Source organism: Carassius carassius, chromosome 49 (genome assembly GCF_963082965.1).
Source record: "Carassius carassius chromosome 49, fCarCar2.1, whole genome shotgun sequence".
In the NCBI taxonomy this organism is placed as follows: Eukaryota; Metazoa; Chordata; class Actinopteri; order Cypriniformes; family Cyprinidae; genus Carassius; species Carassius carassius.
This window is the reverse complement of record NC_081803.1, coordinates 17,901,847-17,973,935: the sequence shown is the minus strand read 5'-3', so window position 1 is coordinate 17,973,935 and position 72,089 is coordinate 17,901,847. Positions and strand designations below refer to the sequence as shown.

The window sequence follows — 72,089 nt, the reverse complement described above, 5'->3', positions numbered from 1 at the left end:
AGGACCACTCAAATGCAATTTTGGGGTTTTTGACTAGCCAATGTGTGCAAGCGGATCCAACAAGATTTTAGTCACAAGCTCTATTTAATGCTTCATTAGTTAAATATTTGTAAAACAGACAGACGTAAAGGGTGATAATAGCATTGATTTATTGAGAAAAAAAAACACCACAAAAAAGGGCACTTGGAGTGTAAGGGGGAAAAGGGCATGTGCTCTGCACAGGTTGAACCCTACCTGTGCACGTGCCTGTTAGCCAGCACTTTTAAATTTGCCAAGATGTCAGGCGCTCAGGTTTCTCAGTGGGTGCATCACTGAGTGGGGAGAACCTGTTTAATGTTTTGATCGGAACAGAAGAGCGGTGTTTTGACCCACGACTATGCTGCCTCACTGTCACCCAGTTGCCCTGCAGCAGGGGCTCTGTTGCCGGAACCGAACAATGTACAGGAATCCCTGAGCTAGACGCATCCAAAGCCATATCTAGAGCCCTAACATTCTTACTGTCCTCAATTAAAGTTTTGCTGCGTGTCTCTAATTCTGAAATCTTCTCTGTCGGCCTAACTATTTCCCTGCATTTATCAAATGTGAATCCCTCATTTGCGACAGAGATAGATAAACTGTACATGTGACAAGAGGTGCAAATAACAATAGTAGGAGAAGCCATTACTCACCGTGCTTGATGAAATATTCTTACAACAGTTGTTTGATGAACTTGTGAAAAACTGGAGCGAGAGAGAGGAGAGGAGAAAAAAAACAGCGATAGGTTTGAATGAAAGCGCTAATGACAAGCTAACGAGTGCTAACGCTTTGCAGGTGCACTGCACTCACGGATATAAAATAAAAATGAATGATCAAAATTAATCTGATAAGATTGATCGATAATATCAGAAATATGGTGTGAATTAAGTTATATTTTATCACTTTATAAAAACAGAGAGTGATAGTAAGATAAAGATTCTAGAGAAAAAAAAAACAGCTACACAGAGCTACGATTAGCTACAGAAGGCCAACAGGAAGTAGAGAAAACACTGTCCAACAGCGACACCCGCAGTCAGAGCATATATTAGAGCTTGCATGAGATGACAAGTGCCATAAATCAATCTGACTAGCCTTCTCTAAAAACACACATGACACATGTTTTACAGATTATATTATGGAATGTCAAATTAAGCATTGGTAGATTTGTGGCTTTAGTTACATTGTGTTTTTCTAAACTCATATCCTATATTAACAAATTTTTAAATACATTTAAAAAATATGTAGCTACATTGTGTTTCTAAACTCATATCCTACATCAACAATTTTTAAATACATTTAAAAATTGTTTTTAATATTTTTTTGTTTGTTTGTTTTATGTTTGAGTTTATATATTGTAACGATTTCGCACACTCTTTGGTTTGGGGGGTTTTATGCTGGGGTGCCAGACAGGTTTACTGTCATTAATTTAGTTCAGTACAGAAACTTACAAAGGTCTTGTGCAGTCTGTTTGTCTTTCACAAAACCCCTCACTTATTTGAGAAAAGAATTGCAATGCAAAAATACCCCAAAAAACACTCTTAAATAGACCACTACTGCATTCAATATGACAAACAAATAGAATTCATTCAACTATGTATTTTATTAAGTGTCCACACAGTTTTAAGTGACTCAAAAATTACCTTGAGTTGAATAGGAAAAAGAAAAACAAAAATTAATTCACAAATTGTTCCCCACAAAGGCCACAAAAAAAACAAATAATATAAGCTCAAGTCACCAGATCAGCATTAGTTCCAACAGTTTAGTTCATGTAGTTCAATAGTTCACATAGTCATATAAATACATTTCCACGATCAAAGAAAACAGTCAAAAAAAAAATCAAAAGTCAAGTCACTTGAAAACAGTCATCCAGAACTGGCCTAGTAGTGTACTCACGACTCCGTTTTCCTTTAACAGTCTGGTCCACGTTTTTCTGAAACTACCCAAACAGTGAGTATACAGGCTGAAGGCTCCCAATCCACCAATTCCGCCCGGGTTTTAGAACTGCTCACTCGTCTCGTACTGTTAGCCCTGCAGCGTCTCAACGACCATCCGCTAGTCACACCATAACGAGGATACAATCCTTTCCTTTTAATGACCCAGCGCGCGGTTGATTAGAACGCAGACGAAACACTTTAGCCACGGATAAAACAATGAATCGCGGGAGTCTTCGAGCGGAGCTCCGCGAGTGAACTCAATGCATTGCTTCCGGCAGCCACCTTAACTTCCTTGAGCAGTGCACGTCATCCAAATAAAGGTAACTGGCCTGTCCCCAAAACGTCCCCGTCTTCGTCGCTGTCTTATGACGACCACACATTCATTTACTATACACATTGTTTTGATTTTTATGGATAATGAACTCGGATATTTTTTTATAAATGAAAGATGACTGATAATCTGGGATGAATGAACATTTAATTGCTTATTATATGACTACATCGTCACACTCCCCCCTCTTTAAGAAAAGCCGGCCATTAGGGTAAGGCGTCAAATTATATGTCTTCAATATTTTTCTCAGTAAATCCAAGAAACTCCTCCTCAACACTGTCCTCCTTAAAGATTTCTAGTAATAGATGTTGTTGTTGCGTTTCAAGTTCTCGTGCAGAGGGGAAGCAAGGTTTGAGCCTAGAGACATGTACCACTCTTAAGTCTTCTCCAGTGTCCTCCAGGACGATTTCATAGTTCAGAGGTCCTAATTTCTGGACTATCCTGTAGGGGCCTTGCCATTTTTGTCATAGTTACGTTTTTGATGTTGACGTGCTGAATGAAGTTTCTTCTCAACATACTCCTTCATTTGATTAAATTCTGCCAATTTGTCATAGCAAGAATCATCAGGAGACACATCTCGTGGTTGCAATAGCACATCCATGGGGCCTCTGAGCGAGCGATTGAGGTTCAACTCTGCTGGTGTAACTCCTGTGGACTCATGGACGGCAGAATTAAGAGCAAATCTGAACTCTGGTAGGAGCTTGTCCCAATGTTTATGATTGTCACTGACAAACGAGGCCACCATCGTTTTGAGTGTACGGTTCACTCTTTCAGTGAGATTTGTCTGTGGATGGTAGGCAGTTGTCATTTTGCGTCCGATGTTCCATTTTTCACAGAGCTCCTGGAACACGGAGGAGACAAACTGTGATCCTTGATCAGACAAGATGTAATCTGGGTATTTCTCTGATGAGTATCTTTGAGACAGTTTCAGCTGTGGCCTTGCGTAGACTAAAAAGCTCAATCCAACGAGAATAGTAGTCCACAAAAACTATCAGGAAAACATTCCCAGAGGAGCTCCTGGGGAATGGCCCCATCAAATCCACTACCAGCATTTCCCATGGACGTTGTACAATGGTTTGTTGCAAGAGGCCGGTAATTCGACGACATTCAGGCTTGTAACGTTGACAAATGGGACAGTTTTGTACAAACTCTTTGACATCTTGGTTCAAGTTAGGCCAGTACACCAAAGCTTGCAACCTTTTGAATGTTTTGAATCTGCCAAGATGACCAGCAAGAGGGTCTTCATGAAGAACCTGGAGTAACTGAGATCGGAGAGGTTTTGGTATGTAAACTTGGTACACAATTTTGTGTGGAAACTGGACAACTCTGTAGACTTTATCCTCTAATATGGAAAATTTGGTAGTGGAATTGACAGTGATTTCTCCTGATTCCACTATTTGTTCGTACAGATGGTGAATGTCTGGATCCGTCTGCTGTGCTTTCCAGATGTTGTGATCGGTGATTGGCAGATCCTCTGTTTTCTCGGGTTTCCCCTTCGACTTCAGAGATAAAGCAGTGGAACAAGTTAGAAGGCCCGGTTCATTAATGTCAACAGGAGCTCGAGACAATGCATCAGGAACCGTATTATACTTCCCCTTCCTATACTCCACTGTGAAGTTGAATTCCTGGAGTCGAAGAGCCCACCGAATTAGACGAGTGTTAGGTTTCTGTGTTTTGAAGACCCACATCAAGGAAGAGTGATCAGTAATGACTGTGAAGAATTTTCCTTCCAAGTAGTACCTTCATTTTTCGAGGGCCCACACGACTGCCAAACATTCTTGCTCGGTGGTCGTGTAATTTCTTTCTGCCGTATTTAATGTACGACTGGCAAATGCCAGGACTTCCTCAGTGCCCAGTCCTGTTTGCTGCACGAGAACAGCTCCTAAGCCGACCTCACTGGCATCAGTGTAGATGACAAATGGTAGATTCAGATTAGGATGTCCCAACACAGGTGGAGACACAAGGAGCTGTTTCAGAGCTTGGAAGGAAGTTTGACATTGCGAAGTCCAAAAGAATTTGACACCTTTCCTTTTTAAGGCATACAGGGGTTCAGCCACTTGCGAGAGGTGTGGTACAAACCTATGATACCAACCAGCCATGCCTAGAAATCTCTGGACTTCCTTTATGTTCTTTGGCACAGGAAAATCTTGGACTGCTCTGGTTTTCTCTGGATCTGCCTTGATACCTGTATTAGACACAATATGGCCAAGAAACTTCAGAGAAGTACGGAAGAAATGTGTTTTCTTCATATTAACAGTCAGGTTTGCCTCTTTCAATTTATCCAAAACAGCCTGAATGTCCTGGAAGTGCTGTTCCATTGATGAAGAGTATATAATTATATCGTCTAAGTACACGAAACAGTTCTTTCGCTGTAGCTCTCCCAGGACTCTCTCCATCAACCGCTGGAAGGTCGCTGGTGCATTTTTGAGACCAAAAGCCATGACCTTGAAATTAAATAACCCCTGATTGCAAATGAAGGCAGTTTTATCTCGACTTTCCTCTTCCATTTGAACCTGCCAATATCCACTGTTGAGATCCAGGGTGGAAAAAACAACAGAACCACTCAAGGACTCCAGAATTTCCTGAATTGTAGGAAGTGGATAGGCATCTGATTGAGAGACTGAATTTACCTTTCGGTAGTCCACGCAGAAACGGTAACCACCCGTTTTTTTGGGAATCAATACCACTGGAGAAGACCATGCGGAGGAGGAAGGCTCGATGACATCAGCAGCTAACATCTCATCAATCAGTTGTTTGATTACCTTCTGTTTCGTAGGAGAAACACGATAAGGCTTTTGTCTTATAGGAACATCTTGGGTAACATAAACTTTGTGTGTCAAAACACTTGTTTTACCCAAAACCTCTGTGCAGACATCAGAATTCTGTTTGAGTTGGATCAGAAAACGCTCCTTTCCTCTCTCATCTAGGCAGGTGTTTTGGCACGCTACATTCAGAGGGTTTGGTTCTTCCTTTGTGGTACCAGGGGGAAGCGCAGAAAAAAGAGCAAGAGGGGAAGAATTATGCCATTCATGGAAGTGAGCTTCATTTTTCAGAAAAGAATATTTTTGATCAGGATGAAACCAATAGACATTGTTCCGAATGTCCATTTGCAGCCCACTGAAGAAAAGATAGTCTAAACCCAACACAACAGGAAAGGCAAGCATTTGTGGGGCTAGGACAACCACTGGTAAGGGAACAGTTAATGTTTGTACTGCAATTTGTATTTCACCCCATTCTAATGGTTGCCAAACTCCTCCATCAGCCAGATAAATGGGACCCTCAGTCCAGGGTCTGAGCTGTTGAGTGTGATAACCCATGGTGGCCCACAATTTCTCATTTAACAGTGTATATGACGATCCTGTGTCAACCAAAGCTTGGCCTTTCCAAGAGTCAATATTTACAGGAACAATCAACTGCTGAGGTAGAGAGGTGGAGAAAGGATGAGCAGGTGAGTATACAGACTCCATATGAGTGACAGTGCTAACAGTTGGATGATTATCATGGTTACCTTTAACAGGATTTGGACCTTGCTGACCTTTATAGTTTTTATTCTTAACAGGCCCACTCTGAGGACAAGAATTCGGAGCGTGAGGTCCTTTACACCGCCAACAGAAGGGAGATTTAGTGGAGTCCTGTGATACTGAAGCCGGTACAGGGTTTGCCAACTGACTTGGAGCAGGATTACTTATTTTAAGTTTCCAAGGTTTTTTTCCGTTGTTCATACTGCAATTGGTTTTCCTTGTCTTTTTCCAACTGTTGCCCAAGACGGACTAGACCATCAACAGAAGTAACTCCATTACTTCGAAGCTGACTTGCCATCTGAGGATTGATGTTCTTCAAGATCAACTTAATAACTTCATCCTTTTCAATTTGTGGCTTCCATCGTTTGCACAGCGCTCAATACATGTAAGCAAAATCTCTTTTGCTCTCACCTTCCTGCTGTACATGTGTTCTTACTCTCTCCGCTAACTCATCCTCGTAATCTTCTGACAAGAAGGCAGCAAGAAACTTTGCTTCAAACTCCTGCCAAGTGTTTGTCTCAAGTCGAGCAACATCCCACCAGTCTCTAGCTGTACCATGGAGCACATTCCTGAGGGTTGCTATTATTTCTTTACCAGAAAGAGGGTGGAGAGCCATGAAATCATAACATTTCTCCAGAAAGATCAAAGGATCATCACAGTCTTCTAGTCGGCCAAAGCATGGGAACTGGATTTTCACAGGCTGTTTACCCAAAAAAAAAAACCTATACCTTCAACAGTGGTAACCATTTCACTTGTGGAATTAGGCTCAGAGTCACCCAGACCACTTTGAAATGTTGAATGGAGTCGCTGTAATCTAGTACTCACCACCGGCATTTCCACAACAGTAGAAGCAGATGTAGACGTAATTGTTGGTACAGAAACATTGGCTTTTACTGAACTCTGCTGTGATGACTTGAGAGCTTCAATGTCTTTAGCTAATTGACGAAAATGTTGTGTGCACTGGCGGAGTTCATTCTGTAAATTACTATTTGAACCTGTCTGAGCAAGAAAGGTATTCATTTGTTGAGTATATTGATCAGTAGTCTTTTGAATGAGATCCAGAGTATTAGCCATTGGTTCCATGACTGTATTGAAATCCTTCAATACCTCTGCATGATGATTCTTTAGTTGCCAATGCAGCATGTTATTAACCTCTTTCCTGAAATACTCAAACTGATTACTCATAAGCTGTTTTATTTCGGTTGTTTGTTTCACAGATGCAGTATCCATAATGTTTTTCAGCACTCCAACTTCAGTAAACAAGGTGTCTTTTAGACTCTGGTATTGTGTTCTGGTCATTTCACTCAATTGCTGAAGAGTCAGAGTGTCCATGAATCCAGTTAATCCTAAGGAGGGCTGAGATGAAGGTGATATTGGGGGTCTGAGATCAAAACTTCCTGTTAAGTCCATATCTAGCAGAGTGTATTGAGATGAAATGGCCTGAAAACCTTCCAATGTGCTGCTAGGGAGGGTGCTTAGAGGAAAGGATTGAGTTCCATCTTGACCTAAAGCCATAACATCCATAAGATCCTCTTTAAAAATCTTGGTTGGGGTTTGGTTTCGAGCTCCCTCCATTTCATGGCAAGACCTGCTTGGAGATGCAGCCATTTTGCTTGAAGAATTGGGTGTTGTTTTTAGTCATTTGAAATAAAGAAGGTCTGATTTGAGTGCATTTTTCTTCTCACAAGTGTTTAATATTTGGGTCCCATCTGGGGTGCCATTTTATGTAACGATTTCGCACACTCTTTGGTTTGGGGTTTTTTATGCTGGGGTGCCAGACAGGTTTACTGTCATTAATTTAGTTCAGTACAAAAACGTACAAAGGTCTTGTGCAGTCTGTTTGTCTTTCACAAAACCCCTCACTTATTTGAGAAAATAATTGCAATGCAATAATACCCCCAAAAAAACACTCTTAAATAGACCACTACTGCATTCAATGTGACAAACAACTAGAATACATTCAAATATGTATATTATTAAGTGTCCACACAGTTTTAAGTAAATCAAAAATGACCTTGAGTTGAATAGGAAAAAGAAAAACAAAAATTAATTAACAAATTGTTCCCCACAAAGGCCACAAAAACAAACAATATAAGCTCAAGTCACCAGATCAGCATTAATTCCAACAGTTTAGTTCATGTAGTTCAATAGTTCACATAGTCATATAAATACATTTCCACGATCAAAGAAAACAGTCAAAAAAAAAATCAAGTCAAGTCACTTGAAAACAGTCATCCAAAACTGGCCTAGTAGTGTACTCACGACTCCGTTTTCCTTTAACAGTCTGGTCCACGTTTTTCTGAAACTACCCAAACAGTGAGTATACAGGCTGAAGGCTCCCAATCCGCCAATTCCGCCCGGGTTTTAGAACTGCTCACTCGTCTCGTACTGTTAGCCCTGCAGCGTCTCAACGACCATCCGCTAGTCACACCATAACGAGGATACAATCCTTTCCTTTTAATGATCCAGCGCGCGGTTGATTAGAATGCAGACGAAACACTTTAGCCACGGATAAAACAATGAATCGCGGGAGTCTTCGAGCGGAGCTCCGCGAGTGAACTCAATGCATTGCTTCCGGCAGCCACCTTAACTTCCTTGAACAGCGCACGTCATCCAAATAAAGGTAACTGGCCTGTCCCCAAAACGTCACCGTCTTCGTCGCTGTCTTATGACGACCACACATTCATATACTATACACATTGTTTTGATTTTTATGGATAATGAACTCGGATATTTTTTTATAAATGAAAGATGACTGATAATCTGGGATAAATGAACATTTAATTGCTTATTATATGACTACATCGTCACAATATATCTTTATTAACATAACAGTCTGAGTAATTCTGATTCCTGAACAGTAAACTTTGAAACTTTGTGAACATACGTTGCATCTAATCAGAAAGAATCATGAGCAGAAACATTTTTATTTTCGGTATGTCATTTCTGTCTCCATGCCGAAAATGGAGGGTGACTGGTAAGGGGTTAATGATGTAAGTGCATTGTGAAAATTGTGTGATAAGTGATAATCCTCTGTGCTTCCACATCACTTCTCGCACGAGTTTCTGAACATCAAGCTTCACAACATACTGATTATTGCAAAGAACAGGTGGTTAATTTGCATCCCTGGCCTCAGACAGTAAAATGCTATTAATTTTTTTCCTTTTTTTTTTTAAACACAGGTAATATCAATTAGACTATAATATATATATATATATATAAATACATATATATATATATATATATATATATATATATATATATATATATATATGTATTTATTTATTTATTTATTTATTTATTTATTTATTTTTATATTTATTTATTTATTAGGGCTGGATAAGTTAATGCAGTATTATTGCTTTAACTTATTAATTAATTAAAACCGTTTTTATTATTATTATTATTATTATTACTACTTTGAAAGTCAGTTGCTCACAGGCTGTGAATACACATGCAGACAAACCTGTATATAAATATAAACATAAACTTAATTCCCACCATATATCCGGTATTATTTATTAAACTATTCCGACTGTTCGCTTTAAATTTAAAATCATGAGTGCAGCGCCTGTACAGCTCATTAGCATTCGTTAGCCAGTTAGCTTGATTTTTCACATTTCCAATTGAGTTTCTATACATGTCTTTTACCATTTTCTTTCTTTTTTTTATCTTGCCCTGTTTATTTTCTCTCTAGCACCGTTTTTCATGAGTTCATCACAGTGGTTAGTCAGAATTGTTCTTTAAACACGGTGAGTAATGGCTTCTTCTCCTGCTATTGTGTTTTGCACCGATCGCCACATGTATAGTTTAGCTCTGTCTGTCGGTAACGAGCAACTCACATGTGATAAATGCAGGGAAATAGTTAGGCTGACTGAGAATGTTTTGGATAGGCTTTGGATGGAACTAGCTCAGGGAGTCCTGTACATTGTTCGATTACGGTTACAGAGCCTCTGAAGCAGGGCGGTTGGTTGACTGTGACGCGGCATAGTTGTGGGTCAAAACATTATTCTTAAATGTGCTGGCTAATGCTAAGCACAAATTCATTAAGATTGTTATTCATGCCGGCGCTAATAATGTTTGACTTCACCAGTCGGAGATCACTAAAAATAAACATTAACCTGTTAGCCAGCACAAAGATGCCCTCGTCCTGAACGCCTTTCAACTTGCACGTGTTTATGAATAGATTAATTGAAACGGGACAAATTTAATCTTGACAATCTATGTATCATTATAAAGATCTAAGCATCGACGACAGATCACTATTTTCAATGGAAAGCTTATAAAGACTGTATTTGCTACATTTGTGTAAAGCAGTACACATACAAACATGAACAATGGAAACGCTGTACATACCAGATCCGTTGTAATAACGAGTCATAAACACATCCATAGCTGTAAATCCCGGTTTAGTTAGAAAGGTTATAGTCCACTGAACGACATCTCATGGAGCACGTTTAGTCCAATGAAGCAATAACGTTGTAATATGGATCATAATTCCTTTGTTTACGTTTCAGTTCTTCAGCGACAGAACTGTTTGTGTCCGTTATGGAATAACCCACGGTCTGAAACTGCGTCTTGGTAGTAAAAAAATGGCATGGTTTTGCAGCGTACAGTGTCACAAACAGAATGAGACGGTCCACCGGAAAAAAAGAATGAATGAAAGATAGGCGAAAGATAATATATTTGAATTTTGGCGCTCCTTCCTGACGCGCTCTGACGCAACTGTCAGCTGATGGAGGCGGAACTTATAGCGATCGCCTTTTTCTTTGTTTGTTTTATTTTTCAACAGTTTTTATACATGTGAGAGTGTGTTTTATGTTGAATGTGAATGTATCTGCATGATTATCATCTGTTTGAGTGCAAATCAGCCCAAATCAGCCTGCTATTACTGTATGATCACGGCTATCAAAGTGAACGCGTCTATGTGAATAGAGAGAGTGGCTTATTTACTTTGGCACATTTGTGGTATTACCATCTTTATAAGGGGCCATCAGCACTTATTTGCATCGTAATTCATAGTAAATGCTGCATTTCTAGCAATCTCAGGATTTTCTGTAACTGGCAAACAAAGGTTTTTTTTTGTTTTTTTGATATTCTTATTTTTCTTACTCAAATATTCTTATTGTATTTTTCTAGTGCTCAAATAAATCACTTATATGATGTCTAAGTTTCTGTCTAGTGTTTTATAATGGGAAAAAAATGCAGTGGTATGTTTACTGACTAAATAGCTTGTAGAAGCCTTCAATACTATTAGGAAATATATTTTCTTATATTTGGGGGGTGGGGGTGTAGACATAGTCTCATAAAAATATTTGCAGGAGTCTCATTTTTCATGATATCTTATTCAGATTTGAAATAGAAACTCATGAGACATGTGACTTTCAACCCATTACTTTTTTCTAGATTGCTCCAGGTATCATTTCATGTATTTTCATATCAAATAAAAAAATATTTAAGTGTGGTAAAAAAAAATTCAAGGCACTTCAGTGTCTATAACTTTTGATATTTTTGAGCATTATCAAATCTAGTTGATAAAAAGTAAAGCCCAAAGGGTCTTCTTTCCAAAGACACCAAAATTATGTTTGTAACACACTGAAGTAGGACACTGTTACAATTATAAGTTTGATAGAGCACTTTCAGCTGTGAGTCCCATGATGGGGGGTGCTGGCTAACAGGTTAAAGAGGTGTTTTAACTTGCAAGTACCATGTCAGACAAGGTAATATGCTCTGGTCACCTCCCCACTTAACGTGGTGACAAGATACACATCAGACTGTTGTCAAACAATGGCTGGATGTCTAAGTGGTGCCCGCAGAATAACATAGGTTTTATAGACAATTGGACAAGTTTTTGGGGCAGACCTGACCTGTTGAAAAGGGATGGTCTTCATCCCTCCAGGGGTGGTGCTGCTCATCTCTGTAGAAATAAGGAACATAGTCTTAAAATTTGATCTTGACTTAGGTCAGGGTTCCAGGTCAGGAAGCAGACAAACTGGCTAAAGTGACAGTCTGCTAGCTGTCAAATGCCACAGAAATCTGTTAATTCTCTTTCACCTAGATCTCACACTACAGAGACTGTGTCTGTTCCCTAAACTAGAAAAAAAAATCCAAACAAATTTAAGAGTAACAATTTAATTGATGTTTAACAAAAAAAAAAAATAGCTGTAATATGGATGAACAAATCATAAAGCTTGGCTTATTGAATATCAGGTCCCTTTCTACGAAAGCACTTTTTGTAAATTATGTGATCACTGATCATAACCTAGATGTGCTCTGTTTGACAGAAACATGACTAAAACATGATGATTACATTATTTCACATTTTTTTAGAGCACCATACAGAATTAATTATAGAATTTGCTGATTTCCTCTCTGAGTTAGTGCTGGCTGCAGATACAGTTTTAATCGTTGGTGAGTTTAATATCCATGTTGATAATGAAAAAGATGCATTGGGATCAGCATTCAAAGACATTTTGAATGCTATTGGGGTAAGACAACATGAGTTAGGACCTACTCAATGTCTAAATCATGCTGTAGATTTTATACTGTTACATTGAATTGATGTTGATGGTGTTGAAATTATGCAGCCAAACGATGGTATCTAAGATCATTAACTAGGAAGACTTGCCTTCTTTGACTCTCTTGACTGACGTGAGGATCGACTCAATACGAGAAGGAGACAGATATGCCTGCATTATGGTGAAATCCCACACTACGCCTAGATAGGTGGTTCTTTGAAATGGAGAAAGTACACTCTTCTTGGCATTCAGTCCCAAACCCTGCTCCCCCATGTGAGCAAGGACGACATCTCAATGTCAACCCACCATCTGCACTGATTGAGCTAAAATCAACCAGTCATCAATATAATTGAGAATGGGGATGCCCTGCATATGCAAAGAAACCAGAGCCTAGCTGCATCTACACATTTCGTAAACTTGCGGGATGAGAGTGCAAGGCTGAAGGGAAGTACTCGATATTGATAAGCGTCGCCCTAGAAAGCAAATCTCAAACAATTCCTGTGTTGTGGAAGGATGGAGACATGAAAGTATGCATCTTTGAGATCTATTGTGACAAACCAGTCCTCTAATCTTATTTAAGCTAAAACATGCATGATGGTGAGAATTCTGAACTTCAGTGACATAACTGAGTGGTTCAGCAGACATAGATCTAAGATAGGACGCAACACCCCTTCTTTCTTTGGAACTATGAAAAAACTGGCTGTAAAACCCGGATTCCCTGTCTTGAGGAGGGACCACCTCTATGGCCTCCTTCCTTAATAGGGTATTCACTTCTTGTTCCATAACCAGAGCCTGCTGGGGGCTGATTAGTTTCGGGATAACCCCATTGAATCTATGCGGTAGAGAGTTTCTACCGTGCACAGGACTCATTGAGATACATTTGGCAGTAGTTTCCACACTAAATAAATCTACTAAGGGATCAGTCCCTCGAGACTGACCTCTGGTGTAAGAGGCCCCCGAAGGGGTTGCAAGTCTCTCAGCTCCGCTACGCTCACGGGCAGAAATAACTGAGAGCATCACTCGCTGGAAGGTGCTGCGCCTTGAAACTCTGGCAGGGTTGGCAGACCGACCTCTCGAGGGCACTGAGGTGAGATGGGTACCATACAATGAGGTGGACCCTGCTTTACCCCAGTCTTCAGTCATGACAGACATGCGTCAAGAATTCTTGGGCGAGGACTTCCCCGCCTAAAGTACACCCCCAGAGCCGGCTTAGGCTGGGAAGTCCCTCGCTGAGAGCATTGCTTCAGCCCCCAGTCTCTAAACGGGGAATGCGGGCGGTAATGCTCTGTTTGTACATGGAAGGAATGGCTTACGCCCAGCAGCTCCTCCAATACATCTAACTTTTCAAAGTTAGATACATGTCATTATATTCCTCAGAATTTAATGCAGTCAAACAATCAGACAAGTAAACACGGTCTGGCATGTGATACAATACACATCAAAGTGATATATCTAACTCCTCACAGTCAGATAAATACTGAATTTAATTCCTCAGAATTAAATGCAGCTAAACAACCAGGCAAGTATACACGGTCTGGCATGGAAAGATTAATAAAAAATGATAAATAATTTTTATGGCAAAATTATATATCTAACTTCTCATAGTCATATGAATGCCTCATGTTAATCCTCATTATTAAATGGAGCTTAAACAATCAGACAAAAAAAAGGATTTACATCAAAACTGAAAATTATGTAATACACGTGTTTCCTCGGCAGCACGCGAGCCACTTATTCACACAAACAATATTAATCTCGACAGAGATTAAATAGCTGCCGCAGTAGGTTCACAGTACGAGGAGGAAGGACCGCAGCGCAGGCTTCCGAGTCTCAAGAGCGAGCTCTAGATCTGGGAAACACTGGTGGAGATAAGAAGAATCGTCTCCAACCCGTTCGCCACAAATGCAGAGAAGCACAATCAGCCCCCTTATTTTCTCGAGAGCCAACTAAATGCTGCCCGTATAATATTTAGGCATAATATGTTTGTTGTATACTGGTGCTTATGCAACTTTATGTTTGTGCAACTGCAACGTATATATATATATATATATATATATATATATATATAGTGATTTTTGTCAGTAACGATAATTTTTCTGAGTGTGGAGGGCATGTTGATCCAGGCTACAGATTAAGTGAATTTTGTGCTTTAGCTTAGTCGTTAAAACTTATCCTGAATTAAACTTCTTAGAAGCCATTGTTAAAGATTGAAACATTTGGGGATCATATTTAGTGAGAATACGAGCAAAAATCATAAATAAATAAACAACAACAACGAGAAAAAAAGGGGAGACTAAATCCTACTGGGTACAGATTTGTCGGAGGCAGTCTTATATTTAATACAGGATTTCACATATCTTTTTGCAAAGCCTTGGCAGGTTTATATAATATATTAATATTTATACATAATATGAATTATATTTGATTTGTAAAATATATACATTTATGTTTGTGTATTATTCAACAGTTTCATTTCCATTCGAAGTAGTGTCTGTAAACAGGGTGATGTAAATGAGAAATGTGTGCTCTCATCGAGTGGTTTAGGATACATTTTTCAGCCATTAATAACTTCATTTCTGCTTTGTACCTCACACAAAACTATTGTGTTCTGCCAGAGAAAACTGTCACTGCAACACATCATCATTTGGACTACTTTTGGCACTGTTTCTGACAAATTTGTGATTACACTTCTCTGTTATGTTTTTCTATATAACTCTGCATATTTTTAAGAAATTGTGATAGTTAAGTTAAGAGGTAGGAGTGGGATTAGCAGCTCAACATATTTTAATGCAATATTGTTTTATTAAAATATAAATGTTATATAAAATGTAAATGACTATACACTTTAATAAAAACAATTATACCCAGATTTAACTTTATACGGATAACCAAAACTAAATTAATCACCACACTGACCTTTAAATTAACTAATTTAACTTACAAAGCACATATAATGCAGCAGTTTCAAAAACCTACTTCAATAAAACTGAACTTCATAAACATAATTAAACATATATATTCAAAACCACACACTTTGCAAAGCATTTATAATGAACCTTGATGACTCTGTTCTGTACGCACAGTAAAAGATAATATGTGGTCACATGGTTGAATACAGTCTGTCTGTCTTGACCAATATATGATACATATTTACAGCCCACACAGTGAATGAAAATTATACACATAAACAAAACTATCAACATATTAACAGGTTTCAATGTAAAAATAATTTTAACCAAATAAAAATAAGGCCATAACAAGAACATAGAATGAAACACAAGGGTATCATACTTGTTTATTTCTTCTGTAAATGAATGTCTCCACTTTAAATTTAAAACTCAAACTAAGAATTTAGAACTGTATGTTAGCATTAGAAATTGTGCTTTATCCTCCACAAAAATAATTAATAATCTTTAAAAATTTCCACAAGAGAGGATGCTGGCTCTAATATTTTAAATGTTAAGATGTGTTTAACGGATATTTTAAACCAGCGGTAGAATAAAGCATAAATAAGAGGATTCAGACCGGAGTTAACATACAAAGTCCATAACAGAAATGTCACTGTGGCAGGAGATATAACTGTAGTACCTGTTGCAGACAATATATAGGGAATATAGCAAAGCAGATAAACTGTCACAATGATTCCTAATGTCAGTGCAGCTTTGCTCTCAGATTTCCTCCTCACTGATCCTTCTGTTACACATTTACCACTCTTCATCAGGGAGTTTATAACTATACAAATATAAAGTTATAATCATGGTACAAGGTAACAAGAAGGAAAAAAAAGGTCAGTTGATGTCCAAGAAAAACTTATTACTAAATAGCATTTTCCATAGCACACATCTGATTTTTGGGAAGCTGCAAAATATCTGCCACTAACTAAATAGCCAATATTGTACGTTGAAGAGAAAAACCAGCAGAGACAGATGCTTAAGTTTTAGTCATTGTTATTTTCTGTGGGTACAATAAAGGGTGACACACAGCCACATAACGATCGACAGCAATTAAAACTAAATTACAAATAGATGTTGAGATGAGCAGTCCCATGATTATCATAAACACGTCACAGGAAGTGTCTCCAAAGTACCAACATGTCTCAATTAGCTTGATGGCATCCACAGGCATGACAATAAGCCCTACAATCATATCGGCCGCAGCCAGAGAGAGAATGATCAAGTTGGTTGGAGTGTGAAGCTTCTTGAAATGAGAGATGGAGATGATCACCAGCAGGTTCAGAAAAACACAGTCCATGCTGACAGCAATGAAAAAAATACATACATGATATTGTATTCATAACTGGACCGCTTTCCCTTGATACATGATGAGTTGATGGCAGGAAAGCAGTATTGAGTTTCCTGATCCTCTGTCTCATAGACCATGATTAAATCTCCTCCTGTTAGGAGTTTGTTCTGCTCTTCTTACTGTCCTTTCATTTATACAGTATCTAGGTCAGATTGACCAACCCATCCACCACCCACACTGATGCTGTATAATGATGTAACTTCTTTGTTTTAATAATTCAAACTTGGTTGTCAAATTGCTGGACACAAGAGCCAAAAATCAAGGTATGGATCTAAATATTTTGCTTTTACATGATGCTAAGTCCACTGTAAAGTCCTAGAAAATTGACCAGTAAAATTAAACTCTGTCACGGTTCATGAATGCCCTGTCTTTCGTCTGTTGTTTGTCAGATTGTTGTTTGAGATCCTCCGTGGTTCATGTCTGTTCGTCCTCCAGCTCTACTGCTTCGTGCCTTGTTTCTTGTTCGGTCTACCTTGGATTACTGCCATCACCTTGGATCTATCATCACCTCCACCAGCGCACTCAAAACACCAACTCACCTGTCTGTGCTGCTGTCGAGGTCCCTGCGTCACCCTCCTCATCAATTACTTTCCATCAATAAACCTCAAGCACCATCGGAAGCCCCCTCCCAGCCGGAACCACGTCTCCCCATTCCGGAGTCCTGCTCGGGTGAGCCCAACTTTTGTAGAGCTTTCTTAACCCGATGCGATATGCATTTTTCTCTCCAACCCAGAACCTTCGCCAACGAACGAGCCAAAGTGGCCTTCGTATTAACCCTGCTCACTGGGAGGGCGGCATTATGGGGAACAGCGGTGTGGGAGAACCAGGCTCCATGCTGCACCTCGTTCCAGACACTCTCCGCCGAGATGAGACGGGTCTTTGATCGGGCCGTTGCCGGGAGGGAGGCGGCCAGGAGGCTCGCTGAGCTACGTCAGCATGAGAGATCCACCTCGGATTATTCCATCGAGTTCCGAACCCTGGCGGTGGAGTGTCATTGGAACGAGGAGGCGCAGTGGGACATGGTCATGCATGGGCTGGCTGACCGCGTCCAGAAGGAGATCTACACCCTGGATCTTCCGATGTCACTCAATGGGCTGATCGAACTGGCTTTGCGGGTCGACGCACGTGTGACTCGAGTAGAGAGGTGGAACTTTCCCAGCTCCACATCCAGGACCCAGACTGATGTGCGGTCCAGCGGCGGGGATGGGGCCAGCCCCTCTTACGATCACGAGCCCATGCAGGTAGGGCGAGCTCGGCTTTCCCGGGAGGAGAAGGAGAGGCAGGCAACCACTCTGAAACTATTTCCTTCCACATCCTTGACTCTCCCCTGGCACACATAGTCCTCGGTCACCCCTGGCTCCTCCTTCACAACCCCAAAATAGACTGGTCATCCAACTCCATTCTGACTTGGTGTAATAGATGTCATGAGTCTTGTCTAGTGTCTGCCTGTCCATCTGTTTCTATGTCTGTGTTTCAGGAGGAGGCAGTGGATTTGTCTAATGTGCCCGCCGAGTACCACCACCTGAAGGAAGTGTTCAGTAAGTCTTGTGCTGCTTCTCTTCCTCCGCATCGTCCCTATGACTGTGCCATAGAATTACTGTCAGGTAAGTATCCGCCTAAAGGCAAATTATATTCACTTTCTGTTCCGGAATGGGAGGCTATGGAGAAATATATTTCTGATTCTCTAGCTTCGAAGTTCATCCACCCTTCCTCTTCTCCAGCGGGGGTGGGGTTCTTTTTTTTGGGGAAGAAAGACGGATCGCTGCGACCTTGCATTGATTACCGTGGACTGAACAACATCACGGTAAAGAATACTTATCCTTTGCCGTGGATATCTTCAGCCTTCAAGAGGTTGTAGGGAGCATCGATTTTCACGAAATTGGACTTACGTAATGCTTATCATTTGGTCCGTATCAGGGAGGGGGATGAATGGAAGACCGCTTTTAACACCCCCAGAGGGCAATTTGAATATTTGGTCATGCCCTTCAGGCTTTCCAACTCCCCAGCGGTTTTCCAGGCACTCGTCAATGACGTGCTGCGAGATATGATTGATCAATTCATATATGTCTACCTGGACGACATATTGATTTTTTCCTCTTCTCTCCAGGAACATGTGCAGCACGTTCGACGAGTGCTTCAGAGATTGCTAGAGAATGGGCTTTTTGTCAAGGCGGAGAAATGCGAGTTTCATGCACAGTCGGTTCCGTTTCTGGGGTATATTGTGTCGACTGAGGGAATACGCATGGATCCCGAGAAAGTTAAGGCTGTGGTAGAGTGGCCAAGTCCAGATTCCCGTAAGGCCCTACAGCAGTTTCTGGGGTTCGCCAACTATTTTTCCGGCGTTTTATTCGCAACTTCAGCCAACTAGCCGCACCTATGACCGCCTTGACCTCCTCCAAAACTACGTTCAGGTGGTCAGACACAGCCGAGGCTGTGTTTGCCAAACTGAAGAGCTGCTTTGTTTCAGCCCCTATTTTGATCACCCCTGACCCATCACGTCAGTTTGTGATGGAGGTCGATGCATCGTAGATGGGGGTAGGGGCAGTGTTATCTCAACGTTCTCCCTCAGAGGACAAGGTCCACCCATGCGCGTTTTTCTCTTATCGTTTATCCCCTGCCGAACGAAATTATGATATTGGTAACCGAGAATTGTTGGCAGTCAAGATGGCATTGGAAGAATGGCGCCACTGGTTAGAAGGATCGGGGGTTCCTTTTATTGTATGGACAGACCACAAGAATTTAGAATATATTAGCACTGCCAAAAGGTTGAACTCCAGGCAGGCTCGGTGGGCACTTTTTTTTCGGTGGTTTTGACTTCACTCTCTCGTATCGCCAGGGTTCCAAAAATATTAAACCCGATTCCTTGTCACGTATTTTTGACCGTTGCGAACGCCCATCCACTCCCGAGTGTATTTTTCCTGAGACATTAGTGGTCTCCACACACACATGGGAGATTGAATCGAAGGTCAAGACAGCCTTAGAAGGGGTAACGCCTCCGCCCGGGTGCCCACCGAATCGCTTATTTGTGCCGGAGGGATTAAGGTCCAACGTTATCCAGTGGGGGCATTGTTCTAATGTGGCTTGTCATCCAGGAGTTAACCGTACTAAATTTTTAGTCGAGCAACAGTTCTGGTGGCCACTTTTTGGCAAATTTTGGTGAGAATTCTGTAGATTACTGGGAGCGACTGTAAGTCTGTCCTCAGGGTTTCATCCCCAGAGCAATGGTCAAACCGAGAGAGCAAACCAAGATTTGGAAAGGGTGTTGCGATGTTTGGTTTCCAAGAATCCTTCCTCCTGGAGCCAACAATTGTCTATGGTGGAGTACGCCTACAATAACTTACCAATATCAGCTACGGGCCTATCTCCATTTGAGTGTAGTGTAGGTTACCAGCCACCTATTTTTCCCGCACTTGGACTACAGCCCGCGAGACTCTACTCCAAGTGGGGGCACACACCAAGGCTAAAGCCAATTGCCACCGGTCTAGGCCTCCCGTATACATCATGGGTCAAAAAGTGTGGCTTTCTACTAAGAACATTCCTCTCCCTTCCGTCTCTAATAAATTGGCTCTCAAATTTATTGGCCCGTTCACTGTCACCAAGATCATTAGCCCTCAAACTTCCTCCTGCGTACAGGAGAATTCATCCCGCCTTTCATGTGTCTAAAATAAAGCTCGTATTTCATTCTCCTATTAATCCGCCTACCCCAGTCCCCCCCCCCCCCCCCCCTCATAGTTCGGGAGACCACTTATTCGGTCAATCGTATTCTGGACTCTAGACGGAGGGGATGCGGATTTCAGCACTTGATGGACTGGGAGGGTTACGGTCCAGAGGAGAGAAGTTGGGTGTCTGCTAGAGACATCCTGGATCACTCTCTTATCGATGATTGCAATCGACAGGTAAGGGATTCTGGGGACGCCAGGAGGCGTCCTTAGGAGGAGGGGTACTGTCACGGTTCATGAATGCCCTGTCTTTCATCTATTGTTTGTCAGATCGTTGTTTGAGGTCCTCCGTGGTTCATGTCTGTTCGTCCTCCAGCTCTACTGCTTCGTGCCTTGTTTCTTGTTCGGTCTACCTTGGATTACTGCCATCACCTTGGATCTATCATCACCATCACCTCCACCAGCGCACTCAAACCACCAACTCACCTGTCTGTGCTGCCGTCGAGGTCCCTGCGTCACCCACCAACATCTCCTCATCAATTACTTTCCATCAATAAACATTCTTACTTGCATTTGCCTCCTGTCCTCCATTGTATCGTGATAAACTTAAAAAGTAGCACAGATACAGTGATAGTTCACCCAGAATCATACTTTTATACATAGATCAACTATTTTCTAAATATCTTCTATTGTACTGCACCAAAAAAAAGAAGCAACATGGAACAACATAAAAGTGAGTAAATGATGACAATGTTCTTTATTGGATGAACTGTTCTTTTAAGGCTCACTGTAAAAAAACAAAAAAAGTCTCACAAGAGAAGTCTGTACTAATAAAATCTCTAAGGTTTGTTTTTTAATGATGTGATGCAATTGCATTGTGAAAATTGTGTGATAAGGGATGATCCTTTGTGCTTCCACATCACTTCTCGCATGAGTTTCTGAACATCAAGATTCACAACATACTGATTACTATGTCAAGTGTGAGCTCATGAATCTTCTTTTGACAGTTGTAAAGAAGATTAACAGATTGTTAATTTGTATCCCCGGCCTCAGACAGTAAAATGCAATTTCATTTTTTTTTCTTTTTTTTTTTACACAGATTTTAACATCACTTCCGACAGTTCGCTTTAAATTTTAGATCACGAGTGCAGCACCCGTGTAGCACCCATACAGCTCGTTAGCATTTGTTAGCCAGTTAGCTTGTCATTCTCATTTCCATTTGAGTTTCTATTCATGTCTATAACCATTGTCTTTTTTTATTTTGCCCTGTTTCTTTTCTCTCTCGCACCGTTTTTCATGATTTCATCACAGTGGTAAGTCAGTATTGTCTTCAATCATGGTGAGTAGTGGCTTCTTCTCCTGCTATTGTTGTTTGCACCGCTTGGCACATGTATAGTTTAGCTCTCTCTGTTGGCGACGAGCAACTCACATGTGATAAATGCAGGGAAATTGTTAGGCTGACAGAGAAGGTTTCGGTATTAGAGACGTGCATCCAAACTTTCAGGACAGTAAGAATTTGAGGGCTGGAGATATGGCTTTGGATGTGACTAGCTCAGCTTGATTACGGTTACAGAGCCTCTGAAGCCAGGGTGATTGGTTGACTGTGAGGCGGCATATTTGTGGGTCAAACATCACTCTTAAATGTGGTGGCTAAATTCATTAAGACTGTTTGACTTCACCAGTTGGAGATCACTAAAAATAAACATTAAAGAGGTGTTTTCACATGCAAGTACAATGTCAGGATGTCAGACACAGTAATATTGTCACCTCCCTGCTTACCATGGTAACAAGATACATAGCAGACTTTCGTAAAACAATGGCTGGATGTGGAAGTGCTGACCGCAGAATAACAGGTTTTATAGACAATTGGATGAGTTTTTGGGGCAGACCTGACCTGTTGAAAAGAGATGGTCTTCATCCCTCCTGGGGTGGTGCCGCTCATCTCTGTAAAAATATGGAACATAGTCTTAAAATTTTAACTTGACTAACTGAGGCCCAGGTCAAGAAGCAGACAGACTGGCTAAACTGACCGTCTGCTAGCTGCCTCATGCCACAGAAATCAGTTAATTCTCTTTCACCTAGATCTCACACTATACTGTAGAAACTGTGTCTGTTCCCTGAACTAGAAAAAAAAATTAAGAGTAACAATTTAATTGATTTTCAACAAAAATAAAAAAATATATAGCTGTAATATGGATAAACAAATCATAAAGCTTGGCTTATTGAATAGCCTTTCCACAAAATAACTTTTTGTAAATTATATGATCACTGATCATAAACTAGATGTGCTCTGTTTGACAGAAACGTGGCTAAAACATGATGAGTACATTATTTTAAATGAGTCTACCCCCTAAGATTACTTTTATAAACACGTGCCACATCCAAAAGGTAAAGGGGGAGGTGTTGCTAAAATATATAACAATATTTTAAGGTATATCTCACAGGGTGAGCTTCGAGTTTAACTCGTTTGATATAATTGGGCTTCATATAACATTATCCAGTGTTAATAATAAATCTCCTGTGATGTTTGTACTGGCTACTGTATACAGGCCACAAGAGCATTCTACAGAATTTATTAAAGAATTTGTTGATTTTCTCTCTGTGTTAGTGCTGGCTGCAGATACAGTTTTAATCGTTGGTGATTTCAATATCCATGTTGATAATGAAAAAGATGCATTGGAATCAGCATTCATAGACATTTTGAACGCTGTTTGGGTAAGACAACATGAGCTACTCATTGTCTAAATACTGCTCTAGATTTAATACCGTCACATTGAATTGATGTTGATGGTGTTGAAATTATGCAGCCAAGCGATGATATCTGAGATCATTAACTAGCCTTGTGCAAAGTTCATATAGATAAAATTTTAAATTCTAAAATTTTAAAAAACCACAAAAGACTGTCCTGATTTATCTAAATTCCTCAACATATCTAAATCCTCAGATGATGCAACAAACTTGATGATGTAACAGAAACTACGGACTCTCTCTTTTCCAGCATTTTAGATACGGTTGCTTTTTTACATTTACATTTAATCATTTAGCAGACGCTTTTATCCAAAGCGACTTACAAATGAGAACAATAGAAGCAGTCAGGTCAACAAGAGAACAACAACAGTATACAAGTGCCATGACAAGTCTCAGTCAGTCTAGTATAGAACGCATAGGTAGTTTTTTTTTTTTTATAAATTAAAAAGACAAGAAAAGGAAAAGTGCTAGTGTTAGTTGGTTAAGTGCAGGCGAAAAAGATGAGTCTTTAGCTGTTTCTTGAAAATTAGTAAAGACTCAGCTGTACGAATTGAGATTGGGAGGTCATTCCACCAGCTGGGCACAGTCCAGGAAAAGGTCCGTGAGAGTGATTTTGAACTTCTTTGGGATGGTACCACAAGGCGTCGATCACTTGCAGAGTGCAAACTTCTGGAGGGCACATAAGATTTAACCAATGAGTTTGGGTAAGTTGGTGCCTTGCCAGTGGTCGTCTTGTAGGCTAGCATCAGTACCTTGAATTTGATGCGAGCAACTACTGGTAGCCAGTGTAACCTGATGAGGAGAGGAGTAACGTGAGCTTTTTTTTGGCTCATTGAAGACAACCCTCGCTGCTGCATTCTGGATCAATTGCAGAGGCTTGACAGTACATGCAGGAAGGCCCGCCAGGAGAGCATTACAGTAGTCCAGTCTGGAGAGAACAAGAGCTTGGACAAGAAGTTGGGTTGCTTGCTCTGACAGGAAGGGTCTAATCTTCCTAATGTTGTATAAGGCAAACCTGCAGGACCGGGTAGTTGTAGCAATGTGGTCTGTGAAGCTTAACTGATGATCCATCACAACTCCTAGGTTTCTAACTGTCCTCGAAGGAGTAATGGTTTATGAGCCCAGCTGTATAGAGAAGTTGTGATGAAGCAATGGGTTAGCTGGAATCACCAGGAGTTCTGTCTTCGTAAGGTTAAGCTGAAGGTGATGGTCATTCATCCAGCTAGAGATGTCACTCAGACAGGCTGAAATGCGAGCAGCTACCGTCAGGTCATCTGGTTGGAATGAGAGGTAGAGTTGGGTGTCATCAGCGTAGCAGTGATAAGAAAAGCCATGCTTCTGAATGACAGATCCTAATTTTTATGATTAAAGTCTGACACCGTTGTATAATGAGCACACTCACACCCTAAAGAGAGCAGCTGATGGAACGTATTCCAAAGTTACGAATGTAACCCTTGTTCCTTGAAGAAACGAGACGCTGCAGTGAATGCTTTGGGGAATGCCTTTGGACAAATGCAACTGTGCACATTCTGACTTGAGTTAACTCGCATAATAATTGTTTGCCCTTTTGAACTATAATAACAATTGATATCGACAGATATCGGCCACTGTTTTGACAGTATGTCTGCTCCCACACTCAATCTCGAAGGCATCACCGTGCAACCTTGATTGTTCGAAGTGCATTACCCCTCTGGGAAAATCCATTGGTCTTGAGCCACCACTGTAGGGGTCACATGTACAGCAAGCCAAAAGGTATCATATTGGACGCAGCTGCAATCTGACCTAACAATCTCTGAAACTATTTGACAGTGAGTGACTGGTCTTCTTTGACTCTCTTGATTGATGTGAGGATCGACTCAATAAGAGGAGAAGACAGACATACCTGCATCGTGGGTGATCCCACACTATGCCTAGATCGGTGGTTCTCTGAACTGGAGAAAGTACACTCTTCCTGGCGTTCAGTCCCAAACACCCATCTGAGCGAGAATGACATCTCGATGTTGAACTGCCATTTGCTCTGAATGATCTAAAATCAACCATCTATATATATTCATCTATATATAAACCCGATTCCAAAAAAGTTGGGACACTGTACAAATTGTGAGCAAAAAAGGAATGGAATAATTTACAAATCTTATAAACTTATTTTATTCACAGTAGAATATAGATAACTTATCAAATGTTGAAAGTGAGAGTTCCTGATTTTGAAATGTCATGCCAAATATTGGCTCATTTTGGATTTCATGAGAGCTACACATTCCAAAAAAGTTGGGACAGGTAACAATAAGAGGCCAGAAAATTTCAATGTACATATAAGGAACAGCTGGAGGAACAATTTGCAACTTATTAGGTCAATTGGCAACATGATTGGGTATAAAAAGAGCCTCTCAGTGAGGCAGTGTCTGTCAGAAGTCAAGATGGGCAGAGAATCACCAATTCCCCCAAAGCTGCGGCGAAAAATAGTGGAGCAATATCAGAAAGGAGTTTCTCAAAGCAAAATTTAAGTGTTTGAAGTTATCATCATCTACAGTACATAATATCATACAAAGATTCAGAGAATCTGGAACAATCTCTGTGTGTAAGTGTCAAGGCCGGAATACCATACTGGATGCCCGTGATCTTCGGGCCCTTAGACGGCACTGCATCACATAGAGGAATGCTACTGTAATGGAAATCACAACATGGGCTCAGGAATACTTAGAGAAAACATGGTGGTGAACACAATTCACTGTGCCATTCTATGGAATGATATTGCGGACATTATTCAAAAGGCATTGCAAATTGTATTTGCAATTGCGTTTTCAATTTGTGGACGCATAAAATGTGACATAATCCAAACGCAAATGCAAATCGCGCATTACTGTTTTCATTTTCGATTAAGTGAACGCACAGTGTCTGCCAAATTTAAAATGGAAATGCAAAGTCTGTTTGCAATTGTGTTTTCCATATCTTACGAGCTATGAGCCTGTCATATTTAAATAGCAATATTAATTACCACATTTGCCTTTTCGCTCTCTCTGCACTGTGCATGTAAACTGCCAAAACTCAAATGGAATCGCAATACCTTTTGCATTTGAATTCCCAACGTCTACACGAAACCTGTCAATCAAGTGACAGGGGTGGGGCCATTTCATTGGGCGTTTTTGCATTGGGAAGTGAAGATCGTATTAAAATGTACCATGTTTTTACTAGGGTAAATATAAGTTAACGATAGTGCTTATAATTAAGCCACAGTAGCCACAAATGTACAGTTGTCTGAGACGTTATGAAATGTTCTTTAATATCATGAACCATAAAATGTAGTCGGCGTTCTGCTATTATTTTCATAATAGGTAAACACAGGCCACACGTTAAGATGGTCACAGATCTGGTGCTGATTCAGTGTAGCTTGGTAGCTGAGTGGTTAGTGACTGTCATTGCTTATGGCATACTGTCTTTTGGCGCGTGTTCGAAACCCGGGCCAACACAGACGTTCTTTATTTTTTTGTTTATCCTACTAACTTCAGCCGCCAAAACTGGCGATCATACAGTGAGGAAAATTGCAGTAGTCAAGGGGAGCTGACATGTTATCAAGTACGCTGCTGTTTGCAGAATTACCGGACCTGCGTTTCCATGTAGACGTTGGAAATTCAAATGCAAAAGGTATTGCGATTCCATTTGAGTTTTGGCAGTTTACATGCACAGTGCAGAGAGAGTGAAAAGGCAAATGTGGTAATTAATATTGCTATTTAAATATGACAGGCTCATAGCTCGTAAGATATGGAAAACACAATTGCAAACAGACTTTGCATTTCCATTTTAAATTTGGCAGACACTGTGCGTTCACTTAATCGAAAATGAAAACGGTAGTGCGCGATTTGCATTTGCGTTTGGATTATGTCACATTTTATGCGTCCACAAATTGAAAACGCAATTGCAAATACAATTTGCAATGCCTTTTGAATAATGTCCGCAATATCATTCCATATTTTTATTCACAAGTTACACTTACATATATTTAGCTGAAGTATGATAACGCATATTTGGCGTGGCCCAATTTTGGCAAATCTGAGCAGTACACAGGCGACATTATTTTTGTTTTCTCTGTGTACAAAAAAGTATTTTTGTCGATTCATAACATTACGGTTGAATCACTGACAGCAGATGGACTATTCTGACGATGCTTTCCTGGACCAGTGCCAGTGTTACTTACAACCCGAATTCCGGAAAAGTTCGGACGTTTTTTAAATTTTAATGAAATGAAAACTAAAGGAATTTCAAATCACATGAGCCACTATTTTATTCACAATAGAACATAGATAACGTAGCAAATGTTTAAACTGAGAAATTTTACACTTTTATCCACTTAATTAGCTCATTTAAAATTTAATGCCTGCTACAGGTCTCAAAAAAGTTGGCACGGGGGCAACAAATGGCTAAAAAAGCAAGCAGTTTTGAAAAGATTCAGCTGGGAGAACATCTAGTGATTAATTAAGTTAATTGATATCAGGTCTGTAACATGATTAGCTATAAAAGCTTTGTCTTAGAGAAGCAGAGTCTCTCAGAAGTAAAGATGGGCAGAGGCTCTCCAATTTGTGAAAGACTGCGTAAAAAAATTGTGGAAAACTTTAAAAACAATGTTCCTCAACGTCAAATTGCAAAGGCTTTGCAAATCTCATCATCTACAGTGCATAACATCATCAAAAGATTCAGAGAAACTGGAGAAATCTCTGTGCGTAAGGGACAAGGCCGGAGACCTTTATTGGATGCCCGTGGTCTTCGGGCTCTCAGACGACACTGCATCACTCATCGGCATGATTGTGTCAATGACATTACTAAATGGGCCCAGGAATACTTTCAGAAACCACTGTCGGTAAACACAATCCGCCGTGCCATCAGCAGATGCCAAATAAAGCTCTATCATGCAAAAAGGAAGCCATATGTGAACATGGTCCAGAAGCGCCGTCGTGTCCTGTGGGCCAAGGCTCATTTAAAATGGACTATTTCAAAGTGGAATAGTGTTTTATGGTCAGACGAGTCCAAATTTGACATTCTTGTTGGAAATCACGGACGCCGTGTCCTCCGGGCTAAAGAGGAGGGAGACCTTCCAGCATGTTATCAGCGTTCAGTTCAAAAGCCAGCATCTCTGATGGTATGGGGATGCATAAGTGCATACGGTATGGGCAGCTTGCATGTTTTGGAAGGCTCTGTGAATGCTGAAAGGTATATAAAAGTTTTAGAGCAACATATGCTTCCCTCCAAACAACGTCTATTTCAGGGAAGGCCTTGTTTATTTCAGCAGGACAATGCAAAACCACATACTGCAGCTATAACAACAGCATGGCTTCGTCGTAGAAGAGTCCGGGTGCTAACCTGGCCTGCCTGCAGTCCAGATCTCTCACCTATAGAGAACATTTGGCACATCATTAAACGAAAAATACGTCAAAGACGACCACGAACTCTTCAGCAGCTGGAAATCTATATAAGGCAAGAATGGGACCAAATTCCAACAACAAAACTCCAGCAACTCATAGCCTCAATGCCCAGACGTCTTCAAACTGTTTTGAAAAGAAAAGGAGATGCTACACCATGGTAAACATGCCCCGTCCCAACTATTTTGAGACCTGTAGCAGAAATCAAAATTGAAATGAGCTCATTTTGTGCAAAAAAACTTTCTCAGTTTAAATATTTGCTATGTTATCTATGTTCTATTGTGAATAAAATATTGGCTCATGTGATTTGAAAGTCTTTTAGTTTTCATTTTATTAAAATTTAAAAAACGTCCCAACTTTTCCGGAATTCGGGTTGTACTTGGCAGTCTATGGGACAGCCTCAAGCCTACCAGTTTTCATCCAAAATATCTTAAATTGTGTTCTGAAGATGAACTAAGCTTTTATGTGTTTGGAACGACATGGGGGTTTAATAAATTCAATGCACACAGGCTGAAGTAGTTTATGCCTTTGGTTCTTTTAATTGTGACAATTTTGGCGTACTTTTAACAAAAACCCACCAATTCACTATCTCAACAAATTTGAATACTTACTAAGAACAAAAAAAAATAAATAAATTTAGTGAATCGTTGGCCTACTGGAAAGTTTGTTCATTTACTGTACATGAATTTAATACTTTTCTTTAATTACTGCCTCACCTCAGCATGGCATGGAGGTGATCCAACAAGTCCTCCAACTCATATGACCGTATAGGTCATTTGTCACTATCCTCAAATACGAACCATACGAGCGTTCTCTAAATTAGCGCCCCTAATATTGGCTATGATACATAAACTTTCGCCTACATGCATTGTGGGTTTATTTTAATATGTTTGCTATTTGCGTTTTGAATTGTTTGTGTTTTAAACTCTTCCAGATGTTTTGCTAAAAACATATGGGTTTTAGATGACTTCGAGACATGTAAAGGGTAAGGTTTTCTCCTCTCATAAAGTAGTGGATCGTTTATGAATAATATGAGTTTTTTTTTTTCAAATTTTTTAAAGATTTATTTTCAAATCGATACTGGATGCTGTTTGTCCTATTCAACCAGCTTGACGTTTAAATCATTCAATCGAACTCTGGAGTTTTACTTGTGTATTTGTAGTACAGTATAAACACATCACCATGCTTTTTACCACAGTAACTGTGTTTATTGTGTACTCTTTAGTTAAGTAACACAGTAAACACATAATTTGCTATGCCTTTAATACCTTTTTGTAATATAATTATAATTCAGTGTTTTTTTTTTCTTTTCAGTTTTGCAGTTTTTTCATATCACATACATCTCCAGCTCCAACAAAAACATTCAGTGTCCAACAGCTCTTTATGAATCTCTCTCTCTCTCTCTCTCTCTCTCTCTCTCTGATTTTCCTTTCCTATTTTTCTGATCTGTAATTCATAATTCAGACACCTATTTTTCTTTCTTCCTTTCTCTTTTTCATCATGGCATATTGTCAAAGCTCAGAATAAGATTTGGATCAGTTCTTGTATTAAAAGGGAACTTGAACTCGAAGCTCAATGCTGAACTTGAAGTTGTCAGGGAAGCTGAAGTCCTTCACAGGTTCAACACTTCACAGGTAATGTTGAAGACATTTAGTTATAACTGATTTACTTTAATTAATGTATCCTCACTTTATGTTAATAGCCTTCCTTATAGTCCTTCCATTCAAATATTTTGTTCACAGATCATTTCTAAAACATGGTCTCAACATGTATGTATAAAAACAACAACAACTTTTTACTTTTTCTTTATTTCAGCTGAAAAGGAAGACCATGAGCCTGTCAAACTCTTGTCAAACCTGTCTTGTTTGTGGAGAGGGATGAATTTGACCAACTTGTGTGTTTAAGGACAAGACCAAAAGCTGCAAATGCAAACATTTCCAGAGGTACGTCTGTGTCGGTCTGAACCTTGACAGAACTTTACTGCAGTTACATTTTGCACCGAATTTGATGTTTTTTTTTTACATACCCCACGAACTCATCAGTACAAGCCCTGTGCTACGTCAAAGTATAGATAATTCAAACAATTTCAGAAAAATTGATATGATGTTGTACAAGCGTACTCTCCAGCTTTTCCTCCTGCTGTCATTGACCATCGCCTCAGCTCTCATGCAGACTCTGCCCATTGTAAGGGGGCAGAGCGTTTATATCCTAAAGTTTACATTGAGTCCACTGTTTTCTTTATTAGCGCCGGCTAAACCCATTCTAACAGTACATGATATCTGTCCACACCTCACAGTCTGCCTTTATTTCCATTTTGATTTTAATTGAACACATCTGTCTAAAAGCAGTCTGGAAATGCTAGTTTAACTTTTCATGTGACACATCAGATCTTCAGTTAATTTGACCAAATTAGATAATTTAAGGCTGTTCACACCAAGAATAGTAACTACAATAACTATTTTAGCATCCACACCAACATAGTTTTGGTATGTACTCATCCTTGGTATGAAGAGGTCTTTAAACTGCTTGGAAAAATCCTGCTAGCATGTTATCATGTAGAAAATAATTGAGAATGATATCGCTTGAAGATAAAGCTTTCTTCCCTCTCATTTTTTTAAATTTAAACACAAGATTCTGCCTTTCTCAGCCTGTTTCTCTTCATCTTAGTCCTTTAATTCCTTCAATCACTCACTCACATATTCTCTTTTGCTCTGTTGTAAGGTAGAAACAGAGTGGATGGTTGTATGATGGCCTCTTTCAGTTTTGTCAACTGAATGTCTACTAGTGAGGCTCAGCAAGTTCTAGTCATGATCAGCCCTCTCCAAGAAAGGTTTGTAGAAAATTGTAACCAATATTCATTTAATCCTCTAACGTGAATCTTTTGGTGAATTAACTTAATCATATCTTTTAATATCATATCATATCTCATGTCTTAATAATATGTTTAACCAGCAATAGTATTTAAACATGGGGTTAATAGACATATTTTTGTTTTACAGCTGAAGAGAAAAAACACAAAGAACATCAGTCCTGTTGGAGATGAGGAATGAACATGGCTCTATTGTCCCCAAACAGAAAAGACTGAAAAGGTGCTCATTCCCATTGGTATGTCTGTATTCAAGCAATGCATTAGTGCAGCATTTGATGTTGATCTCTATTCAAGTCAGCAATTATCATTTTTCACATATACATCTTTTTATATAAGTCCTAGAATGAACAAATCATCAGGTCATCATTTCTGGAATTTGGGCAGAAAATTACTGAATATGGTGAGTACTGACACCTGCACCTGTATTCACCAAAACTATTTTTCTTATGGACTTATTGTTTTAGATTTTTTTGAAGGAGGATGAAGTCAGTTGATGTGGAAATGAAGAACAAGCTATGTTGTATATGAAGACTTCAGATGCAAAAGCCTTTAAGTTCTGTCTGAAATGTTCTTCTAAGAAGAATTTTAAAAGAAAATTTCAGGTGGAACTTAGAGGCTATTGCATTCAATTAAAGTTTATTTGTATAGCGCTTTTTACAATACAAATTGTTACAAAGCAACTTTACAGAAAATTAAGTTTCTACAATATTTAGTAGTAGCTTATAAGTTGTGACTGTCAGTTTGTGCACGTATGACATAATTTTTCAGAAAAAATTATACAAGACGTAGTCAGCCAGACTATGAACATTATTAACAGCAATTATTATATGATGCAGTCACACTTGTAGCAATATTTGTTAGTTCTGTTTGTTGATTCAGGGTTAGCATCATCTGGGGTCCTCTGAGGGGGGTGATCATCTCTTCTCAGGTGTTCTGGATCCAGGCTGGAGCTTGTGTAAATCCTAGTTACCACGGGATGTAACATATTACAATAGTCCAGTCTAGAGGTCATGAATGCATGAACTAGCTTTTCTGCATCAGAATCAGATAACATGTTTCTTAGCTTGGCTATGTTTCTAAGATGGAAGAATGCAGTTTTTGTAACATGGGAACTATGATTTTCAAAGGAAAATTGCTGTCCAATATAACACCCACATTTTTGACTGTAGAGGAAGTAACAGAACATCCTTCTAGTTGCAAATTGTAATCTACATGATTCTGTGTACTGTTTTTTGGTCCAATAATTAATATCTCTGTCTTATACGAATTTAATAGGATAAAATTATTGGACATCCAATCTTTTACATTATTAACACACTCTGTTAGTTTAGATAATTTAGAAGTTGAATCTGGTCTCTTTGAGATACTGTATATAGCTGAGTATCATCAGCATAACAGTGGAAGCTAATTCCGTATTTTCTAATAATATTACCAAGGGGCAACATGTATATTGAAAATAGAAGAGGACCTAGGACGGCTTGTGGCACTCCATATTTTGCTGGTGATAAATGAGATGACTCCCCATTTAAATAAACAAAATTGTAGCGATCGGACAGGTAGGATCTAAACAATCTTAGAGCCTACCCTTGTGTGATGGCCGAGGACGGGGCCACACCAAAGGGGCAGTAACTGAGAACCCATGCACACATGCATCCCTCTTTCTGGGTTGTTTACACAATTATTTTAGATTATGTTTAGTATTTCATGACACATTTGTTACAGATACCTTGGTTACAGATCACGCTATTCGCATATTTCATAATAATGACAGACACAGATTTAGTTTACGTTCATTGTTTTATTTTCAAATTTGTTTTCTGCCATAAATTTCTAGTTTGGGTGCACACTTTCTAGTTGTTACTGGCATGTTAACATTTATTTCTTTTGAGTTTAAGTTCTTACGTGGAAAGAGTGGAGGGTTGGTGCTGTCTGGGACGTAGCGCTTTGGTGGAGGTCCGTTCCGATAAAGGACCGGCTGGCGTCAGTGGCTGCCATTTTGTTCTGTTGGATTAAACCATGTTGCTAATTAGCTGGGGGTGCCAGATTAATTATATCTGTTTATTTGGTTATTATAATTCTATGTATATTTTGTTGAGTATGATTCTTTGGTTATATTACTTTGTGGATGACCCATTTATTCATGTTTCTGAATTTATTACTTTATTTATTTGAATTGTGTTAAGTAATGTTGGTGTTATTCCCTGTGTATGTGTAATGGACTAGTCCTTTGTGTATATAAGTTCCCCATGTGTGTCATTTGAGAGGTCATGTTTCTTTTTGTTTAGTTTGGTTTTGATTACTGTTAAGTTTGGTTCTGTTCAGTTGACCCTGTTTTTGGGCCTAGACCTGACTTTATTTTGTTCAGTTTTCAAGTAATTTAATTTGTAATTTTGTTTGGCATTTAATAAATCATTTTCTTGTTTTTGGAAATCCTGCATTCTTTGCCCTTGACTGCTTGGTCCCTCACACCTTGAATACCTGTATAGTTTTGTAATCGATCTATGAGTATGTCATGATCTATGGTGTCAAACGCAGCACTAAGATCAAGTAAAACTAGCAATGAGATGCAGCCTTGATCTGACGCAAGAAGCAGGTCATTTGTAATTTTAACAAGTGCAGTTTTTGTGCTATGGTGGGGCCTGAAACCTGACTGAAATTCTTCAGACAGATCATCTGAATCTGAATTCACACTTTGCATCTGAAGTCTTCATATGTACTATGAGTTTTCAATACATTACTGATTTGTTATGACTGCTTGTATTATTTTCTACTTGTACAGAAAGACTGCATCAAGAGGTACAGCAGAAGGAAAGCTGGAACTGAAAACATTTGTCTTCACTGACATGGTCCAGACTAAAGAGAAGCGGGTCTGGATGCCAGAGATGAAGAAGTCAATGGTCACCAAGTGCAGCACTGCAGCCTTAAACTGTGAAGACTGCATTCCCAAACAGCTCTGTGGCAGCACAGATGTTATGGCCACAAGTCTCCTTGTTTAGTGTGACAGATGAACAGATCTACGTATACAGTTTAATGTGTGTTTCCACTGTTCATGGGTACTGGAAAGCCTCACCAACTACACAAACAACATCGTGTACAGAGCGCCGTTGTCTAAGGATGGTCCCAGAGCAAATTTCGCCACCTTTGTGGATTGGACACTGGTAATAAATGGATCCCCATTTCAGAATCAGATTCAGAATGAGCTTTATTGCCAGGTATGTTCACACATATGAGGAATTTGTTTTCGTGACAGAGCTCCGCAGTGCAACATAACAGCGACAGAACAAAAAACACAATAAGGAATAAAAAATACAAAAAAATACAAATAGGTGGGTAAGGATTGACAATATACAAATTGACAATGTATGGCAGGTATATTAAAATTAGCATTTATGTATGTACATGTATATTATGTGGAAAAGTTTTAACTGTACGCTAAGTATGTGTGTTGGATAAATAAGTGTATGTGTATATAAATATAAATATAAGTAGTGTATTGTGTTCCATGTATGTACATGTATATTATGTGCAAAAGATTTAAGTGTACGCTAAGTATGTGTGTTGGATAAAAAGTGTAGTGTATATAAATATAAATAGTGTAGTGTGTCCCACAGTTATTATCAGCTGTTCATAAGATGGATTGCCTGAGGGAAGAAACTGTTCCTGTGTCTGGTCGTTCTGGTGCTCAGTGCTCTGTAGCGTCGACCAGATGGCAACAGTTCAAAGAGGGAGTGTGCTGGATGTGAGGGGTCCAGAGTGATTTTAACAGCCCTTTTGCTCACTCTGGATAAGTACAGTTCTTGAATAGATGGGAGGGTTGTACCGATAATTCGCTCAGCAGTCCGGACTACCCTCTGTAGTCTTCTGAGGTCAGATTTAGAAGCTGAGCTGAACCAGACAGTTACTGAAGTGCAGAGGATGGATTCGATGATGGTGGAGTAGAACTGTTTCAGCAGATCCTGTGGCAGGATAAACTTCCTCAGCTGGCGAAGGAAGTACAACCTCTGCTGAGCCTTTTTCACAATGGAGTCAATGTGAACTTCTCACCTGTTCCCAGAATTTAATCGCCAGTGCAACTCCTAACACAAAGCCCAGCCCACCATCTTCCTACTGTGTGGAGCTTAAGCCCGAGCCAATTGATGACAGAGAGACAACTCCCATCACGATCTGCGAGCCAGCACAATACCGATACCCAATAGAGTGCTAAAGCCATCAGACCAGGTGCAAGAGCGGGCTACAGAGCCTCCTTCCTCCCACCTGCTCCACCTTGGTCCTCTGTCACTCCGGCTCCACTGCGGATCTCCTGATTGCCGACCTCTTCCTTCGGTCGCCAGAGCCCTCTGCTCCACCCTGGACCTTCGGATCATCAGCGACCCCCTGGCTCATTGGCTCTCTGCCTCGGCTCCTCCTCCACCTGCTCCGCCGCCATTGGTTGGCATGCTGGACCATGACTCTTCCCTCCGTCAACTCCACCATGGGTTGACATCATGGCTGTGGCCTGGGTCCAACTGGACTCCTAAATTACATGTAATTTATAACATTGTAAGTCATAACATTGGCGATCTCACCAAAATATAACTTGCAAATGAATATTTTTGTTCGCAAATGCAACCTTTTGACAGTCTGGTATAGCGATGCCCATGGTTGGAACAGATTAGACTTCTGAGGGCCACCATAGACTAGATAATTGCTGGGAAAAAAATTAAATAAAAATATAGCATAAGTATTGTATAGGTCCTAAATAGTCACATCAAGGTTAAAAGTTTTGGTGGAAAAAAATAAATGTCATTATGCAGGATCAGAGTGGGCGGTAGATGGGTTGGTCAGTTTGATCCAGACACTGTATAAAAGAAAGGACAGTAAGGAGAGCAGAACAAACTCCTAACAGGAGGAGACTCACTCATGGCCTATGAGACAGAGGATCATGAGATTCAATACTGCTTTCCTGCCATCAACTCATCCTATATCAAGGGAAAACGCTCCAGTCATGAATACAATATCATTTATGTGTTTATATCAGTGCTGTCAGCATGGAGGTTGTTTCTGAACCTGCTGGTGATCATCTCCATCTCTCATTTCAAGAATCTTCACACTCCAACCAACCTGATCATTCTCTCTCTAGCTGTGGCCGACCTGCTTATTGGACTTGTGATGCCCATAGAGGCCATAAAGCTGATTGAGATGTGTTGGTACTTTGGAGACACTTTCTGTGGACTCTATTCAATATTTATTGCGATGCTTCTCTCAGCATCTCTTAGTGATTTAGTTTTAATTGCTGTTGATCGTTATGTGGCTGTTTGTCACCCTTTACAGTACCCACAAAAAATAACCATGACTAAAACATTAATAAGCATCTGTTTGAGCTGGGTTTTCTCCTCAACTTATAGTGCTGCCTTCGTGATTAATAACGGTTATTTTGACATTTCACGCAGAACAAACATTTGTTATGGAGAGTGTTCTGTTATGATGGGTTTTGCTTGGAGAGTCTCTGATCTGTCCGTGTCTTTTATTTTTCCTTGTATCCTGACCATATCTTTATATTTGAGGATTTTCTGTGTTGTACATCAGCAAGTGAAAGTTATGAACACCCTGATGAAGGGTGGCAAATGCATAAATGAAGGTTCAGTGAGAAGGAAATCAGAGAGCAAAGCTCAGCCAGCATCCTCTCTGGTCAATATTTTTACAGAACATCAATTGTAATTAAACTGACAAAGCCATCATTCTTAGAACAATTTCACAAAAACTGCAATTGTTATAAAGTCATATAGGTAAATAATCATAATAGTTTTAATTTAGACAACATATATTTTAATATCATGTTGTTTGTTTCATTCAGAAACATTCCTTTATTATTATACTCTGTATAATTGGTTAATCATAAAGTGAATTTTTGTAAAGCGCATTTGCAGCAGCACACAGCCATAGGCGAGACGGCTCGCTCGCTCATTGGCTGCTCTGCGGCAACGGCAAAGCCTATCGAGCACAGGCTGATGCAACAGCTACGCGCCCTTCATGCCACTTCCCGCCGAAACGGGTGTGGCCCAACTCTATAAAAGGAGCTCGAAAAGGCTGACTCACCTGATTTTTCATCTCTTCAGCGAAGCTCACACATCGCTGGATCATGAAGGAAGCAAGCGCCGGCATCTCAGCGGGACGAGCTATTCCTGAGGCCGTTGCCCAGCCAACAGAGCGCGCTTCGCATCCAACCCCTAGCCATTCATGCAGACGCATGGTCAGCGCTTCCAGGGGTTTCGGATTGGGTGCTAGACATTATAAATGGAGGCTACTCGCTACAGTTTTTTCGACGCCCTCCGCGCTTTTTAGCGCGCGTCGAAACTATGGTCAAAACAGAAGTAGCACACCTACTTCGATCCGAAATATCAAAACTGTTGAGAAGAGGGGCTGTGGAGCCTGTTTCTCAAGCTCAAAGCGAGGGGGGGCTGTACAGCAGATACTTTCTAGTGCCCAAGAAAGACAGGGGTCTCAGACCCATACTGGATCTAGGACAGCTGAGCAAAGCATTGGCGAAACGCAGTTTCAAAATGCTTACAACCAGGAAACTCCTCGCGCCTATTCGCAGAGGAGACTGGTTCATGTCAATAGATCTGAAGGACGCGTATTTTCAAATACAGATAGCGTCACGTCACAGGCGATACTTGAGATTCGCCTTCGAGGGCCAGGCATACCAGTTTACAGTCCTGCCGTTCGGCTCGTCCGTGGCTCCTCGTACGTTTACGAGGTGCGTGGACGCAGCGCTCGCTCCTCTCAGACTCAGAGGCATGCAAGTGCTGAACTATTTGGACGACTGGCTGATTCTGGCTCAATCACGAGCGGAGCTCGTGGAACACGGGGCCATTTTACTCGATGGCTGAGAGCGCGGGTACCGCGCGGAGCGTGGGTATCTGGTCGGCTGCGTCTCAGGGTCAATCAGAGCTGCGTTACAGCCCTGAAGCCCTGGACAGCGAATGACTGGTACCAATCAGGTGTAAGCCTGGGGACTTCCTCGAAAGTGAAGATGGTGTCGACACTCCGCAAGGGGCGTCGCCTCGTCATGGGCGTGGTCTACGGGGATCTCCTTGCAGGATATATGTATGGCGGCAGGTTGGGCCTCGCCGTCTACATTTATCAGGTTCTATAGCCTGGAGGTTCCCGCCTTGCAAGCAAGGCTGCTGTCAGTATAGTCGAATCAGGGCCCTGATGGGAACTCTGAGTTTGTGAGCGTTATGCGCTGCCGACTGTTATATGGGCAGTATTGCGTAAGAGCCGCAGTGCCACATTAGTCAGGCTTTGCCTCGACTGTGTGATGTCATATTGCCGCATCTACGGGTGCTGCTAGATATGGGACGGAGGGCTCCCCCCCCCTGTCCTGGACTCTCTGTGAGTCCCTCGGGTGACTGTGCACGGTAAATCCTGGGCATTGCTTTCAGGTTTATTGGTGTGTGTGATCCCTGCGCACGGCGCTTTACATGGGGTTCCCGTAGCGTCTTAGCTAAGACGCAGTACGAGAGAACTCTCGTAAGAGAACGTACTCGGTTACTAACGTAACCTCGGTTCTCTCTAGAAGAGGGAACGAGTACTGCGTTCTCTGCCGTGCGTACGATTCACTCTGGTTCGCTTCGGCGATGAAATAAATCAGGTGAGTCAGCCTTTTCGAGCTCCTTTTATAGGGTTGGGCCACACCCGTTTCGGCAGGAAGTGGCATGAAGGGCGCGAAGCTGCGCTCGATAGGCTGTGCAGTTGCCGCAGAGCAGCCAATGAGCGAGCGAGCCGTCTCGCCTATGGCTGTGTGCTGCTGCAAATGTGCTTTACAAAAATTCTAAATTAAGGATAATTTTTTGCTTCAGTATTTCTTGAAAAGAGACTTTTCCCGTAGCGTCTCAGCTAAGACGCAGTACTCGTTCCCTCTTCTAGAGAGAACCAAGGTTACGTTAGTAACCGAGTACGTTTCATTCTCAGCGAAGTGATTTTGATGTTTAGTTACTTATTATTATTTTACAAGAACGATGTGATGTGAGAACATGCAGATATGTTGTTAATATTGCTGTGTGTTGTCTGTAGTGTAGAGTAACGTTAGCGTGCTGTTTGAGGGAGAAAAGTTTCACAGGCATCCAGGGGTATGGTCTTTTTTATGTTATTTGACTAAACTAGTATTATGTTACAGTATTTATTCATTTTTTAAAACATAGAGTGCCTTAAAAATAATTATCACAACAGTGGTAAGGCTTATTCAGATTTTCTCATTCTCTGAATTATCATTCTAAAAATAAAAACAATTAAGAAATGAATTAAAATATAATTATATTTAAATGTGACACAAATATATATATATATATATATATATATATATATATATATATATATATATATATATATATATATATATATATATATTGACATCTGACACCTGACATCAAAGTGCAGTGTGAAGGAGATGGATGAATAACACTTGTAGCCTGTCATTTGTTTACATTGCAAAGGTGTTCAATTTTAGACAACAACAACTGCAACAGTAATAATAATATTAATCACTATATCAGTTGTTTAATGTTTTGTATGAATATTTAAGGTGGACTTATTGATTAGGTGCAAGAGTAGACAGCAGTGATGGTTAAAATAATAGATTAATGCTGAAATAGTAAATGATGCATTGTTTCTAAATGGACAGAGAGTTGAAAGTAATAGAGCTGGGGCCCGTTTCACTAAGGAGGTTCAACCAACTCTGAGTTTAAACTTGAACTCTGAGTTGACTTACCCTGAGATGGGAAACTGAAATGAGTTGGTTTAATCAAATCTAAATTGACTGACTCTGAGTTACGCTCGTGCACCACTAGAATAATTATATTAGAAAATCAATCTTTATTTTATAATTTTTTTTTTTATCTTTGTACTTGGGCAAAAAAAGAAGAAGAAAAAACACTTAGTAAGAAGAGCATTTTTCCAGCATGCATTAATGAAGTGTTTAAAAAGGGGGTGGAGACCGAAATAAACTCTGGGTTTATCGAAGAAAACCTGCTCCCAACCAGGTTAGGTTCATAGTGTAAGTTACCATGGTAACTGACTCTGAGTGTAAGTTACCTCTCTTTTAGAAACGGGCTTGACTTACCCTGCTTTCTCAGGTTTGACAAACCTCCCATTCTGAAACAGAAAACCTAGAGTTTCCCTCATTTCAGGGTAAACATACTTAGAGTTTTCACTTAACCTCCTTTGTGAAACGGGTCCCAGATGATGAGATGGAGACAGAGGAAGAAAAAGAGGGAAATGTAGAGGCACAAGTGACAGAAAGGGAGCAGGGAACAGCAAGCCAGGAGACAGAGGCTGGTGAGAAAGAGGAAAATGTAGAGGCACAAGCGTTTTCTATAGTTTTTACTATAACAGCTGTTCTTAATTATTCTGTAGAAACAGAGAAGTATCAGGTTGGGACAACTTAAGACATTTCAGTTTTTGATCCCTATTATTAGGAGCTATTATTAGGTGGAAAGAATTTTTTTTTTTTTACTTTTAAACTTAAAATTGTCTTTTCTGTTTTTTCTTTTTCAAAACTGCATCAGAGTATTTGCTGCCGTATCAATACATAATCATCCATATCGATACGCGAATCTACAAGGAATGCATCACAATATATTGCTGTATTGATATTTTGAACAGTGCCATTTAAAGCCTTGTTCCATGTGCCCCTTTTATACTTTGAGCACCTGCCCCTCCAAAGGTCTCTGCACGACCCTGTGACAATCCCTCTGAGTTCAAACAAACCAATATCCCGGAGTAATTCATTTACTCAAACAGTACACTGACTGAACTGATGTGAAGAGAGAACTGAAGATGAACACCGAGCCGAGCCAGATAATGAACGAAATATTCACTCTTTCACGAGTCAAGAACCGGTTGCATCAGTTTTCGGATCACCAGTAGTTCTTTAGGACAGTTCGATTCAATAAACTTGTTGAAAAAAACGGTTCACCGGTTCTTTTGCGCTTGACGTAATGGCATCATTGGCGATGATTGCCCTTCATTCAAGCCTTCGGTTTACCCGTGCTCATAACATTAGCACAGAATCAGTTCAGAATCAATCACCAAAAGAACCAGTTCGGTTCAGACGCTCTGTGTGTCAGCCTGCTTCACGCTGAATCACACATACGCAGTATCATCAGCTCCTCGGTTCTCGAATTGGACACATCCGACAGAAACGGTTCTTGACTCGAGAAGGAGTCAGTCTTTTGTTCATTATCTGGCTCGGCTCTGTGTTCATCTTCAGTTCTCTCTTCACAGCAGTTCAGTCAGTGTACTGTTTGAGCAAATGAATTACTCCGGGATATTGGTTTGTTTGAACTCAGAGGGAGTGTCAGCCACATTAAAAAAGTTAACAGCTTAAGTCATTTGTGGATTAATGCGTATTGGAGACGGGAACCGTTTAAAACGATTCAGTTCGATTTGGTGAACTGGTTCAAAAATATATGGATATCACAAACTGCTTTGTTTCGAACTCTCTCACAACAGACCCGGAAGAGAAGACAATGATGAATAAAGTCGTAGTTTTTGCTATTTTTGGACCAAAATGTATTTTCGATGCTTCAAAAAATTCTAACTGACCCTCTGATGTCACATGGACTACTTTGATGATCTTTTTCTTACCTTTCTGGACGTGGACAGTATACCATACACACAGTTTCAATAGAGGGACTGAGAGCTCTCGGACTAAATCTAAAATATCTTAAACTGTTTTCCGAAGATAAACGGAGGTCTCACGGGTTTGGAACGACATGAGGGTGAGTTATTAATAACATAATTTAGATTTTTGGGTGAACTATCCCTTTAATGAAGGCCTGTTACATTATTCTGATTATCAGGCCAATTCATATTATTAAGTTACAATTGCCCGACAATAATTTCATAGTGCATCACTGCAAAACTGACGCTGTGAGGTAGAGATTAGGTTAGTTTACACCTTATTGAAAAATCTTCAAAACAATGTTTATTAATTAATTTAAATTATTAACAGTACAATCATCACCAAAAAAATAAATAAAAAAGCTTTATTTCAAATCTTAAGTGGGATCTCACTTGTCAAAAGGATTCTACTTTTAAGGGTCACAACAGATAAAGTATTATTTTTTTTATTATTATTATTATAAACTGGCTATGTTCCAGCATATATTCTGTCATTATTTTATACAATTCTACTGTATTACCTTTATAGTTAACAAAGAGACACATGCAAAATATGCAGAGCTGGGGGGTGCGAGGACTGGAATTGAGAACCGCTGTTATAGAGTAATGCTAGTCGTTTCTCTGATCACAAATGCAGACATTGTTTTATGTTTACCTGGTGTGATGCAATGCAACGTGTAAAACAGAGTAAAAGTCATTATAATCCATAATTATGTCCCCACTGGATGCAACCAATTGGTCGTTTGTAATGTGTTTTCTTATTTTTCTTTTTTTTTGTCTTAACGAAGTGGTGTTCTGACCATGACACGCATCACAGTATGGCAAGGGGTGTAACATTTCCGTCACACACTTGAGGCATTCAGCCAATCACAAAACACTGTATAGCTGGCAAATCAGAGCATCCCTCGCTTTTCAGACTTTGTAAAACACTACGCATTTCAGAAAGGCGGGGCATAGAAGAGAAACAATAATATACAGTATGCGGAAAATAATGTGTTTTTTTAACCTTAAACTGCATAAACACATTTCATTACACCAAATACACAAAATAATGTTCTTTTTAGCAACATCATATGACCCCTTTAAAATTCTCTTGCACCACGCCTGCTTCTCATTAATTCCTATGGTATCCTTAAACAATTCAATGACATCAGGGCTGTGCTGTTTATTGTTTATTTGTTTATTTATATGGATCCCATTAGCTGATAGTCTGTGCAATCAGGTAGTCTTCCTGGGGTCCATTCTAAAATGTTACATTACAACAACAACAATTCAGTCATCACAGTTGATAAATATACAAATATACACATTACATATATATACATACATACAACCTGGTTTCAATTCTTAGCAGGACGAGACAAATACAATATGATTTATAATTACATTAAGGAAGACATAAGAAACCTAAATTAACACATAACACCTTAGACTACTTTTAAATGACAGCTTATTACAAAGCTGGTGAACATTAATGGGAATGTTATTTCAGATGACAATAGCTCTATACAGGACGGTTTTCATCATAAAATTAGTTTTTAGATAGGGGGTCATTATATGACCATTATTTGCCTTTCTGGTGTTATGATTGTGCACAGAGTTACAGTAAACTATTTGATTAAACAGAGAAATAGCCATTTTCATTGTCAATGTGTTATATATCATGGTGCTTAAAGTAACTGTTATTCTTTGGTTTAAAGTGAGCCATGAAAGAGTAGAAAACATCTTATCTCTACTTGTTTTAACTAAGCAGCCCGGAACAAGTCTTGCTGCTTTATTTTGCACAACATGTATTTTTGTCAAGTCCTTTTTAGATGCAGAAGACCACAACTCAGTGCAGTATGACAAGTGACATATTAATGACTCTGTAACTATTTTTAAAGTATCTTGATTCACATAATGGCAACATTTTTTAGTTACTGCAATGCCACATCCCATTCTGTTAGCAATAGTATTTATGTGTTCTGTCCAAGAAAGACTACTATCAATAACCAAACCCAAAAGCTTAGCCTTTTCTACTTGTTGTGTTCTTTGCCTGGCTATATGTAACTTTATTTCCGATCCAAGCATCAATTTTTATTTTGATCCAATAATCATACTTTTAGTTTTGGATATATTTAAGACTAATTTGTTTCCGCTAACCCACTCATTCACTGAATCCAATTCTCTAGACAGAACATGATTAAGTTAAGTCACATGAGTCTGAAGCATAGTCAACAGTGATTGGTTATTAAGGCACACTTGATCCAAGTTGACCATTACGCTTTCTTCAGTAGTAATAGTAATACTAGTAATAGTAATACTCCCTACAGTAATACAATCCTTGGTTTTACGGTACTCGTAGTACACACTCTTCAATTGCATGTGCAAATGTGGCACCACTCTGTATATAATTTCTCTAAAGCACAAAAGAACCTGCGAGGATGCAACGTATGAAATAAAAGTAAAGTACCAATAAATCACATAACTGGTACTACGTGTGTTAGCGGTGTCAACATTTTTTTTGTAAAATAAATTTGCTTAGTTGTTAGTTTTTTAAATAATAATAATTATTTTTATTTTTGGGCTGAAAGAGAAAAACAGATGAAAATGTGAAGCAAAAATGTATAGCATCACGGATTTCACACTCCCTCTAGCTGTTGTCACTGGACAGTGTGATGTCAGCTCCACTCAATAATCCGCTCTGTGTTCCGCTCATGCTCACAAGAAAAGTAAAATTCTCTCAAATAACGCACCAACAGGAAATTTCCATGTACCTGTTCATATTTGCAGTAGTGCTATGTGCTGTAACATGGTGTAGTACAGCTGCACTAGGCAATGCTGGTTAATGATGATACCCTCTTTTGCACTCTGTTCTGTTCAGCTCACATGCTCTAATAATAATAGCTTTATGGACTATACATTATTTCAATAATTAAAAGAAATTCAGTTAAATCTGATTATGTTGCATACAACTGAATAAAAATAATATATTGATATTTTATATATTTTCTGTCCAGGTTTATTGTTTTACTTTTTAAATAAAATTGTTATTTTATTGGCTTGTATTTAAAAAAAATCAATATCATTAAAATTGTTGTTTAATTGAAAAGTCTTACATAATCATTTTATATTATTTAATAAAATAATAAATAATAATTAAAGAATTGTAATTTTCATTTCAGTGCAGAAGAGAAACACATGGAGGTCAGAAACAATACACACACTACACATTCTCTTGCTGCTATCGATTTAAATTTGTAACAGTGAATGAGGAAGTGCACCTCTGTCTCAATCTGTCCTGTCTTACAGTGAGCACATACTCTTTGCTCTTTTTTTTTGCTTTGCGTAAACAGCTATTTTTGTGTACTTGGTCAGGATCTGTCTCTGCTTTGTGTCTCTTGACACCCTGTAGATATTTTTCCAATTCATAATTTGATTTTATAGTTTGATAGAGTTGTACTTTACTTTGTGTTTTAGTTTCTTGATCCCAAAGTTCCAGAAATATTATTATAGATTATTTGATCATTTGATTTATTTTGATGTTTGGGTGAGAAGCAGTGCTGGTCTGAGACTGGTTAGTGTTAGTAGAGTTAGTCAGGTTAGTGAGTTTCTAATCTAGCTGACTTAGGGGAATTTTAGGGGATTCAGTTCTTGGGTTTGTAGCGCTTTAAACTCCCGCATCCATCCTTAGCTCCACCTTACACAAGTATCAATATATTGAACTTAATATGAGCTGTAACTGGTAACCATTACAGAGGTGTGATGTGGGCTCACTGAAAACTAGTCATGCTGCTGCATTTTGTATCAATTGTAGAAGTATGAGTACATGTGATTTTGAGAATTTGAGCTAATAGCAAGATACTTTAATAATAATAAAAATACACAGATTACACAAATGCTAAGTGAAACAATCAGTTCTCTTTCAGTCGGTCACTCTCGACACACCCGCCGGTGACCGACGAATATGGGATATAGCTTCGATAGAACAATCTACTTCGAGTGTAAACTAAACAATGTGCCAATGCACATTGGCATGCAATTATTGCCTCCAGCTGCTGATCATTGAGTGAGTATAAGAAGGCAGCAGGTGCAATGCATTCCAGCTTTTCGCTTCGGAGCCAAGCGTTAGTATGGCTCTGCTCAACTGTGTCTGCTGTGAACTATGAGTTCAGCACGCTCTCGGAAGCTTCATGTGTTTGCGAGACGGCGCTTCACCGGCGGTCGTTCCTGTGTCGAGTGTATTGCTCACTTCAGGCTGCACTACCCCTGTCGTGTTGCAAGCGGCCAATTCCCCTGTGCACCTCAGCACTAAAAGAGCATTTCCTAACGAGCAAACAAGCAAATTTCTCTAAAAGAGCTTCATAGGTGCTGGAATATGACCGTCTCTGAGCTGCTAACCAGGCTCCGCTACCTTCAGGGGGACGGAGTCCCGTTGCCGCGGCCGCGATCTGGGGCTCGTTCTGGTGGCCGACAGACGAGAACCACTTCCGGCAGTAGTGCGGGTGGTTTGAGGGTCACAGTGGTGGCAATCCCCGCAGGGAACCAACCCTCTGGGGACCACCACTCTTCTTGCACCTCCGATCCAGTAGAGCAACCCACGGAACGCGCTGGGCCCTCTTCAAGGAGCGTACTCATCCTCCTCCTTTGACTGATGGCAGCAGCGGGCGGTTCGAGAGCGTCAACAAAGGCCCTACTCACGCACCCTCTGCCAACCCGTGGAACCAGGTGAGCCCTGCACCCCACACTCCGGCCTGCTCACAAGCCGCCCGAGTTGGGTCCCTGTGTCCCACCTCGCTGCCCCACTGCGGGTATGGCTGTGGTTCCGCTGGTCCCGCTTGTACGGTTTTTAAGCGCCTGGTCAGCGCTACCCAGCCCGTCTCGCTGGCTTCTGCGAACCATCAGCCTCGGCTATGTGATTCAGATCGCCCGGCATCCCCCCAAGCTCTGCGGTGTCCGCTTCACTACAGTGTAAGCATCCGATGCCCCTGTCCTGCGGGAAGAGATCACAGTCCTACTGGCGAAGGACGCGATAGAGCCGGCCCCTCCAGCTGATATGAGGATGGGGTTTTACAGCCCGTACTTCATTGTACCCAAGAAAGGCGGTTGGTTATGACTGATCTTGGATCTGCAAGTTTTGAATCGGGCCCTCCATCGGCTACCGTTCAAAATGTTGACACAGAAACGCATTTTCAGGTGCGTCCGTCCCCAAGATTGGTTTGCAGCGATCGACCTGAAGGACGTGTACTTTCATGTGTCCATCCTTCCGCGCCACAGACCTTTTCTGCGGTTTGCGTTCGAAGGACTGGCATATCAGTACAAGGTCCTGCCCTTCGGGCTTTCCCGGTCTACCCGTGTCTTCACGAAAGTCACAGAGGCAGCTCTCGTTCCTCTCAGAGAGCAGGGTGTTCGCATTCTCAACTACTTAGACGATTGGCTGATACTAGCACAGTCTCGAGATCAGTTGTGCGAGCACAGGGATGTGGTGCTCCAGCACCTGAGCCTGTTGGGCCTTCAGGTCAGCTGGGAAAAGAGCAAACTCTCACCGTGGCAGAGGATCTCTTTTCTCGGTATGGAGTTGGATTCGGTCGAACAGACAGCATGCCTCACAGAGGAACGTGCTCAGTCGGTGCTAGCCTGCTTGAATACGTTCAAGAGCAGGACAGCGGTCCCACTGAAACTCTTTCAGAGGCACCTGGGGCATATGGCGGCCGCGGCGGCACTTGCACCGCTCGGCTTATTACATATGAGACAGCTCCAGCACAGGCTTTATGGCTGAGTTCCGAGGTGGGCGTGGAAGCGCGGCACTCACTGGGTCCAAGTTACACTGGCCTGTCGCCAAACTATCACTCTGTGGTCAGATCTTGCATTTCTCTGGGCAGGGGTGCCCCTAGAGCAGATCTCCAGGCATGCTGTGGTTTACACGGATGCCTCCACCACCGGCTGGGGGGCCACGTACAACGGGCATGCAGTCTCAGGGGTTTGGACGGGCTCGCAGCTGCATTGGCACATCAATTGCCTAGAGTTGCTAGCAGCGCACCTTGCCTTGAACCGTCTCAAAGGTCTCTTATGAGGCAAGCATGTGCTGGTCTGAATGGACAACACTGCGACTGTTGCGTACATCAACCGACAAGGTGGTCTGCGCTCTCATCGCATGTCGCAACTCGCCCGCCACCTCCTCCTTTGGAGTCAGAAGTTTCTGAGGTCACTTCGTGCCGTTCACATTTCAGGCCTGCTCAGTCATACAGCCGACGCGCTGTCTCGAGCAATGCTCCCGGGAGAATGACGACTCCATCCCCTGATGGTCCACCTGATTTGGAGGCAGTTCAGAGCTGCTCAGGTAGACCTGTTTGCTTCTCCAGTATGCGTTTCCCCCAGTGAGCCTTCTCGCACAGACACTCTGCAAAGTCCGGGAGCAAGCGCTGCCCCTGGAGGAGGCAGACCCAGCCCTGGCTTTGCTTTGTCCCGTCCAAGCATTAAGGTGCTACGTAGACCGGACACAAAGCTTCAGGACCTCAGACCAGCTCTTTGTCTGTTACGGAGGCCGACAGAAGGGGAATGCCGTCTCTAAGCAGAGGATGGCCCACTGGATTGTGGATTCCATAACCCTGGCTTATCAGGCTCAGGATGTGCCCTGCCCATTCAGGTTGCGAGCTCACTCAACTAGAAGTGTTGCATCCTCCTGGGTGCTGTCTCATGGTGCCTCGCTGACAGATATTTGTAGAGCTGCAGGCTGGGCGACACCTAACACATTCGCTAGGTTCTATAGCCTTCGTGTAGAGCCGGTATCCTCCTGTGTTCTCACCTCAAAAGGGTAGTGGTACTGAGAGGCCCCGGTTAGTGTCGGCTTGCTTAAACTGCTGCAGAGTGTCCGTACTGTAGACCCTGTTGAGATCCTCCATCACCCTAAGTAGCTGGACGCGGCGGAACATCCGGCGCCAGGCCTTCATGATGTATCCGTGAGAACCATAGAAGGGTGGGTTCCATATTGAGACCTAAGCGGTACTCGTATGTGTATAGTCCACGGTATAGCCTTAGAGCCCATGTTTCCCCGGCAGACTTCTGCCTTCCCAAGAGGGTTTTTAATCACCTCAAATTTCTCTGTATACTCCTAAACGGATGCTATATGTGTATTTGCCTCCGAGACCTCCTTCCGGAAGGATGGGGCTTCCGCAGCGTCCCGGTTCCAAGCGGACCGGGTATGTTTTCCCAGTGTTATCCAATCTCACCTAGTGAGGTAGGGCTTTGACAACGGTGAGTGGAGCTGCTTGTTCTGATCCCCGGCCTACACCTAATAGGGGCGCAGGCGGCTCGAACTGGGCACTGGAAGGGGCAACACCCATGGCGCTTTGATAGGGATCCCATATTCGTCGGTCACCGACGTGGCGTCGAGAGTGACCGACTGAAAGGGAACGTCTCGGTTACGTATGGTAACCCTCATTCCCTGAAGCAGGGAATGGAGACGCCACGTCCTGTCGCCATGGTTGCTGTACCGCCGCTGAGATGCCAGGTCCCTGGCTCGGCTCCTCAGCGAAAAACTGGAATGCATTGCACCTGCTGCCTTCTTATACTCACTCAGTGATCAGCGGCCGCTGGAGGCAATAATTGCAGGCCAATGTGCATTGGCTCGTTTAGTTTACACTCAAAGTAGATTGGTCTATCGAAGTGTTATCCCATATTCGTCGGTCACCGACGTGGCGTCTCCATTCCCTGAGGGTTACCATACGTAACCGAGACGTTTTTAATGATGCTGAACTTTTTTCTATTTAAATATATTACTGTTTCAACATTTCTATTACTTTGTCCATATCTTGGAGTTTCTTTTTTTTCACAGAAGACTCTAGTATTGCCTTATCCGTGAAGTATACATATCATGCTGCTTTGGAACTCAAAAAAGACACATTAGACATTGTTTCATTAAGCGTTTACATTAATCTTTTTCTGTGAATTGTAAGTTAAAGGTGACAGAGACCATTACATTATGTATATATAGTCTTGGAACAACACATGGGTGGGTAAATGTTGACCATGTTCAAAAATTTGGTTGAACTTTCCTTTAATATTAAGTTTTGTTTTATGTGTAATTCCTAGACCTGAACACAGGAATACATTTCATGTGCTATCATTTTTGGGCATTGATCTCATAGGTTGTGATCTAAGTAAAATAAAATAAAACAAATATATCCCGACTGTAAATCGTTAATGACAGTCTGTAAAAATGTCCATCATAGAGGATGCTGGCTGAAGAATTCTAAGAGTTAGAATGTGTTTAACTGAAATTTTAAACCAGCTGTAAAATAAAGCATAGACAATAGGATTTAGACCTGAGTTTATATGAAAAGTCCATGTTAGAAATGTCAATGTAGTGGAAGAGATTGCTGTGTTTTTTGTTAGAGAACAGATGTAGAATGGAATCCAGCAAAGTAGATAAGCTGTCACAATGATTCCTAATGTCAGAGCAGCTTTGCTCTCAGATTTCCTCCTCACTGAAATGTCCACTACACATGTTACACCATAGATTTGAGAGTTAATAACTTTTACTTGCCGTTGCACAACATAAAATATCTTCAAATATGCAGTAATGATCACAATACAAGGAAATAAAAAAGAAACGATCAAATCAATAAATCTCCAAGCAGGTGTAATCAAAACAATACACTGGCCGTAACACAGTGTTTTGTCTGACATATTAAAATATCCATTACTTATTACAAAGCAAATAATGTAAACTGAACAGCAAAACCAGCAGAGACAGATGCTTATTAAAGTTTTAGTTGTGGTCATTTTCTGTGGGTAGAGTAAAGGGTGACACACAGCCATATAGCGATCCACAGCAATTAATACCAAATTACTAAGAGATGTAATAAGGAGCAACCTAACGATGATCACAAACAGTCCACAGTAAGTGTCTCCAAAGTACCAACATGTCTCAATTTGTTTGATGCCCTCTATGGGTATTACAATAAGTCCAACAAGCATGTCGGCCACAGCTAGAGAGAGAATGATCAGGTTGGTTGGAGTGTGAAGCTTCTTGAAGTGAGAGATGGAGATGATCACCAGCAGGTTCAGAAACACAGTCCATGCTGACAGCAATAATACAAACATATAGATGAAATTATATTCAAAACTGGAGCGTTTTCCCTTGGTACATGATGAGTTGATGGCAGGAAAGCAGTATTGAATCTCATGATCCTCTGTCTCATAGGCCATGAATGAGTCTCCTCCTGTTAGAAGTTTGTTCTGCTCGCTGTACTGTGCTATCATTTATATAGTGTCTGGATCAGATGGAACAACCCATTTTCCACCCACTTTGATGCTGCACTATTTTATAATCATTTTCTTCCCTCTTGATATGATGGATACACATAGTCTAAGATTTAATCATTTTTTAAATATAATATAGTAATTTAGAATAACATTACATTTACATTTTTTTATTATTATTTTTCCTTCAGTTTTCCAGCAAGGTCTCATTGAAATAAAATACATTTCACATAAAACTTCACAAACGTACACGTCCCAAGATAAAATTATATATAACCAATGCAAAACAATAATCATAAATCAATAAATTAATTAAAATAAGAACATGGTTAATTTACATAAGTTCTAAGCGGCCATGCAATATTTTTTTTTTTTGCTATTTTCTCGTTATAATGACTTAATTTTCTCGTTATCTCGACATAACAAAAGTTTTTTTCTCGTTATCATGACATGACGGTTTTTACTGTTGCTATAGTAACCAACTAAACTTTGACAGGCATCTGAACAACCATGCAGGTGCTCTTACTGTAGCCTATTCGCTTGTTAAGTCTGACGTCACGTAGCAGCGCTTCCGTGTCCAAACGCTCTATCAGTTACCACCAGGGCTTAATTTGTGCCGGAACAAGCCGGATCCAGATCCGGCACCTCCGAAATTGGATCCGGCACCTCATTTTGGCGCATCCCCCTCCTCCAGGGGTGGCGTTTCCGTATGCCAGACAGATATGTGCCGTGAAAAATTTACCAAAATTCATATCTCTATTATAATTCGTTATTATTATTTTAAATCAGAGAGTTTTACAAATATTTCACCAATGATAAGTATTTAAAGGATTTACTTGTCAGTAAAACTTCATTAGGCCATTGGATCCTCAAGCTCTCGCGAAACCTCGTCACTCCCCCGCCTCCACTCGGATTGACACGCGCACAGCCTGGAGGAGACAGATCTCCGCTTATTTGCAAAGCAAGGGTAAACAAATAAATGTTTGAATAGTAGCTACATCATTTTCTTTACTCAAACACGATGTCTGTAAAGGTTAATTTCTTTGTGTGTTTGAAGACTGGAGAAGTAAGTCTTTTGTCATCTAGCCAATATACTTTTGTATGTTTTGAATATCCTGTGCATAAGCGCTTTATCGTTTATATCATGAGACATTGGGCAAGTTTACTAAACAACAAGAAAAACTAAGCACCCATATAGCAACAATAAACGTTATATAGCCTGTAAAAGGTGATGATAGCATATAATGCGCTGCACTTTCCTCAGATGTGGACCAAACACAGATCTCCTCATTCGCCGACCAAAGACCTTGTTATTTCCATTTGAGCTTGTTTTTTATATAACCTGATGTTAATTGCACGTGTCTGATACAACACAAACACTAATGACGCAGTGTTGTTTAATTATAGACCCCCCCTTTCTTTCCTCCCCCCCCCTGTATTTTAGTAGAATGTGCCATGAAACTGTTTTATTTGTCAACAACCATTAGACATCATATTGTGTGTATTTGGTTGCTTAAACTCAACAAACTACGACAATAATTCTTATATAATACTCGCGAGTCTGCTTTTACGCCCGAGCTTTGGATGTGACTGAGGGCACATAGCCTAATACAGCATGTGGAGCGCCCGAGTACCAAATGGCTTAAAGGAGCATTTCACCCGTGGGAACATTGATCTTCATTGAAAGTGGGTCATATATGTAGTCGAAATCTGTTAAAACTTTCGAATTTGGTGCCTTTTTGACCGAGTTATTACAGAAAGTAACTTTAGGGCTCATTTGTATGGAAAACCACAACTCCCACAATGCAACACATTTGCACAGCTCCACAAGCCACTCCCACTAATCCAGAACAGCGCTGTTAGGCTGTTAGGCGATATTGTCTACAAGACATTGAGGACACAGTTAGCGATGTATGGTATTTACGTGCCACAGTAGTAAACAATGCCACAGTAAGCTTTTTGTGCATTAAAAAAGGTACTGCACAAACAGTTTACAGTTGACGTTACGTAACTTATTAACCGGGAATCATTTCGTGATAATAATGCTTGAAGAAATTGTGTACATTTCACGAAATGAATAATAAATAAAATTGAAACACTTATTTTACAGTTAAACGTCCATTTGTCCCTGCAGGCTTCGGCTGGTGTTTCCAGTTTACCTTCGGAATTCTGAAATATGTCTCCAGGACGCCTCTGTCCATATGCGGGGCGAAACTAGGATGGTTCACAACGCAAACATCCATGTCCTTGTCTGCCTCAGACATTTCTTCGAGGAGAAATTGGCATCTTTCAAATTCTTGCAGCAGACGGACTCGAGCTCTGTGTCCGTAGGCGCACAACGAGAGCACAGGCACCACCAGTCCGCACCAGCTCGAGCACGCCCGGGCTCCTCGGACGCGACAGGCAGGTCTCCGGCCTCGGCTGCAGCCGCCGCCTCCTGTTCCTCCATGAGCCTCAGCTGCTCTGCGCTATATTGTGGCTCGTATAGATAGCCACGAACATCCGTTTCGAGCAACAGACTTTGAAAATCCTCTTCTTCCATATCATGAGTTGTTCCTCCAGCCATTCTCGTAAATCTGACTCCATAAGCGCTTGTTAGCTTAGCTACATAGCTTCCAAACAAGATGGCGGATTTTAATTTTCGTTTCTGTAAGTTTAGTCCCACCCACTGATCTGTAATAGGCCTGTAGGGTGAGTGGGTCCCATCCCCTGGAATAATAATAAGCTAGTGTCTGTAGTCTCTACACTTTTCAATGAATTTTGACTTCCTGCTTATTATGATGCAAAATGACGATTTTTACGTCATAATAAGCAGGAAGTAAAACACTTAAATCCTTATTTCTCCCATCTCAGGGAAAAACAAAGGAAAAATCCATGATCATTATAATATATGACTGGGTTTCTAACAATACAAAGCTAAATGCAAATGGGTGAAGTGATCCTTTAAAATACTTAAAAAGTGTGCAAATTATAAATTTTCGTGACAATGCAACAATTTACCCGATTAGTCAAGTCAAGTGACAGTTCTGTCAGCTGTCCTAATCGAAATGCGAGTGAGTCTTATATCGCAGCTTGCAGCAGGACGCTGAAGTGCAGACAAGATGCGCTGATATGAAGCACGCTCCGAGAGAGTTTGTGGTTTCGAATGACTGATTGAATCTTGTTTGTGTGGATTTATTTTATTATTTAAATCTACAAGCTATGTGGAATAAATGCAGGGATTGACCTCATTATAAACTTGAAAGCTGCGAGAATTATTAAAACTACAGAAATGTAGGACCTGATTAAATATAACTATTACACAGAGATTTGAAAAATAAAATTCCACAACTTTTTCAAAATGTTTTTAGGCCTAGAAATTGTTGTTTTAAAATCGCATGACATTTTCGTGACCTTACAGACCCTAAATGCAACTGGTGCACGCTCTTAAAATCACTTAAACTGGTCCAGCAATGTGTTTGCGCGAATGTTCCGTTACCTCTCCCTCTTGTAATCACATGCCGGATCCGTTACCCCGCTTTGTTCCGGGACCTCGCAATTTACAAATTAAGCACTGGTTACCACGAGAAAAAGACAAAAGGTGCTAATATAAACTCACAATGTGATAGAATACTAGCGAAAAGGTTATAATCTTAACCTTTAACTCCATACCGCAGTCCCAGATAGCCAGACAATGAAAATATAAATATAAAAAAATATCTAAAAATTATTTGTGTTTGGGACGCTATGAGCATGGAGACTGTAGTGTATACCGTAAGTTTGAAAGCGTTTAGCTTAAATTATTAATTTGAATAAACAGTGCTCATAAACGGCTGCTAAGGTCGTATTCTCAAGTGAAGCGAGTTGAGGCTTGGACCCGGAAACAAAGCTTCTTACGTCATCACTTAACAACCAAATATTTCAGCAAATTTTGCTTCGCCTATAGGTAATAACGTCTACAATACATAAATAAAGGCTGGCCAATCACTGTTGATTTTTCCAGAGACAGTACACCAAATGTTTAGTTTTTGTAATTAACATTTCAAAACAACACCGCAAACACAGGCTGAGCGCCTTCAGAAGGATGCAGAACTATTCTAAGATCTTTTAGAGCTGCTTGGTTTAAACTCACTTTTAATTTTCCATTTATTTGAAAATAGAGTTATATATAATTTGTAATTTTTAGTATTCATTATATGCTGTGACAGATATATCATGTGCGTTACAAGCTTCTGTTTGAAAAGAGCGTTGTACATGTAGTGTATGTGTGCAGAAAAATGAGTTGAATTAGCATGTGCACTTTACATATACATCACATTTCTCATCAATGTGGTTAACAATAAAGATTAATAATTAGGAAAAGAAGTACATCACAAATAGCCTACTAAATCCCGTCCTACTGTAGATAAACAGAACATCTCCGCTTATTAACTAACAATCATGTGCCTAAAAGAAGCACACATAAAGAGATATTTGCAAAAAGAATGCAGTGACGTCAACCTTGGTTTTAATAAGCAGTTATTTTATGATCCAGAACGCTTTGGTGAAACTCATGCATCTAGCAAGAACGTCTTGGTTACGTATGTAACCCTCGTTCCCTGAAGGAGGGAACGGAGACGTTAAGAATGGGATTTTGCCCGAGAGCCCAATCACCTTCGAGTGGTACAAAACGAGCCAATGGTACACAAAGTACCTTGGTCTGCGGGATTTGCATCGTGAGCTCCGCCCCACAGAGCGGGTATATAAGGAGCAACGCGAGCAACTCGCATTCAAGTCTTCGCTGAGGAGGCGAGCCAGTGACCCGGCCGTTCAGCGGAACAGCAATGTGGCAAGGGGACGTAACGTCTCCGTTCCCTCCTTCAGGGAACGAGGGTTACATACATAACCAAGACGTTCCCTTTCAGTCGGTCACGTTCGACATTATGAATGGGGTCCCTTACAAAATGCCACATGGCTGTCTTTCAGCGACCCGTGTGTGTGATAGCACCCTGTCGTGAGGCCAGCATGAGTGAGGACCCATAACTTATACAGAATACACTGGATAGCATATTCCAGCTGGACATATGCTATCAGTCTGCCTGCCCGTGGGAGGACTTACAGAAGGCAGGTATCCACCCAGGTGGTGATACATAAGAACTCTGAGGTACCCAGCCCGCAGGGTGGAAGTTTCAATGACAGAGCTGGCAAGGGGCTTGCCAAGGGAAAGACACATACTGTGGACATACACACGTGGGATTGCCCAGAAAGGGGAATCACAACACATGGAGGCACCTACTCCCACACAGGGCTGACCAAAGGGCATGTACACAAGTGTTGGACATTAACAGTGCTGGAGGAACCCAGGGTTCTGACTGAGGAACTCACCTGAGGGGAATAGCGCATCCATTCAGTCCGCGGAGTGGAATGGCGCAGCAAGCGGATTGACACTGAGCAGGTCCTTACTGGCCCGAAGGGGCGAGTACCCGGGAGGACACGGGCTCTACACGGAGATTATAAAATCTCGCGATTGTGTTAGATGTTGCCCAGCCCGCAGCTCTACAGATGTCTGTTAGCGAGGTGCCATGCGCCAGCAACCAGGAGGAAGCTACACTCCTAGTTGAGTGAGCTCTCACCCCTAGGGGGCATGGCAGGTCTTGAGCCTGATAAGCCAGGACAATAGCATCCACTTTCCAGTGGGACAACCTCTGCTTGGAGACAGTCTTTTCCTTCTGCTGGCCTCTGTAACAGACAAAGAGCTGGTCTGAGGTCCTAAGGCACTGAGTTCTGTCCACGTAGGTGCGGAGCGCATGTACTGGACAGAGCAGCGCCAGGGCTGGGTCTGCCTCCTTGCCTCCTCCAGGGGCAGCGCTTGCAAGTTCACCACCTGATCCCTAAAAGGAGTGGTGGGAACTTTGGGCACGTACCCAGGCCGGGGTCTCAAGATAACATGAGAGTTAGCCGGCCCGAATTCCAGGCACGCTTCGTCAACTGAAAATGCCTGCAGGTCCCCGACCCTCTTCACCGAAGCCAAAGCCGTCAGGAGCGCAGTTTTCAAAGATAAAAACTTAAGCTCAACTGAGAGCAAGGGTTCGAAGGGAGCCCTCTGCAGTGCTGATAGAACTGCTTGCTCGTCCTGCTTGCTCTGGTGTTTGGGAGCCTGGTTAGCGCTCCCTAATCCATTTCTCTGGCTAATTCAGATAATTTGACTCAGCTATGCAACTAAGTTCTACAAATCATGCTTTGAGTTTGGGCTGGCATATTCTCATGTTATCTTGAGGCCACGGCTCGGCTATGTGCCCATAATTCCCACCACTCCCTTTGGGGACCAGGTAGGGAACATGCAAGTGCCCTTGGAGGAGGCAGATCCAGCCCTTATGTTGCTTTGTCATGTTCATGCTTTGTGCATATATGTGGAATGCACCCAGTGCTGGATACTCTTTAAGCAGCTCTTTGCCTCTTTCTGGGCAACACTCCAAATGTAATTATATCTGCAGAGCTGTGGGCTGGGCAAACCTAATACCTTTGCATGATTCTATAAGCTCTGGGTGGAGCCAGTTTCCTCCCGTGTGTTGGGTATGAACAGTTAATTTGCTGGAGGTCTGGCTTGCTTGTGTGCCGTTCCTTTAGTTGGATATGAGCGCTTATCTTCTTCCAGTAGGTTTCCTTTTTGGTGAATCCTGGCATTCAGACTTTTACTAGCATAGTAGAAGCTGTAACAGGGAGGGATTAAGGAATATTGAAAGCTTAGATGAATTTTTTTCTTAAATTTTTTTCAGCAGGATGCAGTTAAGTGCTTGTGGAAGAGATTTGTTTTCAGCTATTAATTGAATATTGTCAGGGATTCTGCTGATTGGATGAGGTTGAGATGATCATGTCACCAGAAAGGAACAGTGAACAAAAATGTTTGAAAAACTACCTCAGCTAGCATATATTTATATCGGCTATCGGCCCCCCTGCTTGCCAATATATCAACATCAGCAGTCAAAAAAAAAACTATCGGTCGTCCACTGGTGCGGAACCCATGGCCATTCTGTATGCAAGCATCAATGTATTGAACTTTACACAAGCTGTAACTGGTAGCTATTGCAGACATGCTGCAGTATGAATCATTGCACATGATTTGATAGCACATGTTTTTGAGCATTTGAGCTAATAGCAAGATACTTAAATAAGCATATAAATGCACAGCATACACAAATCCTAGCTAAAACAGTCCATTTTAATGACACTAAACTACTTTCTATTAATACATTTCACTGTTTAAAGAAATAAATGTATTTAAGTTTTATCAACATTTCTTCTACTTTGTTCACATCTTGAAATTTTTTTTTCACAGTAGACTCTAGTATTGCCTTATCCGTGAACTATACAGGAAAAAAAGGCATATTAGGCATTATCTGCCTCAGTAAACATTCATGTTCATCTAATTTTGTTTTGTACAATGAAAGTGGTTTTGTTCAGTGAAATGTTGTAGAGGTCCTCCTGCCTAACCTCTCCTTTACTTTTTAAAAGTGTCAGATTTCTTACAACATGATGGTGAGTAAATGAATGATAAGTTGACATTTCACACATGCTGTAATTTTAAGGTTTTGTTCTAGTTCAAAATAAAATAAAAATTAAATCCCCACTGTAAATCATGAATAATAATCTGTAAAAATGTCAATCAGCGAGGATGCTGGCTGAAATATTCTAAAAGTTAGAATGTGTTTAACTGATATTTTAAACCAGCGGTAAAATAAAGCATAGACAATAGGATTCAGACCTGAGTTTATATGGAAGGTCCATGTTAGAAATGTCATTGTAGTGGAAGAGATTGCTGTGGTTTTTGTTAGAGAACAGATGTAGAATGGAATCCAGCAAAGCAGATAAGCTGTCACAATGATTCCTAATGTCAGAGCAGCTTTTCTCTCAGATTTCCTCCTCACTGAAACTTCCATTACACATTTTACACCGTTCATTTGAGAGTTAATAACTTTCACTTGCCTTTGCACAACATAAAATATCCTAAAATATGCTGTGATGATCACAGTACATGGAAATAAAAAGGAAAAAATCAAATCAATGAATTTCCAAGCATTAGTTATCAAAACAATACACTGGCCATAACACAGTGTTTTGTCTGATGTGTTAAAATATCCGTTACTAATTACATACCAAGTATTGTAAACTGAACAGCATAACCAGCAGAGACAGATGCTTATTAAAGTTTTAGTTGTGGTTATTTTCTGCGGGTATAGTAAAGAGTAACACACAGCCATAAAGCGATCTACAGCAATTAAAATTAAATTACAAAGAGATGTAGAAAGGAGCAACCTAACGGTTATCACAAACAGTCCACAGTAAGTGTCTCCAAAGTACCAACATGTCTCAATTTGCTTGATGCCCTCTACAGGTATCACAATTAGTCCAATAAGCATGTCAGCCACTGCCAGAGAGAGAATAATTAGATTGGTTGGAGTGTGAAGCTTCTTGAAGTGAGAGATGGAGATGATCACCAGCAGGTTCAGAAACACAGTCCATGCTGACAGCAATAATACAAACATATAAATGATATTGTATTCATGACTAGAGCGTTTTCCCTTGATACATGATGAGTTGATGGCAGGAAAGCAGTACTGAGTCTCATGATCCTCTGTCTCATAGGCCATGAGTGAGTCTCCTCCTGTTAGGGAGTTTTTCTGCTCTCCTTACTATTGTTTAATTTATATGGTGTCTGACTCAGACTGGCCTACCCATCTTCCACCCACTCTGATGCTGCATTTACATTTTACATTTACATTTATTCATTTAACAGACACTTTTATCCAAAGCGACTTACAAATAAGGACAGTGGAAGCAATCAAAAACAACAAAAAGAGCAATGATATATAAATGCTATAACAAGTCTCAGTTAGGTTAACACAGTACACATAGCATGGGCTTTTAAATAATATAATAAATAATAAGAAAACAGATAGAATAGAAAAAGAATAGAGCAAGCTAGTGTTAGAGGTCTTTACACACACACACACACACACACACACACACACACACACACACACACCTCACCTCTCCAAGATACTTTGAAGGACCTATCTGATAGGTAAGACTCAAACCATTGAAGTGTGGTTCCTGAGATGCCCTTTGCCAGTAGGGTTGATAGGAGGATCTGGTGGTTAACCGTTTCAAAAGAAGCGGACAGATCAACAGGATAAGTACTGAAGATTTGGATTCCGCTCTTGCCAGTCTTAGAGCTTCAACAACTGAGAGCAAGGCAGTCTCAGTTGAATGTCCACTTCTGAAGACAGATTTGTTGCTGTCAAGGAGGTTGTTGTGTGTGAGAAATTTAGAGACTTGTTTGAACACAGCTTGTTCAAGTGTTTTTGGACAAGGAAGAAGGGAAACTGGTCTGTAGCTCTCTAAAAGAGATAGGTTGAGGGGTGGGTTTCTTAAGTAGTGGAGTGACTGGTACTCACTAAGGTCAGTTGTATTTTTGGATTTGCGCCGCACCCTTTCAGCAGCTCTAAGCTTAGAACGGTGTTCGCGTAGAACATCAGATAACCAAGGGGCAGAAGGCGTGTTACGGGCTGGCCTGGAAGATAAGGGGCAAACAGTGTCTAAACAAGATGTAAGAGTGGAGCAGAAAGTATCAGTAGCACTGTTAGCATCAAAAGATGCTAACAGTTTAAGGGAAGGAATTGAAGATGAAACCATTGCAGATAGCCGGGTGAGTGAAAGTGTGCATAGAATCAGAATCAGAAAGAGCTTTATTGCCAAGTATGCTTGCGCATACAAGAAATTTGTTTTAGTGACATAAGCTTGCAGTACATAGGGACAACAACACACAGACAACAACAACAACAACAAACAAAATTTGCAAATAAATAAGTGTATAAACAATTGTGCTATAGCTGATGATGGAATAGGATTGAGTAAGATGCAGGGATGTACTAGGATGGAGGGGTAACAAATAAATATAAGGATATTGCACATTTTTATTGCATAAGCATAAGTGGGGAACATTTAACTGTTCATGAGGTAGATTGCCTGGGGGAAGAAACTGTTCTTGTGCCTGACTGTTCTGGTATTTGCAGCTCTGAGGTGCTGGCCAGATGGCAAAAGTTCAAAGATGGGGTAACTTGGATGCGAGGGATCCAGAGTGATTTTCTGAGCCCTTTTCCTCACTCTGGATTTATACAGTTCTTAAAGGGTGGGCAGGGGAGCACCAATAATCCTTTCGGCAGTCCGAACCTGTAGTCTTCTGATGTATGATTTTGTTGCATAATCAAACCAGACAGTTATTGAAGTACACAGGACAGACTCAATGACGGCTAAGTAGAACTGTTTTAGCATCTCCTGTGGCAGGTTAAACTTCCTCAGCCGGCGAAGGAAGTACAACCTTTGTTGGGCCTTTTTCACAATGGAGTAAATGTGATTGTCCCACTTCAGGTCCTGAGAGATGGTGGTTCCCAGGAATCTGAATGACAGTCACAGTGCTGTTCTTGATGGTGAGTGGGGGAGTGCAGGGGGGTTTCTCCTAAAGTCCACAATCATCTCTACTGTTCTGAGCGTGTTCAGCTCCAGGTTCTTGAGACTGCACCAGACAGCCAGCTGCTCAACCTCTTGTTTGTAAGCATACTCGTCACCGTCCTGGATGAGGCCGATGACTAGTATCGTCTGCAAACTTCAGGAGCTTGACAGAGGGGTCTTTAGAGGTGCAGTCGTTGGTGTACAGGGAGAAGAGCAGAGGGGAGAGAACACATCACTGAGGGGCACCAGTGTTGGTGGAGCGGCTGTTTGACATGAATTTCCCCAGTCTCACTAACTGTTGCCTATCTGTCAGAAAGCTGGTGATCCACTGACGGATAGAGCTAGGAACAGAGAGCTGGGTCAGTTTGGTCTGAAGGGCTGTTGGGATGATGGTGTTGAAAGCCGAACTAAAGTCCACAAACAGGATCCTCACATAAGTCCCTGTTTTGTCCAGATGTTGCAGGATGAAGTGCAATCCCATGTTGATTGCATCATCCACGGACCTGTTTGCTCAGTTAGCAAACTGCAGGGGGTCCAGTAAGGGTCCAGTGATGTCCTCCAGATAAGCCAGAACCAGTTTTTCAAACGGCTTCATGACGACAGACGTTAGAGCCACAGGTCTGTAGTCGTTAAGTCCTGTTATCTTGGGTTTCTTTGGAATGGGGATTATGGTGGAGCGTTTGAAGCAGGAAGGCACTTCACACAACCCCAGGGATCTGTTGAAGATCTGTGAAAAGATGGGGGTCAGCTGGTCAGCACAGATTTTCAGACAGGCTGGTGTAACGCCATCTGGGCCTGGTGCTTTTCTTCTTTTGTTCTTCTTGAAGACCTGGCGCACATCATCTTCACAGATTTGAAGAGCAGGAGGTGTGGAAAGGGGGCTTGCAGGAGGAGTTAACGGATGTGTAGGGAGATGCTCAGAATGGTTGTTGGGGGTTTCAAATCTACAATAAAACTCATTCAGGTCATTAGCAAGGTGTTGATTAGCCTCAGTGCAAGGGGATGGTGTCTTGCAGTTTGTGATGGCTCTCAGTCCTCTCCACACTGAAGTTGAGTCGTTGGAAGTAAACTGGTCTTCCAACTTTTTACCGTAGGTCTTTTTAGCCGCACTAATCTCTTTGTTCAGTGTGTTCCTGGCCTGATTGTACAAGACTCTGTCCCCATTTCTGTAGGCATCCTCTTTGGCCCCATTTCTGTAGGCATCCTCTTTGGCCTGATGAAGATGTCTGAGTTTTACTGTAAACCATGGCTTTTCATTGTTGAATGTTAAATAAGTCCTGGTAGGAATGCATATATCCTCACAAAAACTAATATAGGATGTTACAGTCTCTGTGAGTTCGTCCAGATCGGTGGTAGCAGCTCAAAAACACTCCAATCAATGAGGTCAAAACAAGATTGTAAATCCTGTTTCGCTGGTCCATCTCTTCACAGTCTTTACAACAGGTTTAGCAGATTTAAGTTTCTGCTTGTAGGTCGGTATAAAATGAACCAGACAGTGGTCAGAGCGTCCCAAAGCTGCTCGTGGAACAGAGTGATATGCATCCTTTATTGTGGTGTAACAGTGATCCAATATATTACTGTCTCTGGTGGGACATGTAACATGCTGTCTGTATGTTGGCAGTTCACGGGAGAGATTGGCTTTATTAAAGTCCCCGATAATGATTAAAACAGAGCCCGGGTGTTGTTGTTCTGTCTCCTGTGATCTGATCAGCGAGTTTCTGTAAAGCTGAGCTCACGTGCGCTTGTGGAAGAATGTAAACACTCACCAGAATGAAGGAGTGAAACTCCCGCTATGAATAGAACGGCTTGCAATTTGTCAAACTGCATTTCTAGATCTAGACAGCACATCTTCTTTAACACAGTTACATCTGTACACCCCCGTTTATTGATGTAAAGGCATTTCCCACCGCCGCACGATTTCCCCGTTGATTCTGCGTCGCGATCCGCTCTAAACAGTGGAAAGGCCGGCAGATGGAGCGCGCTGTCCGGTATGGCGTCATTCAGCCAGGTTTCCGCGAAACACAGAGCAGCAGAGTGTGAGAAATCCTTATTTGTTCGAAAGAGCAGAAGGAGTTCGTCCATTTCGTTGGCTAGAGAGCGGTGATTTTCCAGATGGATGCTAGGCAATGGCGTTCGAAATCCAAGCTTCCTGAGTCTGACGAGCGCTCCCGCTCGCTTTCCCGGTCTGAGTGTCCTGAAGCGTTTGATCAATGCCGCTGCTCCTCCAATAACAATGTTCAGTAAAACGTATGAATAATTTAAATCCGGTAAAAGATCTTGTGGTGTGTTCTGCCGAATGTTCATCAGTTCATCCCTGGTGAAACTGATCGTGTTTGTTAAACTAAAAACAGGAAAAACGAACAAAAACAGCACAAATACTGGAGAGCCAAGCACTGAAGCAGCCGTGTGCGGTGCCATCGAGTGACTTTACGTCGAAAGATGACATGTGGAGGGGTAAGTGATGTGTCAGGGACCATGTTGAGGTTAAGAGTGAGGATGAAGTGATCCGACGTGTGCAGTGGAGTAACCAGTACATGATCAGTAGAGCAGTGTCGCATATAAATAAGGTCCAGTTGGTTGCCTGATTTGTGAGTAGCAGTAGTTGACACTCGGTTGAGATCAAAAGAGGCATGCAGTGTGTGGAAATCAGCATACAGAGGTTTATGTAGGTGGATGTTGAAATCTCCAAGCATAACTAGGGGAGTACCGTCCTCAGGAAAGTTTGAGAGCAACACATCTAATTCATCCAAAAGGTTACCTAGTGCTCCTGGGGGTCGATAGACAACTACAAAATCTATTTTAAGAGGGTAAGTAACAGTAACTGAATGAGATTAAAAGGAGCTGTTGATACCCAAATATGGTAAAAGATTACATTTCCAATCATTAGAGATGAGCAGACCAGTACCTCCACCTCTTCCAGTCAAACAGGGGGTAGTGGGAAAATGAAAAATTATTGGAGAGTGCTGCAGGTGTAGTAGTGTCCTCTGGTTTGATCCTGGTCTCTGTTAGGGCTATGAGATTAAGCTTTGAATGACTAATAATAGAAGTAATGAAATCGGCTTTGGTTACAGCAGACTGGCAATTCCAGAGACCAAGAGAAAAAGAAAGTAGTGTATTTGCAGACACAGGTAAAGCGTGTAGGTTGTTAAGATTGCGCTGCCTACATTGTGTGATGTGTGGTTTGCGAGTGGTAGTGATAGTAGGGATCTGGAAACACATAGTAAGAATTGGTTATAAAAACACTGAAACAGAAAGGAAACAAGTAGAAGGAAAAATAGATTAATCAATACAATACTTATATCCCTTGCCGGTGTCCCTGCCCGGTGGAGTCGCAAGGTAGAGTCGATGGTCTTTACATTCTTCGGTCTTCACACGAGGAGGGCTTAATTGGAGAGCTGGCAGAGATACCCCACGGAAACCCTTACTTGTAAATAATTTGGATTTTTGAAGGCACATTAGCAATTTGCATTGTTCTAAACATAGTTTTTTTTTGGGGGGGGGGTGATACGTCATATCCATACATTCTTCAATTGGCGATTTAAGTGGCATTAACAAGATGGTTAATCCATTTGGGATTTAACGTACAGAACCGAGCAACAAACATTCCTGATTAATGACTGATGATTCCAATGCATCTCGCGGACTACACCACAAATTAATTCTTGTTTACATCATTTCTGTTGTTTATGATGATGATGATCAAAAGAGTCCAGTCCAGTGAACGCATGATCTGAACACAACAGTAGCATTCAACGCTGTGTGTGATTAATTATAATGCCAATAATACCTACCCTGATGCTGGGGAACCCTGCATAAGATTGTATGCATTGCGGTCTTAGGATGTAGTTTAACTGAGCAAGGAAATTTTATTTACCTTATATGCTCAAAGTGCACACTCTCCAACGGAAAACAAACCAAGCAGACTTGTTTGTCTTCTATCGGAGGGCACGCATTAATTTATTGAAACCATGGTTAACAATTCAGTAAAGAAGCAAATATTAACCCAATGCATGCATTTTCAAGGACTTATCTTAATCCAAGCATTTTTAATTAACCTTGAAAACACTGCATTATATTCCAGCATTTTCAAGGATTTTAAGAACAACTGTGACCCTGTATGACGGCGAATGTGACGAGTACAAAGCTCGACCGTTTGATCAGGTGCACATGGTCAGCGGAGACTTGCAAGTGGAGCCAGCGAAAGCATAAATCCCGCCTATGCAACGGCAGGACTAGCACATGATACTGGACAATAGACAAGCCTCAACAAGCAAGCAGTCCACTATCCTGATAGCTTTAAGCAAAGACCTTGAGTGTGTTGGGTTAGGCGGGATCCCCTTTACGGAGAATAAGAGTAGCGAAGGGTGCTCTTTTAAACAGCTAAAAGATCAGCATGCACCTTTAAAGCAGTGCGCCATATGGTAAGGAACTCTAATTTAGGCAACAGCATTAGCCCTTGTTTGGATAACGTTTTAGCATTGATACGAGCAAAATTTACGATCTGTACATTTAGTATCTGTCACACTGTCTGGTCTCTGTCTCCACTAGTGGTCTCACTTCCCCATAGGCACCTCACCCTAGGCACTACAATTCCCACAAAGCCCCTTCATCACAGTAATTGCACTCCTGTTAATTGCACTCAGGTGTCTTCACTTGATAGTCATTACCCTGCCTATATTACCCGGTCTTTTCTGATTGTCTTCATGGAGTCCTTTCTTTCCGTCACCCAGTTTCCTCGCCTTCCGAGTTCCTCGTCTTCCGAGTTCCTGTTCCCGTTCCTTCCCTGCTTGTTTATTTGTTGGATGGATTTATGGTTTTTACCCCTGCTTGTTGATTTCTGATTTGGATTACCCAGTAAAACCCACACTGCGATTGGATCTCTTGTCACCTGTCTCTCCCGGTGGGATGGCCGATCCCAGCGCCACAGCACAAGGTGGTCGCCAGCCCAGCACCATGGTGCAAGATGGCCGCCAGCCCAGCGCCACAGCACAAGGTGGCCGCTAGTCCAGATTCACGGCACAAGATGGCCGCTAGCCCAGCACCACTGCACAGTATGGTCGCCAGCCCAGCGCCACAGCACAAGGTGGTCGCCAGCCCAGCGCCATGGTGCAAGATGGCCGCCAGCCCAGCGCCACAGCACAAGGTGGTCTCTAGTCCAGCGTCACGGCGCAAGATGGCCGCCAGCCCAGCACCACTGCACAGTATGGTCGCCAGCCCAGCGCCAGAGCACAAGGTGGTCGCCAGCCCAGTGCCACAGCACAAGTTGGCCGACGGCCCAGCGCCACTGCACAGGATGTCTGCCAGCCCAGCGTCACGGCACAAGGTGGTCATCAGCCCAACGCCACGGTGCAAGATGGCCACCAGCCCAGGGCCACTGCCCAAGATGGCCACCAGCCCAGCGCCACGGCCCAAGATGGCTGCTGGCCCAGCACCACTGCCCAAGATGGCCACTGTCCCAGCGCCACTGCCCAAGATGACAGCCACAGTTGACCCACCAGAGTCGAGTCAGGTTCTCGTTGACCCTCCAGAGTCGAGTCAGGTTCTCGTTGACCTTCCAGAGCCGAGTCAGGTTCCCGTTGACCCTCAAGAGTCGAGTCAGGTTCCCATTGACCCTCCAGAGTCGAGTCAGATTCCTGTTTGACCCTCCAGAGTCGAGTCAGGGCTAGTCACCGTTGACCTTCCAGAGTCAGGGCTAGTCACCGTTGACCTTCCAGAGTCAGGGCTAGTCACCGTTCACACTCCAGAGTCAGGTAAAGTCACCGTTGACACTCCAGAGTCAGGGCTAGTCACCGTTGACACTCCAGAGTTAGCGCTAGTCACCGTTGACACTCCAGAGTCAAGTCAAGTCACCGGTAATCTTCATGGGCAAAGTCATGTCACCAATGATCTTCATGGGCGAAGGCAAGTCACCATTGATATTCATGGACAAAGGCACCTCACCATTGATCTTCATGGGAAAGGGCAAGTCACCAATGATCTTCATGGGCAAAGTCCAGTCACCAGTGTTCTTCATGGGCAAAGGCAAGTCACCATTGATCTTCATGAGCAGAGTCATGTCACCAAAGATCTTCATGGGCAAAGGCAAGTCACCATTGAACTTCATGAACAAATGCAAGTCACCAATGATCTTCATGAGCAGAGTCAAGTCACCATTGATCTTCCTGAATCCAGTCTAAACACCATGGAATTTTCTCTCTGTTTCCCTCTATGGACCTGGCCCTCCGTCCCTCCCCCTGAACCTCCGCCAGTCCACCTCCCTCCTGGGCTCCTTGTTTTTGTTTTTTGCACTTCTTGTCTCTGTTTCCCCATTTTACCTGGTCCTCCATCCCTCCCCCTGGTCCTCCGCCACTCCACCTCCCTCCTGAGTCTCCACTAGTGGTCTCACTTCCCCATAGGCACCTCACCATAGGCACTACAATTCCCACAAAGCCTTGTCCCTTCATCACAGTAATTGCACTCCTGTTAATTGCACTCAGGTGTCTTCACTTGATAGTCATTACCCATTAACCGGTCTTTTCTGTTTGCCTTCATGGAGTCCTTTCTTTCCGTCACCCAGTTTCCTCGCCTTCCGAGTTCGCCGTCTTCCGAGTTCCTGTTCCCGTTCCTGTTCCTTCGCTGTTTGTTTATTTGTTGGATGGATTTATGGTTTTGACCCCTGCTTGTTGATTTCTGATTTTAATTACCCAGTAATACCCACACTGCGATTGGATCTCTTGTCTCCTGTGTTTCCCTGGGTCTCCGACCGTAACAGTATCAAGCACTTATCGATACACTAGCTTGAGCAACAGCAGATCACTAATTTAAACCCAGTGTGTTGGAAATAGTTGGATAAGTTTGATGAAAGCATCCCCAATAGATAAGCCTGCAGCAGCAACCCATTAATATCGAAAGCCGTGACCACAGATAAACGAGGTTCATGGGTATATTTAACTGGTTACATGTAGGCATGGGCCGGTATAAGATTCTGACGGTATGATTACCTTGGATAAAAATATCACGGTTTCACGGTATCACGGTATTGTAATTACTGCTTTACAATGTTATATTTAAATGTCTGGGTAAAAAAACAACTCTTTTTTTCCAACTGAACACAGTATATTTTATTTTAGGAAACATTTAGAACATTTTCTAACATTGAACATCAGGCAAAATAATTAAAATAAATAATTGAATCGTCTTAATTAAATTAAATTGCAGTCACTTGTGTGAGCCTAATCCTGCAGCTCAACAATAATCAACATAAATAAACATAAATAAAATTTTCAAAAACCTCCTTCTAAATGTAAAAAATGCAATCACTAATCAAAACAAAAACATGACCATTTGTACAGTTCCAAAAATAAATAAATGTAGTCATTTTAGCAGCTCAACAATTTTTGTGGACATGCTCACTTTTTACACATTCTTTATTCAGTTCAGTCCAAGTTAAGATGCAGGAATGTGAGCATGTTCACCTTTCCTGGATTAAGTTTGGACCGGTGAGGTAAGAGGATATGTCCGCTACAACTGAACACCCTTTCTGAGGGCACACTGGTGGCTGGGATGCAGAGAAATTTTCTTGTTACCTTGCCAAGTAGAGGTAACTCTTGAGCATGAATTTTCCACCATGCCAGTGGGTCAGTATCAGAGGATATGGGAGGCTGAGACATATACAATTTAACCTCTGCTATCACTCTTTCTTTTAATGGGACATCTCCATCATTGACCATTTCTTGTTTTGCTGATGTAATTTTTTTGAGCAAGCAAGACAGAGATTTGTCTTTCTTCTTTGTTGCAGCAGAAGGGACAGTGGTTGTGGAAGTGCTGTCTCCTTGCTCTTGAGCAGTAGTGAAGGCAGGTAATTCTTGAGGTGGCCGTGATGAAATTTCTTCCAGTTTCACAGCTTCCTCTACAGTGAACATGACAGTCTCATCCTTGTTCTGTGAAAAGTTGCCCTTGAAACGGGGATCAATGAAGCAAGCAATGTCAATCAGCTTACTGACATCCTCAGAGGAGTAACGCTGTTGCAGATCATCCCTCATTACTTTTTTCATTTTTGTTAGGGCATCATCTTCCTCTTTTTCTTCCAGTATGTCAGTGATGTGCTCCATAACAGGCTTCAATGATGACAGGGTGGTCTTTGTTTCAGAAGCCAGTAGATCTGTGAAGTCATGTAGAGGCCTCAGAAGTTGGCAGACCATCTCCAAAGTGCGCACATCACTGTCTTTTGGCATTAAATGCCATGAGCTTCTGTCTGCTGCAAGCACTGGACAACAAGCCTGCTGCTGTTCCAGAAATCTTTCAATCATTTTGAAGGTGGACCCCCATCTTGTCACTACATCATGAATGAGTGATTTTTCCGGAATATTCAGGAGTCCCTGATTTTTCTTTAGTTCCCTCTTTCTTTTCCAGCTGCGAGAGAATCCTTGAACAAGATGCCTGCATGCTCAAACAGCGGATTGAACTCTTTGAAGTTTTAGTACTTTTACTATAGCCAAATTTAGGTTATGGCCAAAACAGCTGAGCCAAACACAGGGTAAGCCTTGGAATGCTTTTTTCATGTTTGACGCATTGTCTGTTGTGATGCTGGACAAATGGTCCCTTGTGATGCTCCACTCCTGCAGTATGTTTTCAAAAAATTCCAAGATGTTTTCAGCTGTGTGGTCCTCTGGAAAAAAAACAGCTTCGAGGCAGAAGGAATTCAATTCCCAATCTGGAGAGAGGAAATGAACTGTGAAGCTTATGTATGGTTCTCCACTACCACCACTGCTGGTCCAAACATCTGTAGTAACAGAAAACCACACCCCTTCTGCCACTTGTTTTTGCACATGACCCCTGAATTCTGTGTACATCTTGGGGATTTGATTCTTTGAAAATAATTTTCTTGATGGCACTTTGTATAAAGGTGTTGCTGTTTTCATTAGTTTTAAAAAAACTAGTTTGAAAAGGCATCATGTCTTTTGCAATAAAGTATGCCACCGCACTGTTCAGGTCCTTTGCAGCCTTGGATGTGGGTGCATAAGCAAGCTGTTTCTCAAAAGTTTCTTGAATTGTTGGCTGACCTGCAGATTTTGAGGAGGATGGTCCTTTGTTGCTGAAGCCACAGCTGCTCTACAAAGAAGAAAAACAAAGACTGACATGTTAAATTAAGCTAAATCTGTAACTAGTCTTTTTTTTCACTTCATCTTTTAATCAGTAAACTTTTATCGCAGAGAGTGCGAGTGTACGGCACACACACACACACACACACACATTCTCATCAGTTCACGAACACTCAAAGACACGTGAGAGCCAGCGAGGAGTTTTTTTTTTAATGGCGTGATTTTGAAAAGATGTTAACGTAGCAGAAGGCTTAAAAGCAAAGACGTGATTTCACCTTAACTTAATTATTGTACTAATGTTCAATCACAGAAACGTAATGTTAGTACATAGTCTGCTATTCCCCACTCTGTAACGTGCAAGAGGAAATTAGTTGTTTGCAAAAGTTCATTTCAAGACAGCTTTAAGTTAACAACTCACCTTGAATTTAGCGAAGAGTGCTGGATGGTACTCCCGTAGATGAGAAATCATATTTGATGTATTGCCTCCTCTAGCAGCGACTCTTTTTAAACATGATTTGCATGTCGGTTGACCTTCCTCTTCCAAGCCGTGGCCGTCAGAATTTTTCCGATACCCAAAAAAATCCCACACCGCTGACTTGGTCTTTTTTGATGGTGGGAAAAGTTGTGGGGGTTCACCTCCTTCGGCCATCCTGAACTTAAATTACTGCTGAGTCTCACTGACTGCGGATCACGCGCACAATCACATACACGCGCCTGCCAGCAGTAACCAGTGGTGGAGGAGCTGCATTGTTTTAGCTGCAAGTATGCACACACACAATCTAGTAGGGAATCCTGCGCTTTCACTTTGACGACACAAAAAATGCACATATCGTAGGAACGGTATAACTTTTTTTGTTTGCGGTTTTGAAACCGTGACTTTTTCAAACCGCGGTAAACCTTGAAACCGGTTATTATCCCATGCCTAGTTACAAGTGTGGTAATATGTTAGCATGCCTAGCAAACATAACTGAACAATTAGCTTTGTACAATGAGCAATGTCTGAAGCTTATTTGCCAAAATAGCACTAGGCAATAAAATGAAAGACTTTGCTTAGCTTCGTGAAGATGTCCAGAGTTTAATTAGGTGAAATTGCTAGTTGTTTGTGGATGTTTTGATTCTTCTTGAATATCTAGCTTCTTCTAGTGGGGAAGCAGATCTCGTGTAAAGTTGTGAGTTGGTCATATTAGTACAACTTGACGATGAATCATGGGCAAAGTTTCTATAGGAAGTGCTCGCTCATATCACTTCAGTCCGTTGCTTTACAAACAATGCAGCGAATTCACTTAAATTCACAACTTGAAATCTGGTGAGATACTCTATGGGAATCCT

The 72,089-nt window shown here is 41.4% G+C and overlaps 2 protein-coding genes, 2 long non-coding RNA genes and 1 pseudogene across 4 annotated transcripts; 1 reads left to right on the top strand and 4 right to left on the bottom strand.

Moving 5' to 3' along the window:
• Positions 1–15,722: 15,722 nt before the first annotated feature.
• On the bottom strand, positions 15,723–16,698 carry LOC132132384 (trace amine-associated receptor 13c-like; annotated as a pseudogene).
• Positions 16,699–30,299: 13,601 nt separating this feature from the next.
• Positions 30,300–34,098, top strand: LOC132132807 (uncharacterized). Its single transcript, XR_009429086.1, has 5 exons — positions 30,300–30,386; positions 31,165–31,269; positions 31,439–31,528; positions 31,645–31,708; positions 34,088–34,098. It is a non-coding gene; the product is annotated as an uncharacterized LOC132132807 (long non-coding RNA).
• Positions 31,784–34,091, bottom strand: LOC132132809 (uncharacterized). Its single transcript, XR_009429087.1, has 2 exons — positions 33,998–34,091; positions 31,784–31,924 (listed from the first exon to the last, which is right to left on the bottom strand). It is a non-coding gene; the product is annotated as an uncharacterized LOC132132809 (long non-coding RNA).
• Positions 34,099–50,148: 16,050 nt separating the features above from the next.
• LOC132132712 (trace amine-associated receptor 13c-like) lies at positions 50,149–51,337 on the bottom strand. Its single transcript, XM_059545202.1, has one exon. The coding sequence runs from the start codon at positions 51,211–51,213 to the stop codon at positions 50,149–50,151; it is 1,065 nt and encodes a 354-aa protein (XP_059401185.1). The 5' UTR covers positions 51,214–51,337.
• A 7,468-nt stretch (positions 51,338–58,805) lies between these two features.
• LOC132132655 (trace amine-associated receptor 13c-like) lies at positions 58,806–59,834 on the bottom strand. Its single transcript, XM_059545116.1, has one exon. The coding sequence runs from the start codon at positions 59,817–59,819 to the stop codon at positions 58,806–58,808; it is 1,014 nt and encodes a 337-aa protein (XP_059401099.1). The 5' UTR covers positions 59,820–59,834.
• Positions 59,835–72,089: the final 12,255 nt, after the last annotated feature.

Excerpts from the sequence above, each read along its gene's own strand:
- LOC132132712 (XM_059545202.1), bottom strand. The coding sequence starts at position 51,213 with ATGATAGCACAGTACAGCGAGCAGAACAAACTTCTAACAGGAGGAGAC.
- LOC132132655 (XM_059545116.1), bottom strand. The coding sequence starts at position 59,819 with ATGGCCTATGAGACAGAGGATCATGAGACTCAGTACTGCTTTCCTGCC.